Raw genomic sequence first — 72,089 nt, 5'->3', positions numbered from 1 at the left:
GCTGCATTTTGTTGGACCACCTCCAGAACTTCCACCTAAATCTCGGGTTTTGATAAAGCCTAGTGGAAAGTGAGTGACATATCTTTGCTTAATTGTTATCGAAAGTTATGTTTTTATTTCTACATGACTTTCTGCTTGCAGGACTTGGATCGACGACTCGTTCACAGGCACAGGACACTACAGGCAGGTGAACATGGTCCTTGGTAATCTTGTTCATCTCCACTGGCCTGGTCTTGTGACTTTGCCTAGTGGCGAGTCTGTCCCACCACCACTTGGGAGCATTATCGCTATGGTGTCTGTAGAACGTTTGGCAACACACATGCACTAGTTTGGGATGCATTTTGGTATGAATTGTTTTTACTAATTTAGTTATCCCATATATGGTTGCTTGTATGATAACACTATTATTTTGCAGAAACGGTACAAGTTGCCGGAAGATAAATCATATGATATGAACGCTCGTTAAGTGTTTGAGTATAACGCGAACGATGTCGTTGCAGATGCAATGTACTATGCACGAATTCAGGCTATAAAGGCATGGTACAAAGCAAGTGCTGATGATCGGCCGATGTTGAATATCAAGGCAGAGTGGTCATCAATTTACCTTACAGAGGAGCAATACCTTGAGGTAAGCAAGTTGTTGCATCTCATATCATTTTTGCTGATTCTTGTTTTTGGTATGAAAGTTGCCTAGAGGGGGGTGAATAGGCGAAACCTGAAATTTATAAATTTAAGTACACACTACAAGCCAGGGTTAGCATTAGAATTAAATTTAAGTCTGAGAGAGAGGGGGTAAACAAATCAACCAAGAAATAAAGCGGATGAACACGACGATTTGTTTTACCGAGGTTCGGTTCTAAAGAACCTAGTCCCCGTTGAGGTGGTTGAAAGTCGCCTAGAGGGGGGTGAATAGGCGGAATCTCAAATTTATAAACTTAAGGCACAACTACAAGCTGGGGTTAGCGTTAGAAATAAATCTGAGTCCATAAGAGAGGGCGAAAAACAAATCAAAGGCAAATGAAGCGAACGACACGGTGATTTGTTTTACCGAGGTTCGGTTCTTGAGAACCTAGTCCTCGTTGAGGTGGTCACACCGGGTCTCTTTCAACCCTTTCCCTCTCTCAAACGGTCACTTAGACCGAGTGAGCTTTCTCCTTAATCAAACGGGTCACTTAGACCCCTACAAGGACCAGCACAACTTGGTGTCTCTTGCTTTGATTACAAATGTCTTGAGACCAAGAATGGGGAAGAAGAAAGCGATCCAAGCGACAAGAACTCAAATGAACACGAAAATCTCTCTCTCACAAGTCACTAAGTGTTTGGAGTGGTTTTGGACTTTGGAGAGGATTTGATCTCTTGTTTGTGTCTTGGAGTGAAGTCTAGAGCTCTTGTATTGAATGCAATATGCTGGAAACTTGGATGCCTTGAATAGTGGTGGTTGGGGGGTATTTATAGCCCCAACCACCAAAACAGCCGATGAGGAGGGCTCCTGTCGATGGGCGCACCGGACAGTCCGGTGCGCCAGCCACGTCACCCAACTGTTAGGGTTCTGACGGTTTCGACCATTGGAGCTCTGACTTCTTGGGGCACCGGACAGTCCGGTGCCTCACCGGACAGGCACTGTTCACTGTCCGGTGCGCCTTCTGGCGCTGCTCTGACGCGTGAACTGTCTGCCCACTGTTCACGCGCACTGTTCACTTTTGCAGACGACCGTTGGCACAGTAGCCATTGCTCCGCTTGGCGCACTGGACAGTCCGGTGCTACACCAGATAGTCCGATGAATTATAGCGGAGCGGCCTCCAAGAAACCCGAAGCTGAGGAGTTCGGAGTGTATGGTCCCTGGTGCACCGGACACTGTCCAGTGGCACACCAGACGGTCTGGTGCGCTAGACCAGGGCAGCCTTCAGTTTCTTTTGCTCCTTTATTTTGAACCCAAACATTAACTTTTTATTGGTTTGTGTTGAACCTTTGGCACCTGTAGAACATTTAATCTAGAGCAAACTAGTTAGTCCAATTGTTTGTGTTGGGCAATTCAACCACCAAAATCATTTATGAAAAGGTTTGACCCTATTTCCCTTTCAGAGGTCACAAAGACCGGGTCTCTTTCAACCCTTTCCCTCTCTCAAATTGTCACTTAGATCGAGTGAGCCTTCTTCCTTAATCTCACGGGTCACTTAGACCCCGCAAGGACCACCACACAATTGGTGTCTCTTGCCTTTCTTACAAAGCACTTGAGAGTAAGAAGTGAGAAAGAAATGAAAGCCAAGCCAAGCAAACAAGAGCAACAAAGGAACACAAATGATCCTCTCACAAGTCCTAATGCGCTAGAGTTGAATTGGGGACTTTGAGCGGATCGATCACTTGAATTGTGTCTTTGGAGTGGAGTCTATTGCTCTTGTATTGAATGCAATGTGTTGAATGCTTGGATAGTTTGAGTGGTGGTGGTTGGGGGTATTTATAGCCCTCAACCACCAAACAACTATTGGGGCAGACTACTGTCGATGGGCACACCGGACAGTCCGGTGTGCCAGCCACGTCACCCAACTGTTAGGGTTCTGGAGCATTTGACCATTGGAGGCTTTGTCCTTTAGTGGCACCGGACAGTCCGGTGCCGCACCGGACAGGTACTGTTCACTGTCCGGTGCGCCTCTAACGGGCCGTTCTGACTCCGCGCGCACTGTTCTTCACTGTTCATCTAATCACCGTGCTTTTGCAGTCGACCATTGCACTGGATAGTCGTTGCTCTGCTGGTGCACCGGACAGTCCGGTGCCACACCGGACAGTCCGGTGATTTTTAGCGGAGAACGCCTGAAGAAACCCAAGAGTGGCCAGTTCGTTTTTGTATGGCCCTGGTGCACCGGATACTGTCCGGTGCACTAGACCAGGGAACACTCGGTTTCTTTGCTCCTTTGTATTTCAACCCTATGTTGTATATTTATTGGTTTATGTTGAACCCGTATGCACCTGTAGAACATATATTCTAGAGAAAACTAGTTAGTCCATTATTTGTGTTGGGCATTCAACCACCAAAATCAATTGCAGGAAAAGGTTAACCTTATTTCCCTTTCAATCTCCCCCTTTTTGGTGATTAATGCCAACACAAACCAAAGCAAATATATAAAGTGCAGAAATGAACTAGTTTGCATATGGTGAGTGCATAGGTTACATAGAATTAAACCAATATGAAAGTCTTGTTTCATATGAACAAGCGTGAATGGATTGCTTTCTTTTATTTGATATTTTGGACCACATTTGCACCACATGTTTTGTTTTTGCAAATCTTTTTCAAATTCTTTTCAAAATTCTTTTGCAAATAGTCAAAGGTATATGAATAAGATTGTTAGAAGCATTTTCAAGATTTGAAATTTCTCCCCCTGTTTCAAATGCTTTTTCCTTTGACTAAACAAAAAAATCCCTCTGAATGAAATTCTCCTCTTAGCTTTCAAGAGGGTTTTGAAATGGGTACCAATTTTGAAATCTTAATTTTATAAGCATAGTACCAATTTGAAATTTACCAATGTGAAATTTATCTTGAGTACTACTTGAAAAACAAACATTTGTGATTACCAAATAAATCTTTCATTTTGAAAATTTTTGAAATGGTGGTGGTGCGGTCCTTTTTCTTTGGGCTTAATATTTTCTCCTCCTTTGGCATAATCGCCAAAAACAGAGAACGTTGGAGCCCTTTGTCAATTTTCTCCCCCATTGACAAAATAAATATGAGTGAAGGATTATACCAATCGGAGAGATGGCGTAGTACCGGCAAAGAGTAAATATTACCGATGGAGTTGAGTGGAAGCGTTGTCTTTGCCGAATACTCCATTTCCCTTTCAATCTAAGACTAACACAAGAAATACTCATGGAAACACATTAGTCTTAGCTTTGGCACAAGAAGAATAAGAAATATGTAAATGTACCAAATGAAAGAGATATGATCAAAGGTATATAAAAGAGCTATGTGTGCAATGTTTCAATCAAAATTCCGAGAATCAAGTATATTTAGCTCATTCCTAAGTTTGCTAAAGGTTTTCTCATCTAATGGCTTGGTGAAGATATCGGCTAATTGATCTTTGGTGTTAACATAAGCTATTTCGATATCCCCCTTTGTTGGCGATCCCTCATAAAGTGATACTGAATGTCTATGTGCTTAGTGCGGCTGTGTTCAACGGGATTCTCCGCCATGCGAATAGCACTCTCATTGTCACATAGGAGAGGGACTTTGCTCAATTTGTAGCCATAGTCCCTGAGGGTTTGCCTCATCCAAAGTAATTGCGCACAACAATGACCTGCGGCAAGTAATATGTGAACACTACAACAGAACAACCTTGTAGCTACGCATGTCTAGCAACGCATGGTTTTATATGTTGCAAGGAAGCATATAAGAACACTTATTATGTGTTGCAAGTGTTATGTATTGCTTACGAGCACAAAGCAACACATATAATGTGTTGCAAGTGTTATGTGTTGCTAATGAGCATAGAGCAACACTTATTATGTGTTGCAAATATCATCGGTGTAGTTATTGTATGTTGCAATTAAACCGTTAAGTGATTAGATATGTAGCCATAGCCATAATTTATATATGTTGCAAGGTAATCCATATAGTATTGTAAGTATAAGTACTGTGGAAAATTACTATTGTAATTATGCATACTGTACAAATTTACGCAACAGTTTTATGTACACTGTAAAAATTACAGAAAACTAATATTGCAAAAACAATTGTGGCGCTAACCCTAGTATTTGATCCTAGGACCTAACCTATGGGCATACCTCAATCTGTGCTTTACTAACCAAAAGAGCTATTGACGAGTTGTGATAGGAAAGTGTTTATATTTTACTTAATCAATCTTCTGAACACGGTGGAGCCTGAGCTGGGGAATGGTACCCTCATTGTTCCTTATTATTAAACCAGAATCGTACCCTCTCATTTCTCTTGCGAATCGGTTTTCCCAAGTTGGACGGCGGCCACCGCGTCGGCGAAGACGAGAAAGAGGTAATTCCTCCTTCGTATTCCCCATTCAACCTAGATTTCTAGGTTTTCTCTTGACTGTTCTTGCACTGCGACTTGGCCATGCCCTCTATGCGTCACTTCACTCGTCGTCATCCTTGTCTTCGGTCTCGACCGTCCTGCGCGTACACGCTGTGCTGCGCCGCGAGCTACGCGCTTGCCTTTCCCCCTCCCTTCTATCCAAGCCGGCACCTGGAAGAGGATGTCGTTGTGGCTGTCATGGATCTATTCCATGCGCGTATTGTTCTATCTCATGGGTGATGTCTGACTATATGTTTGTATTCCTGAGTGGAGGATGGGAGCCTGATAGATTCAGCTAGTGCCTAGTTTTTGCTACAAAGGCATGAACAGTAGAGTAGCTTCTCGCAGACTTTGTAGCCCGCAATAGTTTAAGTTATTTGATTTGTACATAGTCAATTATATTACTTCATTGTTTGGATTCAATTCTGTTTACTGAATACGATGTTTGAGAAATTTTTAAATGACTTGAAGATTCATTCCTGAATACAAAAAACCAATTATTGCACAAAGTGCTGACAACTGAATTTTTAATTTTGTATTTGTTACGGAAAACTTTATAGTGCACTAAATTTTTGTTACTCAAAGAGGAAAATCCATTAATTTATCTTTGTGCGCTGTCGCAGATCTTAGGGAGGTCAGTCCTATTCCCTTTGTCTCTGTGCGCCGTCGCCCATCTTCTCTTCGTCTCTATGTGCCATAGCTCCTCTTCCCTTCATCGAAATTCCTGGTGGCGTGGATATTCTGGATCGAAGGGCTCATGGCACAACTCTTCATTCCCTACATAGTTCCTAGCAGCACAACGACATAAATCAGAGGTGGAGAAGCCAATCATCAGCCGGTAAGTTTCTTGGTTTCCTCTTCTTGTTGCCTCCGATCGGCGAACACTAGGGGTGCGCTTCCAACCTGTATCCGGGTCTCAGTTTCTTAGGGAGTGCATGAAAGGTTGAACTAGTACCATTATTTATCGACTTTCTAACAATCAGGAGAAGAGTAAGGTATGGAAAATTTTCTGAACTTATCTAAAACATGATATTTGTTTATGTATAGACTAGCTGGGTAAATATAACTTTGAGCTATTATTGTGTTACTTGTAGACATCTAGAAATCAATATACTAATACAATTGAGAAATAAGTTTTAGATTTTTTATAGTAGAATTAACATCAGTATTTTTTATAGTTTCATAATGGATTTAGAGGTGGTTAAGCTTCTTTTGCAATGTTCTAAAGGCTCGACTCAATATGTAGTCGGTGTAAAAGGCTTCTTAGAATTTGCATTCAAAGATAAGCCTGAAGGAAGCAAGAATTATTGCCCTTGTCAGTCATGCGTGCACACTACTTTGCAGCCAAGTGATGTTATGTTTGAGCATTTGGTGTGCAATTGGATACTTGAGAATTATGACCAATGGGATTTTCATGGAGATACTTCTGGGCATGGAAATAATAATATGGGTCAAAATAGTTGTAGTAACGAAAGACAAGTTAATATGATGCAAATGATTCATGATACAATACAACACATGTATGATGACACACCTGTGGTTGATGGAAATGCTCCTACGAAAGGGTCCTGTTTGGATGCAGCAAAGTTATATAAGATGATTGAGGAATCAAATCAGCTGCTATGGACAGGATGTGAGTTGACAATTCTGACTTTATTGGTGCTTCTATTTAATATAAAATCAATGAACAAATGGACGGATAAATCTTTTGGTGATCTTCTTGACATTCTTCGTATGGCTATTCCAAATGGACAGCAACTCCCCAAGAATTTTTATGAAGCCAAAAAAATTATTTCAAAATTTGGATTAGGGTATGAGGATATTCATGCTTGTCCAAATAATTGCCAACTATATTGGAAGGGGAAAAAAGATGATGATTTCTGCTCTACCTGTAAGGCCTCACGGTGGAAGGGTATGCAACCTGAGTCGATTTTAATAAAGAAACAAAGAAGGAAAGCTAGTCCTTGCAAAGTTTTGCGATACTTTCCTATTAAAGATAGGCTAAAAAGATTGTTTATGTGCAAGGATATAGCACCTCTCCTAAGGTGGCATGATGAAGAGCGCATAAAGGATGGTGCATTACGTCATCCATCAGATGCACCCGTATGGACCAGGTTCGATGAAAAGTTCACAATTTTTGCATCAGACTCTCGTAATATTCGTTTTGGGTTAGCTACAGATGGGTTTAATCCATTTGGGATGTTGAGCAGTACTCATAGTTGTTGGCCAGTAGTTTTAACAGTATATAATTGTCGGGGACCATAATTAGGGGTACCCTCAAGGCTCCTAATTCTCAGCTGGTAACCCCCATCAGCACAAAGCTGCAAAGGCCTGATGGGTGCGACTAAGTCAAGGATCAGTCCATTCGAGGGACTCGATCACGCCTCGCCCAAGCCCAGCCTCGGGCAAGGGCAGCCGACCCCGGGGGATCTACGTCTCGCCCGAGGCCCCCCTCCTGCGACGAACATACTTCCGTCTCGCCCGAGGCCCAGTCTTCGCCAAGAAGCAACCCTGGCCAAATCGCTACACCAACCGACCAAATCGCAGGGGCGTTTAATGCAAAGGTGGCCTGACACCTTTATCCTAACGCACGTCCTCCGGTCGACAGAGCCGAAGTGACCGCAGTCATTTCGCCGCTCCACTGACCGGCCTGACAGAAGGACAACGCCGCCTGCGCCGCTCCGACTGCTGTGCCACTCGACAGAGTGAGGCTGACAGGCGGCTAGGCCCAGCCTCAGGCACCATAGGGAACTCTGTGGCAGAACCACCCGAATTATTCCAGCTTAAGTGCCTAAGTCACGCCTCAGGGGCCGTAACACACTTAAATCGGAATAACCCGTCAGTCCCTCAGATCTAGTCTGATAGAGCCACTTAACCAGGATCAAATTCCACAATCTCACTCGAAGGTGAGTCACAGAAGAAATACAATAAAACAGGAAACCTCAAATTAAGTATTGAGTTATTACATAAATCTGAGTTTTTGCGTAGTAAATAAAGTTCTCAATAAAGTGCAGCGGATAATCGATGTCGTCGGTAACGAGGAAATGGGCAAGGCCTAGCCCACTACTCCTCATGCTCCTCTCCTGCCGGAGCAACATCCCACTCGACCGTCCAACCCGGTGGCAGGGTGGTAGGCCAAGTCACACCATCAACTACATCCTGCATGGTACCTGCAAAAATGGTGCCACAAGCAAGGCTGAGTATACTAATACTCAGCTAGACTTAACCGGTGTGAGGAGTCTACTCCTCTACCTCTAGACTATGCAGCTGTTTGGCTGAGGGGTTTGGTTTGCCAAAAGCACTAGCTGTTTCTAAAATCAATTTTTTTAGCTTTTCAATTCTACCATCATTAACTTAACTAGATTTGCTCCTTCTAAGCATACATGGTAACAAGCAATTAGTTCAATCAACAAGTTATCTCATATAATCCACATTTCACTTCTTACTCGATGCAGTACAAGGAATCAAGCAGTCTCATTAGCTGCGAGAAGCAGACGATTCGAATCGAGTTTTAAACCTTGCAAGGTAAACCTAAACACACGGCATGTCAGGGTACTCCGACCCCACACATGACAACCGTCCCCATCGATTCCCCGTTCGCGTCCAGGCCTCACCGCCTTGGCATACAATGCTCCACTGACCCCGGCTGCCGCCGTGCAGTGACCGCACTTGTACCCACCATAGCTAGCATGGGAGACCCTGTCTCAGGTCGCATGAGGGATGAAGTCCGCGCCCGGCTTCAATCAGGTACTAGGTTTACCGGTTACCATTTTTCCCGGCATGTGCTTAGTACGTTCAAAAGCTTGACTCAGGTATCCACACATTAATCCTTAATTCATTTTTCCCGTCTCATGGACAAGGCATCCTCCCTGGATCCAAGTCCATAGACCAACATATATCCCATTATCATGATGAATACAATCAATTCCTGACCTCGCGCGAGTGCTAGAAAAATCACTCGACTTCTACCGAGATCCTGATTAGCAAGCAGCTACTCGACCTAGCATACTAGTATTCATCTCAAAAAGGAGTCCTAAGTTCATGCAACTAGAGGTTTCAAGCAACTCCTACACTTAAGTGCACATTACAGTCCTACAAGCATTAAGTGTAGTAAAATAGCATATATAAACGGTTATGCATAAAACTGGGGCTTGCCTTCAATTGTTGGGGCTGCGGGGAGATCCTCAATAGCAGCCTCTGAAGCCTGCTCCTGGTCCTCCTCTTGGACAGGTCCTTGCTCGGGGATGAGCACGTACTCTCCGTCGGCAAGATTACAATCTAATGAATGCAATGCGTAAGATATATGCATGATATGATATGTGCTTTAGAATTTACAACTTTAAAGATGTATGGTCTTTTGAATTTAAACAAGTTAACCTTACTTATGTAAAACCTTTTAGTGGTATACTTGGTAAATTGGGTTAGTTTTAATGGGATGAGGTTTATTCCTTCTTCTCTTTTCTTTTATTCTTTTTAATGTTTTGGAGTAGGTTTGAACTACAAGTTGCTTTTATAAAATTCCAAAAATTCTGCAAAAATTACAGTGGCTTGTTACTGGTGTATGATTCTCTGTCTCAAAATTTGGGGTTCAGAAAGTAAATGGTTTTCTCTGGACAAAATTACCAAATTTTAGGGCAGAAGGGGTACTTTGAACTACAACTATTATTTAACAGTGGGTAATTCTTTAAAACTTATTTTTGCTGGCTTTTAGGTGTCATAACATGACTTGATACAAATTTCTAGTCATTAATACCTTTTAATTCTTTTCCTATGGTTTTCTTAAGGTTTCTAGCCAAAGGGGTGCTTTCTACTACCACTATACTTGAAAAACATCAAACAACAGAGTTCTTATTTTTCTTAGCTAGTATTTTGTGCAAGAGCAATCATTCTGGAGTTTGGTTTCTTTTTGCTTAAGGGAAGGGGTGGTATGCATTATTTGAGCTAAATGGCCTTTCTCACAAATTACTAGCAAAAGGTATGGGTTCACTTCTTTTTCATGAATTTGCATTTTTCTCTGGTGGTTTATCTCATCATGGACTTAGCTGATTTTTGGTTGCCCATTATCACATAAAAAAGGGTTGCTTATGATTTATTGGAAAAATGCCTTATTATCATTCTGTATTTATTTTCCCTACTTAAAAAGTTAGGCTGGGGTGTTCTGTATTTTTGTAGTGGGGCTCTGGTGGTTATAAGTTCACTGGATTTTTGTTAACCACTTTGGTTATGGTTTTGCAATTTTAATAATTGATTTTCAGTCTTCATAAGGCTAATTAAAGCATCTTAATTAGAAACTGGTCCTAATTAATGGTCTCTGCATTTTTCCTAGGTTCTTGGTTGCATAAGTAAACTAGGAAAAATATTACTAATCACTGTTCAACATTTTCTAATGCTTTTCTGATTTTCTCTAAGTTGTGGACAAAATGGCTTTAAATGAATAACTATATCATAATCTCTAATGCTGGGGCTCCTACTATTTTTAAACAGTGTCTAATTAAGGTATAAGCATCTACAAATTTTCTTAAGCTCAGCACAAAAGAAAAACTAATTTTCCTTAATTAAACAAGGTTTAGGGGGTTTCTGTTTTTAATTTTAAACTCTAAAATTTAGAACAGAAAGCATCTGGTTCAATAATTTTAAATGATAGATCATAATATTCCAGAGCTAGCAAAATTGGTTTGACAGCTTTTCATTAAGATTTCATCAAGTTATGAATTTTCTAAGTTCTCTGGTTATTTAAAAGAATAACAGAATTGATTAAAAGGAAAACCACTTTGCACTGGGGTCCCTGGCGGTTTTTTCTAAGTTTTCCTTCGCGAATCAGTCCTCAGGTTACTATTTACTTGAGTCGCTGACATTACATAAAACCCCTCGGGTTCTACAGAACCTAACCTGAGGTCCTTCTTCTACCTCAAACAGTAGCCGCGGCGAAGAAAAGGGCGGAGGGGCTTACCGGCGGCGAGACTGTTCCGGTGAAGTGGTCGAGGGTGAAGGGGAGGTCGCGGGGATCACAACGGTGTGCGGAACGTCGACGGAGATGGCCGGAGTTGGTCGGTCCACGCGCGCAGGCGGGGATGCTCGTCGGCGGCGAGGAGACCGGCCTGGTCACGGCGAGATAGTTCAATCAAATGGGTCAGAGAGGTCCACGGGATGCCAGAGAAGCTATGAGCGCAAGGAATTGGTCGGAGACTCACTGGATAGCTCGGTCCACGCGCGGCGACGGAAGACCGAAGTCCGGTGAGGTCGATCTCGGGCCTCCGGTGAAGTCCGGTCGGGTCCGAGGGCTTGGCAAGCTTCACGGGCTACTGGCGGAGCTAGCCGAAGCACTGGTTGGGCTGGAGGGTGGCTGGAGTGAGCTGGCCACGGCGGCCGAAGCTCTGGCGGCAATGGCGGGCGGAAATACGCTCGCCGGAGCTAAGGAACGGTGGCTGGCCGGTGAGGGTGAGTGCGGGGCGAAGTGGGGCGCGCCTGGGGAGGCTTTATAGGCACGGCGCGGTGCACGGGCGGTCGTGGACCGGCGTGTGCGCGCGGGCGTGCACTGGGAAGGCGCGGTGCGCGAACGGGCGTGAACCAGGGGTGTCAGCCGCGGTCGAACACGTGTTCCCGTTGCCTCTGCCCCTGTTCAAGCGCCGATTGGGAGCAAATCTTCGCGAATTTGGGCAAGATCACTGCAAGGGATTTGTTCACCAGACCAAGCTTTGTCTTTTGTGTATGGACGACGTGCGGTTTTAGGCTAGGGACAGGGAGTTGTAGCGTCACCAAGGTGCCAGTGTCAGAATGCCTGGTCCCGAGGTTGAGCTGCGCCAAAACCGTGTCAAATGGATTTGGTTTGAGTTCAAATTTTCCCAGAATGTGTTCAAGGTAATTTGGCACGACTTTGATATTTGGATCTTCTGGCTTTGAGTTTGGAAAAGCAGAGAACACAGATGATCTTTGAGAAGAGGTCTGAAATTCAGAAATTCAGAAATCTGAATTTCCCTAAGGGTTCATTGATCAAGGGCTGTTTTGGGGATTTAATTGAGTTATTTTGGCTAAGCCTTCTTAATCTTTCTTGTTACTTAGTAAATATACTTTAACTTATATAATTGGCTCAACTCAAAATTTTAAACTTTTCATTCTCTTTTTCACATTTCCTTGAATCTTGTTCATGGGGTTCACTTAGGGTTTGAATTAGGGTTGCACATTCTTATCTTTCAAAAGTCTCAATTGTTTTGATCATGACACTTTAAGTATATATGCTTGGTGAATTCTTTCTCACTTAAATTGTTTTGATGCTCATGCTTACTTTGGTTCACATAAAAAGATGGTTCTTGGTTTGGCTTTTTAAGAGAAACCCTAGGTGACACTGCGGTGTCACAAACTCCGCTCCGAAAGACTGCGAACTCCGCTCCGCCCGACCCAGGGCTCGGACTCGGGCTCAGCCCCGGAAGACGGCGAACTCCGCTCTGCCCGACCCAGGGCTCGGACTCGGGCTCAGCCCCGGAAGACGGCGAACTCCGCTCCGCCCGACCCAGGGCTCGGACTTGGGCTCAGCCCCGAAAGATGGCGAACTCCGATCCGCCCGACCCCAGGGCTCGAACTTGGGCTCAGCCCCGGAAGACGGCGAACTCCGATCCGCCCGACCCTAGGGCTCGGATTCGGGCTCAGCCCCGGAAGACGGCGAACTCCGATCCGCCCGACCCCAGGGCTCGGACTCGGGCTCAGCCCCGAAAGACAACGAACTCCGCTTCGCCCGACCCCAGGGCTCGGACTCAGCCCTGGCCTCAGCCGACGGTCTCCGCCTCGCCCGACCCAGGGGCTCGGACTCGACCTCGGCCACGGAAGACAGACTCGACCTCGACCTCGGAGGAGCCTCCACATCGCCCAACCTAGGGCACCACGGACCGGCCACGTCAACAGGAGGCGCCATCATTACCCTACCCCAAGCTGACTCAGGCTACGGGGAACAAGACCGGCGTCCCATCTGGCTCGCTCCGCCAGACAAGTAATGATGGCGCCCCGCACGCTCTATGACGACGGCGGCTCTCAGCCCCCTTACGGAAGCAAGAGGACGTCAGCAAGGACTCGACAGCCCCCACAGCTGTCCTTCCGCCAGGCTCCAGCGCTCCTCTGACGGCCACGACACCACACGAACCGGGTGCCAAAACCTCTCCGGCTGCCACGATGGCATGTACTTAGGGCGCTAGCTCTCCTCCGCTAGACACGTTAGCACTCTGCTACACGCGGCGACATTTCACTCGTCGGTCCAGGGACCCCCCGGTCTCGAAACGCTGACAGTTGGCGCGCCAGGTAGGGGCCTGCTGCGTGTTGACGAACAGCTTCCCGTCAAGCTCCAGATGGGCAGTCTTCAGCAACCTTTCCAGCCCGGGACGGTGCTCCATTTCGGGAGTCTTGAGTTCATGTCCCTCGACGGCAGCTACGACATGATACTCCTTCCCCCGCCGTGCGACAACGACAATGGCGGCCGACAGCCCGCTCGCCGGTGGCGGAATCAACGACGTCTTCCCCGCGCGGTGGAAGAACAACATTCGAGCTCACCCCGTCCCCTCCCCCACCGACGGAGGAGGAGGCGGGGCAACCAAGGCCAAGCAGGAGGCGGCACCTCGTCGGCTGTCGAGCGAGTCGACGGCGCCGGCGCCCCAACCGAGGGCACGTCGAGCATCGACCTCGCATCTGAGACGAAGACGAGCGCCGTCTCCCCGCAACGCGCCAATTCCAAGCGAACGGACGACGCCAGCACGCTCGCGAAAGGCTTGCTGGGCATCACCCTCGTACTTGAGACGACGGTGCAGTCAGTCCCTAACGTGACTTCGTCACCGCCCGTCGACCAAGAGGTACCCACCGATTCCCATCTCACGCCTCTTGGATTCGGCCTCGACCCGCCAAGCGACTTCGCTTTGGCGGACGCTCTCGTAGAGGCGAGTCCAAACCCTCTAGGGTACCGTATGCGGTCACCCTGGGACCGGCTGACGGACGTCTCGACCTACGGGCCCTCGGGGTCCGAGGAAGATGACGTGCCCGACTTCTGTTGGGATTTCTCCTGACTTGATAACCCCAGTGCCATGCGGGACTTCATGACCGCATGCGACTACTGCCTTTCCGATTGTTCTGACGGTAGCCGCCGCCTCGGCGACGAGGACTGCGGCCCAAGTCGTGAATGTTTCCACGTCGATCTAGGGGGTCCCTCCGAAGGCAACCATCTTGGTATGCCGGAGAACGGTGATCTCCCTAGGCCTGTGCCTCGCGTTGACATCCTACGGGAGCTAGCTGTGGTCCCCATTCCGGCGGGGGGTCATGACCCACAGCTCGAGCAAATCCGCGGGGTGCAGGCCAGGCTCGACGAGGGAGCAGGAACACTTGAGCCGATCCGTCGGGACATCGGACAGGAATGGGCGGGCCAACCTCCGGCCGGAGAAATGCGTCATCTACCCCAGGGCTTCCAGCACCGCATCGCCGACGATGTCAGGGTGAGGCCGCCACCCGCTTCCAGTGGAGTCGGCCAGAACCTGGCTGCAGCAGCAATGCTTCTCCGCGCGATGCCGGAGCCATCAACCACCGAGGGGCGGCGAATCCAGGGAGAGCTCAAGAATCTCCTGGAGGACGCCGTGGTCCGACGGGCCAAAAGCTCTGCCTCCCGAAGGCAGGGGTACCCCTCGGAACATCGCGCCGCGACTTCCCGATTCATGCGGGAAGCCTCGGTCCACACCGGGCGCACGCGCAACACAGCGCCTGCGGCCCCGGGACGCCTCGGCAACGAGCACCATCACCGCGACCGTCGGGCCCACCTCGACGAGAGGGTGCGCCGAGGCTACCACCCCAGGCGTGGGGGACGCTACGACAGCGGGGAGGATCGGAGTCCCTCGCCCGAACCACCCGGTCCGCAGGCTTTCAGCCGCGCCATACGACGGGCGTCGTTCCCGACCCGGTTCCGAACCCCGACTACTATCACAAAGTACTCGGGGGAGACGAGACCGGAACTGTGGCTCGCGGACTACCGACTGGCCTGCCAACTGGGTGGAACGGACGATGACAACCTCATCATCTGCAACCTCCCCCTGTTCCTCTCCGACATTGCTCGCGCCTGGTTGGAGCACATGCCTCCGGGGCAGATCTCCAACTAGGACGACCAGGTCCAAGCCTTCGCCGGCAATTTCCAGGGCACGTACGTGCGCCCTAGAAACTCCTAGGACCTCCGAAGCTGTCGACAGCAGCCGGGAGAGTCTCTCCGGGACTACATCCGGCGATTCTCGCAGCAGCGCACCGAGCTGCCCAACATCACCGATTCAGATGTCATCGGCGCGTTCCTCGCCGGCACCACTTGCCGTGACCTGGTGAGCAAGCTGGGTTGCAAGACCCCCACCAGGGCGAGCGAGCTGATGGACATCGCCACCAAGTTCGCCTTTGGCCAGGAGGCGGTTGAGGCTATCTTCTGAAAGGACAAGCAGCCCCAGGGCCGCCCACCGGAAGATGCCCCCGAGGCGTCAACTCAGCGCGGCGCCAAGAAGAAAGGCAAGAAGAAGTCGCAAGCGAAACGCGACGCCGCCGACGCGGACCTTGTCGCTGCCGCCGAGTACAAGAACCCTCGGAAACCCCCCGGAGGTGCCAACCTCTTCGACAAGATGCTCAAGGAGCCGTGCCCCTATCATCAGGGGCCCGTCAAGCACACCCTTGAGGAGTGCGCTATGCTTCGGCGCCACTTCCACAGGGTCGGGCCACCCGCAGAGGGTGGCAGGGCTCACAACGACGACAAGAAGGAAGATCACCAGGCAGGAGAGTTCCCTGAGGTCCGCAACTGCTTCATGATCTACGGTGGGCAAGCAGCGAACGCCTCGGCTCGGCACCGCAAGCAAGAGCGTCGGGAGGTCTGTTCGGTGAAGGTGGCGGCGCCAGTCTACCTAGACTGGTCCGACAAGCCCATCACCTTCGACCAAGCCGACCACCCCGACCACGTGCCGAGCCCGGGGAAATACCCGCTCGTTGTCGACCCCATCATAGGCGACGTCAGGCTCACCAAGGTCCTCATGGACGGAGGCAGCAGCCTCAACATCATCTACGCCGAGACCCTCGGGCTCCTGCGTGTTGATCTATCCTCGGTCCGGGCAGGCGCTGCGCCTTTCCACGGGATCATCCCCGGGAAGCGCGTCCAGCCCCTCGGACAACTCGACCTTCCCGTCTGCTTCGGAACACCCTCCAACTTCCGAGGAGACCCTCACATTCGAGGTGGTCGGGTTCCGAGGAACCTACCACGTAGTACTAGGGAGGCCATGCTACGCGAAGTTCATGGCCGTCCCCAACTACACCTACCTCAAGCTCAAGATGTCGGGCCCCAACGGGGTCATCACCGTCGGCCCCACGTACCGACATGCGTTCGAATGCGACGTGGAGTGCGTGGAGTACGCCGAGGCCCTCGCCGAATCTGAGGCCCTCATCGTCGACCTGGAGAGCCTCTCTATAGAGGTGCCAGACGTGAAGCGCCACGCCGACAGCTTCGAGCCAGCGGAGACGGTTAAGTCCGTCCCCTCGACCCCAGCGGCGACGCCTCCAAGCAGATCCGGATCGACTTCGAGCTCGATCCCAAATAGAAAGTAGTGCTCGTGGACTTTCTCCGCGCGAACGCCGATGTTTTCGCGTGGAGTACCTCGGACATGCCCAGCATACCGAGGGATATCGCCGAGCACTCGCTGGATATCTGAGCTGGAGCCCGACCCGTGAAGCAGCCTCTGTGCCGATTCAACGAAGAAAAGCGCAGAGCCATAGGCGAGGAGATCCACAAGCTAATGGCGGCAGGATTCATCAAAGAGGTATTCCATCCTGAATGGCTTGCCAACCCTGTGCTTGTGAGAAAGAAAGGAGGGAAATGGCAGATGTGTGTAGACTACACTGGTCTAAACAAAGCATGTCCGAAGGTTCCCTACCCTCTGCCTTGCATCGACCAAATCGTGGATTCCACTGCTGGGTGCGAAACCCTGTCTTTCCTCGATGCCTACTCAGGGTATCACCAAATCAGGATGAAAGAGTCCGACCAGCTCGCGACTTCTTTCATCACACCCTTCGGCATGTACTGCTATGTCACCATGCCGTTCGGCTTGAGGAATGCGGGTGCGACGTACCAGCGGTGCATGAACCATGTGTTCGGCGAACACATTGGCCGGACGGTCGAGGCCTACGTCGATGACATCGTAGTCAAGACGAGGAAAGCCTCCGACCTCCTTTCCGACCTTGAAGTGACATTCCGATGTCTCAAGGCGAAAGGCGTGAAGCTTAATCCCGAGAAGTGTGTCTTTGGGGTACCCCGACGCATGCTCTTGGGGTTCATCGTCTCCGAGCGGGCCATCGAGGCCAACCTGGAGAAGATCGCGGCCATTACCAGCATGGGGCCCATCAAGGACTTGAAAGGCATACAGAGAGTCATGGGATGCCTTGCGGCTCTGAGCCGCTTCATCTCGCGCCTCGGCGAAAGAGGCCTGCCTCTGTACCGCCTCTTAAGGAAGACCGAGTGCTTCACTTGGACCCCTGAGGCCGAGGAAGCCCTCGGGAACCTGAAGGCGCTCCTCACGAACGCGCCCATCTTGGTGCCCCCCGCTGCCGGAGAAGCCCTCTTGATCTACGTCGCCGCGACCACTCAGGTGGTTAGCGCCGCGATTGTGGTTGAGAGATGAGAAGAGGGGCATGCATTGCCCGTCCAGAGGCCAGTCTACTTCATCAGCGAGGTACTGTCCGAGACCAAGATCCGCTACCCACAAGTTCAGAAGCTGCTCTACGCGGTGATCCTGACGTGGCGGAAGTTGCGACACTACTTCGAGTCTCATCCGGTAACTGTGGTGTCATCCTTCCCCCTGGGGGAGATCGTCCAGTGCCGTGAGGCCTCGGGTAGAATTGCAAAGTGGGCGGTGGAAATCATGGGCGAAGCGATCTCGTTCGCCCCTCGAAAGGCCATCAAGTCCCAGGTCTTGGCGGACTTCGTGGCTGAATGGGTCGACACCCAGCTCCCAACAGTTCCGATCCAGGCGGAACTCTGGACCATGTTTTTCGATGGGTCGCTGATGAAGACTGGAGCAGGCGCGGGCCTGCTCTTCATCTCTCCCCTCGGAAAGCACCTACGCTACGTGCTACGCCTCCACTTCCCGGCGTCCAACAATGTGGCTGAGTACGAGGCTCTGGTCAACGGGTTGCGCATCGCCATCGAGCTAGGGGTCCGACGCCTCGACGCTCGCGGCGACTCGCAGCTCGTCATCGACCAAGTCATGAAGAACTCCCACTGCCGCGACCCGAAGATGGAAGCCTACTGTGATGAGGTTCGGCGCCTAGAAGACAAGTTCTACGGGCTCGAGCTCTACCACATCGCCCAACGCTACAACGAGACTGCGGACGAGCTGGCTAAGATAGCCTCGAGGCGAACAACGGTTCCCTCGGACGTCTTCTCCCGAGACCTGCATCAACCCTCCGTCAAGAACGACGACACGCCCGAGCCCGAGGCACCCTCGGCTCAGTCCGAGGCACCCTCGGCCCAGCCCGAGGCACCCTCAGCACAGCCCGAGGTACCCTCGGCCCCCGAGGGAGAGGCTCTGCGCGTCGAGGAGGAGCGAAGCGGGGTCGCGCCTAATCGAAACTGGCAGACCCCGTACCTGCAATATCTCCACCGAGGAGAGCTACCCCTCGACCGAGCCAAAGCTCGGCGGTTGGCGCGGCGCGCCAAGTCGTTCGTCTTGCTGGGAGATGGGAAGGAGCTCTACCACCGCAGCCCCTCAGGCATCCTCCAGCGATGCATTTCCATCGCCGAAGGTCAGGAGCTCCTACAAGAGATACACTCGGGGGCTTGCGGCCATCACGCAGCACCTCGAGCCCTTGTTGGAAATGCCTTCCGATAAGGTTTCTACTGGCCGACGGCGGTGGCCGACGCCACTAGAATTGTCCGCACATGCGAAGGGTGTCAGTTCTACGCGAGGCAGACCCATCTGCCCTCTCAGGCTCTGCAGACGATACCCATCACCTAGCCTTTTGCTGTGTGGGGTCTGGACCTCGTCGGCCCCTTGCAGAAGGCACCCGGGGGCTACACGCACCTGTTGGTCGCCATCGACAAATTCTCCAAGTGGATCGAGGTCCGACCCTTAAACAGCATCAGGTCCGAACAGGCGGTGGCGTTCTTCACCAACATCATCCATCGTTTTGGGGTCCCGAACTCCATCATCACCGACAACGGCACCCAGTTCACTGGCAGAAAGTTCCTGGACTTCTGCGAGGATCACCACATCCGGGTGGACTGGGCCGCCGTGGCTCACCCCATGACGAATGGGCAAGTAGAGCGTGCCAACGGCATGATTCTACAAGGACTCAAGCCTCGGATCTACAACGACCTCAACAAGTTCGGCAAGCGATGGATGAAGGAACTCCCCTCGGTGGTCTGGAGTCTGAGGACAACGCCGAGCCGAGCCACGGGCTTCACGCCGTTCTTTCTAGTCTATGGGGCCGAGGCCATCTTGCCCACAGACTTAGAATATGGTTCTCCGAGGACGAGGGCCTACGCCGACCAAAGCAACCAAGCTAGTCGAGAAGACTCGCTGGACCAGCTGGAAGAGGCTCGGGACATGGCCTTACTACACTCCGCGCGGTACCAGCAGTCCCTGCGACGCTACCACGCCCGAGGGGTCCGGTCCCGAGACCTCCAGGTGGGCGACCTGGTGCTTCGGCTACGACAAGACGCCCGAGGGTGGCACAAGCTCACGCCTCCCTGGGAAGGGCCGTTCGTCATCGCCAAAGTTCTGAAGCCCGAAACGTACAAGCTGGCCAACAGTCAAGGCGAGGTCTACAACAACGCTTGGAACATCCAACAGCTACGTCGCTTCTACCCTTAAGATGCTTTCAAGTTGTTCGCATACCTCGTTCCCACGCAAAGTTTAGTCATCAAGGAAGGGTCGGCCTTGCCTCGGCAAAGCCCGACCCTCCCTCGGGGGCTAAAAGGGGGGAACCCCCTCTGCGTGAAATTTTCCTCGAAAAAAGATCCTTTCTGCCAGAATGTCTTTCGTGCTTTTCGACTACTTTGAAAGTGGATCCTGAAAACGACGGAGTACACGTAAGCAGCCAAGGCTGACCGAGCCGAGGGACTCCTACGCCTCCGGGATACGGATACCTCACTCATCACCTTCTGCGATAAGTAACTCGCGTTCGGATAAGTGATTCCGCGGACCGAACAAGTCTTCACGCTCGAAAGCTCCTCTGCCGAAGCGATTCTTCGGGCCTTCTCGACTACATCGGTGACAGAACCCTATGGACGGGCAAGAGTACGCGTAAGCGGCAAGGCCGACCGAGTCGAGGGATTCCTACGCCTCCAGGATACGGATACCTCACTCATCACCTTCCGTGAAAAGCAACTCTCGCTCGCACAAACAATTCTGTTACCGACGAAAAAGTCCAGATACTCGAAACAAGAGGAAAAGAAGCGCAGCTTTACAACACGGCGATGGTGTGTTTGGGCCTCGGCGGCCGCAGAAAACACACACTACAAGATAATCCGATCCTGCAGGCTCGGATCTTGACAGTTGAAGGGAGCAGCAGCACCCTCGGCGTCGACTACACCTTCGGCGGGGTCCGACCTAGCCTCGGACGGCGACGCGGTCCGAGGATCTCCACTCTGAAGGACGACGTCATCATCACGCCCGGGCCGTCGCCGCCAGGGTCTTCCCTAAGAATCCGGCTCGAGCAGGCAGCTCAGCTGGTCACCCCGAGGCCTCGGCCAGCTGTCCCCCGAAGATATCAGCCCGGCCCGAGGCCTCGGCAGATCAACTCCGGCGTCGGTCCCGCTAACGGACGACCTGGCCAGGCTCCGGCCGACCAAGTCTTCTTTTCGAGCCAACTCTACCTCTGTCCGTGCTGACACCGCTACCCCTGGCCTCAGCTCATCGAAGAGCGGCCGAGGGGTTCCTTTAACTAAGCAAGAGAAGCCTCGGACAGCAAGGCCGACCGAGCCGAGGGACTCCTACGCCTCCGGGATACGGATACCTCACTCGTCACCTTTGCACGGGGCGACTCACGCTTGGTGAAGCGGTTCAGACAACCAACAGGCGAGTCTTAGTGCTCGAAAATGAGGAAAAAACACGGCTCCGCGCCAAAAATACATACACGTTCAGGCCCCGACAGCCACAATGAACAAAAGACCGGCATTCAAGGTGCCATTACAAACGGAACTACGGTTCCACCTCCACAGGTACGAACAACCCCACTCGATGGGGGGCCTGCTGAGAGCACCTAGAGGGGGGGTGAATAGGTGATCCTGCAAAACTTGAAAAACTTAAGCCACAAAAACTTGGTTAATCGTTAGCACAATAATTGCCAAGTGGCTAGAGAGGAGCCAAAACACAATAACCACAAGAAATCAAACACAGAGATGGCACGGTGGTTATCCCGTGGTTCGGCCAAGTACAAAACTTGCCTACTCCACGTTGTGGCGTCCCAACGGACGAGAGTTGCACTCAACTCCTCTCAAGTGATCCAATGATCAACTTGAATACCACGGTGTTCTTCTTTACTTTGATCTTTTCCCGTTTGCGAGGAATCTCCACAACTTGGAGTCTCTCGCCCTTACAATTGAATTTCACAAAGAAGTACGGAGTAAGGGAGGAAAGCAACACACACAAATCCACAGCAAAATGTGCACACACACGGCCAAGAATCGAGCTCAAAAGACTATCTCAAAGTTCTCACTAGAACGGAGCTCGAATCACTGAGAATGACAAACGAATGCGCAAAGACTGAGTGTGGATGATCAAGAATGCTCTAAGGTTGCTTGGTATACTCCTCCATGCGCCTAGGGGTCCCTTTTATAGCCCCAAGGCAGCTAGGAGCCGTTGAGAGCAAATCTGGAAGGCCAATCTTGCCTTCTGTCGTCGGGTGCACCGGACAGTCCGGTGCACACCGGACACTGTCCGGTGCCCGATTTCCTTCCTAAAGTGGCGCGGCCAACAGTTGCAGATCTGGGAGCCGTTGGCGCACCGGACATGTCCGGTGCACACCGGACAGTCCGGTGCCCCCTTCCGACCGTTGGCTCGGCCACGTGTCCCGCGCAGATCGCGTGGCCGACCGTTGGCCCGGCCGACCGTTGGCTCACCGGACAGTCCGGTGCACACCGGACGGTCCGGTGAATTATAGCCGTACGCCGTCGGCGAATTCCCGAGAGCGGCCACTTTACGCCGAGTCAGCCTGGCGCACCGGACACTGTCCGGTGTGCCAGACTGAGCTGAGTCTTGGCTGTACACAGCCAGGTCTTTTTCACCTCTTTTCTTTTCTTCTTCTTTCTGTTTCTAACACTTAGACAAGTATATTAGTACACAAAACCAATGTACTAAGGCTTAGAAACATACCTTTACTTGTGATTTGCACTTTGTTCATCCATGGGCATAGATTCACATTTAAGCACTTGTGTTTGCACTCAATCACCAAAATACTTAGAAATGGCCCAAGGGCACATTTCCCTTTCAATCTCCCCCTTTTTGGTGATTTATGCCAACACAACATAAAGCAACTAGAACAAGTGCAATATCACTTCAAATAAAACTTAAATTTATTTTGATTCATTTTTGGCATATATGGATCATCCTTTGCCACCACTTGGTTTGTTTTTGCAAATCAAACTCAAATCTCTATCTCTAAGTCAAACACACATGTTGAAGCATAAAGAGAGTCATTCCACAAGAGATAAAGATTTCAAAAACTCCCCCTTTTTCCCATAATCACTACTTCTCCCCACAAGAAGCCAACTTTTGACAAAAGAGACAATAAAAGAGTTTTGACAAACCAAAAGCTCTACTCTACTATTTTCAAATCTCTCAAGTGGTAGCTGATCCATTTATTGCTTTGGCCTTTATTTTCTCCCCCTTTGGCATCAAACACCAAAACGGGATCAATCTTGGCCCTTTAACCCCATTGCCTCACCAAAATCTTCAATTAAGAGCAAATGGCAATAAGAGTTCATGAGATGGACTTGGAATAAGTTACCCTCTCATCGGAGTGCAGTGGAAGTCTTTCATGGTCCAAGTCCACCTTTTCCCTTTCAATTCTCCTTCGAGACTAAATCAAGCAAACTCAAGCATATGGTTAGTCTCAAAGGGTCAAGTTGTAACACATCTCCCCCTAAACATGTGCATCACTTTGCAACGGACTTGTGAGGTCCAGGGAGTGTTTGTACAACTTGAGCACCACAATAAGCAACAAAATGCAGAATGAACATGATCAAAGGCATAAACACATGTATGCTATAATTCAATCCAAGTTCCGCGAATCTAAGACATTTAGCTCACTACGCAGCCTGCAAAAGGTCTTCTCATCTAGAGGCTTGGTAAAGATATTGGCTAGCTGGTTCTCGGTGCTAACATGAAACACTTCGATATCTCCCTTTTGCTGGTGGTCTCTCAAAAAGTGATGCCGGATGTCTATGTGCTTTGTGCGGCTGTGCTCAACAGGATTTTCCGCCATGCGGATAGCACTCTCATTATCACATAGGAGTGGGACTTTGCTCAGATTGTAGCCAAAGTCCCTGAGAGTTTGCCTCATCCAAAGTAGTTGCGCGCAACACTGTCCTGCGGCAACATACTCGGCCTCAGCGGTGGATAGGGCAACGGAGGTTTGTTTCTTAGAGTTCCATGACACTAGGGACCTTCCTAAGAATTGGCACGTCCCCGATGTACTCTTCCTATCGACCTTACATCCAGCATAATCGGAATCTGAATATCCAATTAGGTCAAAGGTAGACCCCTTTGGATACCAGAGCCCGAAGCAAGGCGTAGCAACTAAATATCTAAGGATTCGCTTCACTGCCACTAAGTGACATTCCTTAGGATCGGATTGAAATCTAGCACACATGCATACGCTAAGCATAATATCCGGTCTACTAGCACATAAGTAAAGTAATGACCCTATCATTGACCGGTATGCTTTTTGATCAACGGACTTACCTCCTTTGTTGAGGTCGGTGTGTCCGTCGGTCCCCATCGGAGTCTTGCGTGTACTTCGTTTGGGAGATGAAGGTGCCGTCCTTGAGTTGCTTTACTTGGAACCCAAGGAAGTAGTTCAACTCGCCCATCATTGACATCTCGAATTTCTGCGTCATCACCCTGCTAAACTCTTCACAAGACTTTTTATTAGTAGAACCAAATATTATGTCATCTACATAAATTTGGCACACAAAAAGATCACCGTCACAAGTCTTAGTGAAAAGAGTTGGATCGGCTTTCCCAACCTTGAAAGCATTAGCAATTAAGAAATCTCTAAGGCGTTCATACCATGCTCTTAGGGCTTGCTTAAGTCCATAGAGCGCCTTAGAGAGCTTACACACGTGGTCGGGGTACCGTTCATCCTCGAAGCCAGGGGGTTGCTCTACGTACACCTCCTCCTTGATTGGCCCGTTGAGGAAAGCGCTCTTCACATCCATTTGGAACAACCTGAAAGAATGGTGAGCGGCATATGCTAGCAGAATACGAATGGACTCTAGCCTAGCCACAGGAGCAAAAGTCTCCTCAAAGTCCAAACCTGCGACTTGGGCATAACCTTTTGCCACAAGTCGAGCCTTGTTCCTTGTCACCACTCCGTGCTCGTCTTGTTTGTTGCGGAACACCCACTTGGTTCCCACAATATTTTGCTTAGGACGAGGCACCAGCATCTAAACTTCATTCCTCTTGAAGTTGTTGAGCTCCTCTTGCATGGCCAACACCCAGTCCGGATCTAGCAGGGCCTCTTCTACCCTGAAAGGCTCAATAGAAGAGACAAAGGAGTAATGTTCACAAAAATTAACTAATCGTGACCGAGTAGTTACTCCCTTGCTAATGTCACCCAGAATTTGGTCGACGGGATGATCCCTTTGAATCATCGCTCGAACTTGGGTTGGAGGTGCTGGTTGCGCTTCTTCCTCCATCACGTGATCATCTTGTGCTCCCCCTTGATCATACGCCTCCTTTTGATGAACTTGTTCATCGTCTTGAGTTGGGGATGCACCGTTGTTGAGGAAGAAGGTTGATCTCGTTCATCTTGTTCCTGTGGCCGCACTTCTCCAATCTCCATGGTTCGTATAGCGGCCGTCGGAACATCTTCTTCATCTACATCATCACAATCAACAACTTGCTCTCTTGGAGAGCCATTAGTCTCATCAAATACAACGTCGCTAGAGACTTCAACCAAACCCGATGATTTGTTGAAGACTCTATACGCCTTTGTATTTGAGTCATAACCTAACAAAAACCCTTCTACAGCTTTGGGAGCAAACTTAGAATTTCTACCCTTCTTCACTAGAATGTAGCACTTGCTCCCAAATACACGAAAGTAAGATACATTGGGTTTGTTACCGGTTAGAAGCTCATACGACGTCTTCATGAGGAGGCGGTGAAGGTAGACCCTGTTGATGGCGTGGCAAGCCGTGTTCACAGCTTCCGACCAAAAACGCTCGGGGGTCTTGAATTCTCCAAGCATCGTCCTCGCCATATCGATTAGCGTCCTGTTCTTTCTCTCTACCACACCATTTTGCTGAGGTGTGTAGGGAGCGGAGAACTCGTGCTTGATCCCTTCCTCCTCAAGGAACTCCTCCACTTGAAGGTTCTTGAACTCGGACCCGTTGTCGCTCCTTATCTTCTTCACCTTGAGCTCAAACTCATTTTGAGCTCTCCTGAGGAAGCGCTTGAGGGTCCCTTGGGTTTCAGACTTATCCTGCAAAAAGAACACCCAAGTGAAGCGGGAAAAGTCATCAACAATAACTAAACCATACTTACTTCCCCCTATGCTTAGATAGGCGACGGGTCCGAAAAGGTCCATATGTAGCAGCTCCAGGGGCCTTGATGTGGTCATCACATTCTTGCTGTGATGTGCTCCTCCCACCTGTTTACCTGCTTGACATGCTGCACAAGGTCTATCTTTTTCGAATTGCACGTTAGTTAAACCTATCACGTGTTCTCCCTTTAGAAGCTTGTGAAGGTTCTTCATTCCTACATGAGCTAAGCGGCGATGCCACAGCCAACCCATGCTAGTCTTAGCGATTAAGCATGCATCTAGACCGGCCTCCTCTTTTGCAAAATCAACTAAATAAAGTTTGCTGTCTAATACACCCTTAAAAGCTAGTGAACCATCACTTCTTCTATAGACAGACACATCTACATTTGTAAAAAGACAATTATATCCCATATTGCATAGTTGACTAACAGATAGCAAATTGTAACCAAGAGACTCAACTAAAAACACATTGGAGATAGAGTGCTCATTAGAAATTGCAATTTTACCTAACCCTTTTACCTTGCCTTGATTCCCATCACCGAATATAATTGAATCTTGGGAATCTTTATTCTTGACGTAGGAGGTGAACATCTTCTTCTCCCCCGTCATATTGTTTGTGCATCCGCTGTCGATAATCCAGCTTGAACCCCCGGATGCATAAACCTGCAAGGCAAATTTAGGCTTGGGTCTTAGGTACCCAACTCATGTTGGGTCCTACAAGGTTAGTCACAATTGTCTTAGGGACCCAAATGCAAGTTTTATCTCCCTTTCTATCCTTTCTACAAATTGCAAAGGAGGCACTCAAAGCATGATATATTGTAGAAGGTTCATTAACTCTCCTAGGAACATTAACAACATTTCTCCTAGGCATATTGTGAACAGCATTTCTCCTACCAACATTTCTATCATGCACATAGAAAGAACTAGAAGCAAACATGTCATGAGAATCAAAATCATCATAAGCATTGTAACTCCTATAAGCATTTCTAGTTTGTCTCTTATCATGGTACATAAAAGCATGGTTCTTTTTAGCACTACTTGCCATAGGGGCCTTCCCTTCTTCCTTGGCGGAGATGGGAGCCTTATGGCTTGTTAAGTTCTTGGCTTCCCTCTTGAAGCCAAGTCCATCCTTAATTGAGGGGTGTCTACCAATCGTGTAGGCATCCCTTGCAAATTTTAGCTTATCGAAATCATTCTTGCTAGTCTTAAGTTGAGCATTAAGACTAGCCAATTCATCATTAAGCTTGGAAATTGAAACTAGATGTTCACTACAAGCATCAATGTCAAAATCTTTACATCTAGTACAAATTATAACATGTTCTACACAAGAATTAGATTTATTTGCTACTTCTAATTTAGCATTTAAATCATTGTTGACACCTTGTAAAGTAGAAATGGTTTCATGACAAGTAGATAATTCACCAGAGAGCATTTCATTCTTTCTAATTTCTAGAGCAAGAGAATTTTGTGCACTAACAAATTTATCATGCTCCTCATATAAAAGATCTTCTTGTTTTTCTAGTAATCTATTCTTGTCATTCAAAGCATCAATCAACTCATTAATCTTATTAATTTTAGATCTATCTAATCCCTTGAATAAGCATGAGTAATCTATCTCATCATCATCACTAGACTCATCCTCACTTGAAGAAGCATAAGTACTAGTATCATGAGTGCTTACTTTCTTCTCCCTTGCCATGAGGCAAGTGTGACGCTCGTTGGGGAAGAGGGATGACTTGTTGAAGGCAGTGGCGGCGAGTCCTTCATTGTCGGAGTCGGAGGAGGAGCAATCCGAATCCCACTCCTTTCCGATATGTGCCTCGCCCTTGGCCTTCTTGTAATGCTTCTTCTTCTCCCTTTTGTTCCCCTTTTCCTGGTCACTTTCATTATCGGGACAGTTAGCAATGAAATGACCAATCTTACCACATTTGAAGCACGAGCGCTTCTCCTTTGTCTTGGTCTTGCTTGGCTGTCCCTTGCGACCCTTAAGCGCCGTCTTGAATCTCTTGATGATGAGGGCCATTTCTTCATCATTAAGTCCGGCGGCCTCAATTTGTGCTACCCTGCTGGGTAACGCCTCCTTGCTCCTTGTTGCCTTGAGAGCAACGGGTTGAGGCTCATTAATTGGACCGTTTAGAGCATCGTCCACGTACCTCGCTTCCTTGATCATCATTCGCCCGCTTACGAATTTTCCAAGGATTTCTTCGGGCGACATTTTGGTGTACCTGGGATTCTCACGAATGTTATTCACCAAATGGGGATCAAGAACGGTAAAGGACCTTAGCATCAATCGGACGACGTCGTGGTCCGTCCATCATGTGCTTCCGTAGCTCCTTATTTTGTTGATAAGGGTCTTGAGCCGGTTGTATGTTTGTGTCGGCTCCTCGCCCCTTATCATCGCGAATCGTCCAAGCTCTCCCTCCACCAACTCCATCTTGGTGAGTAAGGTGACGTCGTTTCCCTCATGTGAAATCTTGAGAGTGTCCCAGATCTGCTTGGCGTTATCCAAGCCACTCACTTTGTGATATTCATCCCTGCACAATGAAGCTAGAAGAACAGTAGTAGCTTGTGCATTCTTATGAATTTGCTCATTAATGAACATGGGACTATCCGAACTATCAAAGTGCATTCCATTTTCCACAATCTCCCATATACTAGGATGGAGAGAGAACAAGTGACTACACATTTTGTGACTCCAAAATCCGTAGTCCTCTCCATCAAAATGAGGAGGTTTACCAAGTGGAATAGATAATAAATGAGCATTTGCACTTTGAGGAATACGAGAGTAATCAAAGGAAAAGTTTGAATTGACCGTTTTCTTTTTCTCGTAGTCGTCGTCGTCATCCTTTTGAGAAGAAGAAGATTCGTCGCTGTCGTAGTAGACAATCTCCTTGATGCGCCTTGTCTTCTTCTTCTTCCCGTCTTTGCGCTTGTGGCTTGAGCCCAGGTCAGTAGACTTGTCATTCTTCGGCTCGTTGAAGATAGACTCCTTCTCGTTGTTGTCGACCACCATCCCCTTTCCCTTAGGATCCATTTCTTCGGGCGATTAGTCCCTTCTTGAAGAGAACGACTCCGATACCAATTGAGAGCACCTAGAGGGGGGTGAATAGGTGATCTTGTAAAACTTGAAAAACTTAAGCCACAAAAACTTGGTTAATCGTTAGCACAATAATTGCCAAGTGGCTAGAGAGGAGCCAAAACACAATAACCACAAGAAATCAAACACAGAGATGGCATGGTGGTTATCCCATGGTTCGGCCAAGTACAAAACTTGCCTACTCCACGTTGTGGCGTCCCAACGGACGAGAGTTGCACTCAACTCCTCTCAAGTGATCCAATGATCAACTTGAATACCACGGTGTTCTTCTTTACTTTGATCTTTTCCCGTTTGCGAGGAATCTCCACAACTTGGAGTCTCTCGCCCTTACAATTGAATTTCACAAAGAAGTACGGAGTAAGGGAGGAAAGCAACACACACAATTTCACAGCAAAATGCGCACACACACGGCCAAGAATCGAGCTCAAAAGACTATCTCAAAGTTCTCACTAGAACGGAGCTCGAATCACTGAGAATGACAAACGAATGCGCAAAGACTGAGTGTGGATGATCAAGAATGCTCTAAGGTTGCTTGGTATACTCCTCCATGCGCCTAGGGGTCCCTTTTATAGCCCCAAGGCAGCTAGGAGCCGTTGAGAGCAAATCTGGAAGGCCAATCTTGCCTTCTGTCGTCGGGTGCACCGGACAGTCCGGTGCACACCGGACACTGTCCGGTGCCCGATTTCCTTCCTAAAGTGGCGCGGCCAACAGTTGCTGATCTGGGAGCCGTTGGCGCACCGGACATGTCCGGTGCACACCGGACAGTCCGGTGCCCCCTTCCGACCGTTGGCTCGGCCACGTGTCCCGCGCAGATCGCGCGGCCGACCGTTGGCCCGGCCGACCGTTGGCTCACCGGACAGTCCGGTGCACACCGGACGGTCCGGTGAATTATAGCCGTACGCCGTCGGCGAATTCCCGAGAGCGGCCACTTTACGCCGAGTCAGCCTGGCGCACCGGACACTGTCCGGTGCACCACCGGACAGTCCGGTGTGCCAGACTGAGCTGAGTCTTGGCTGTACACAGCCAGGTCTTTTTCACCTCTTTTCTTTTCTTCTTCTTTCTGTTTCTAACACTTAGACAAGTATATTAGTACACAAAACCAATGTACTAAGGCTTAGAAACATACCTTTACTTGTGATTTGCACTTTGTTCATCCATGGGCATAGATTCACATTTAAGCACTTGTGTTTGCACTCAATCACCAAAATACTTAGAAATGGCCCAAGGGCACATTTCCCTTTCACCTGCAGAGCAACAGAAGGCCGACGGACGGCTCACCGTCGCCCGCTCCAGTAGCAGCGACAATGACCCCCGCTACGGGTGGTCGAACTGCAGCAGCGATGGCCTCAGGGCGGACGCCGCTGCAACCTTGCCCTCGCCCAGGCCGACGCTCGAGGAGCGAGGACAAGTACAAAGAGCCGGAGGCCCGAAGCGCGGATGGTGGCGGTGATCCTGTCGGCAACGGGGACTTCTCGAGCCGCCCCCACCTCGGCACCGACGGCAGGAGCCGTCAGCCCTCCGGCAGATCCCCACTCAAATCCTCCCGGACGAGTGGGGCACCGACCTCCGCGCGGAGGTGCCGTACCGGTGCAAAGGCAGGACCGCCCCAGAACACGAACGCCGCCCTGGCAGCGCGCGACGTCTTGGGCGGTCCTCCCATGCGCACGGCGCGACAACCGCCCTTGCGGCAGGAGGGGGCACCGGGAGCCAAGTCGGCGAGCCCAATGCGCCGAAGCTGACGACGCCCGCCGTCGACCAGCCCTGCGTTGTTGAAGTCCGCCCCTCTCGCAGGGCCAGCGAGCGCCCTCTCCCTCGAACGCTGAGGGAGAGGCTGACCCACGAACCCGCGAGGGAGGTAGAGCTCCGGCTCAGCCCGGCCTCAGCCCCAGCGAGGATGATGAACATCCTTGAAGCTGAGGGCGGGACCAAGATCGCAGCCCGGCTTGCTTCTCCCCACCCAGGGGCTGGTGGTCACCGTCTTGGGTGACCACCGGCGAGGGGATGCGGCCGGCTGACTGATGAAAATCCTTGGAGCCGAACGATGGCTGAAAGGAACCAACTCCCACAGAGTTGTGTTCCCCCAACGACAAGGCGGAAGGATTGCGGGTGTCCCCCATCCGGGGGCTCGGAAGGTGGAAAGACACGATGCATAAGGGAGCGCGAAGACATGGTCGCCTTTCAAGGGGGTCACCCTCCTTTTAAAGGCGACTCTCCCTACTTGCGTCCCCAGCCGTCGTGGGCTGAGTCTTCTCCAACACGCTCCAAGGTCCTCCCCCTACGGCGCGGGGGCTGGGTCCCACGCGTCATGCAAGCTGGCCCAGAGCAGAAGAAGCCAAACCGCCATGCGCGGTGCATGCAACCGCCCAACGATTACAAGCATTCCTCCACTTTCGCCCAGGCCAGCGGGCGAAAGGGCGGGCAGCCATGCAGGCGGCATGCAACCGCGCCAAGTGGGCGCGCCCCTCCGACTTCCAACGCACCCAGCATGGGGCCCACGCCCACGCATCATGCAACCGGCGCGCCGGTCGCTACGTGCAAGCAACTGCACCGCCACTCGCACCACTACCACGCCTCCTCGACTGCGGAACCAGTACCACGACTCGAGGCGAACCTGCGAACGACCCAGCAGTGCCAACCTGGCGCGACGGTCAATACGGCCAAAAATGGGCCGTCAGTAATGGCGGTAGCAGGCGGGCAGGAGCAGCGGTCACGTCGTCAGCCAAGCTTACGTCCCATCCAGGGACAGCGAGAGAAACCTCTCTCACGGCGTGAAGAAGGCGCACCCGTGTTCCGTTCCTCGAACGGCTCGCACACGAGCAACGGCCGCCCCGCGAACCACTCGCCCCGTCGCATTAACTCCGCGGTGGGACAGGCGGCGCCTCTGGCAGGGGAAGCGAGCGACGCTTCGCCTTCGCCATAATGACCGCGTCCAAAAAGGTACGCCACGTCATTCGATTTTGTATCCTTTTCCTTTTCCTCTTTCTCTCTCTTACAACAGGGACCAGGAAAGGGGGATACCCCGAAAAGGATCCTTCTCCGTGAAGGAAACAGGCTCCGAGCCTCCCTACTGATCAGAGGTTCGAAGGCTGGCCCCTCGGAGGGGTTTAACAGCCGCCTCAGAGCGCGTGGGCTCCACACCCACTACTGGTCAGAGGTTCAAAGGCCGGCCCCTTGGAAGGGTTCAACGGCCGCCTCAGGCTACTCGGGCTCCGCGCCCACTACTGATCAGGGGTTCATAGGCTGGCCCTCGAAAGGTTCACAGCCGCCTCAGACACAGAGCGAGGGATGACCATGGGTACGTTTGATACATAACCAAGGCTCGGGCTACGCTCCCGAGGTACCCTAGGACATTTCCGAGACCAGCGGGAACGATCTTGTAACGGAATCCCATCAGAGGGAGGCATCGAGCCCTCGGACCCCGTCGACAGGGGACCGGGTCCGGCAGATCACCCACAGGTACTTTTGGGCGCGCCTCCGGGCCTCTAGCCGACCCCTAACAAATGGGGCACGGGCGTCCACTCGGATTACCCGCCAGCAGCTCACCGGAGACACCATGTTCGGCGCCCTCCGAGGGCAACATGGCGCTTTCCCCCCTCCTCCTTGCGGAAAGGCGACGCAGGGGCGTATGTAAAAAAGTCGAGTCTGTCCTTGACCGTCCTCTCGCCCTGTGCAGAGGCTCGGGGGCTGCTCTCGCAAACCCGGCTCTGGCCAAACCGTTGACAGCGTCAACATACCAGCCCGAGAACTTGGGACCCGACCGTGCACCCGGGCTACAGCCAGCTCGCATGAGGGAACAACCAGACCAGCCGAAGCATTGCGCAAGGCATTAAGACCTCGGAGGAGTCAAACCACACCTTCGAGGCCTCGGGGGCTACACCCGGCGGGTGCGCTCGCGCGCACCCACCGGAACAAAACGCAACCGAGAAAGGCTGGTCCCCTTGCAAAAAAGTGCGACGAAAGCCTCCAAGCGAGTATTAACACTCCCTTCGAGGCTCGGGGGCTACTGTCGGGGACCATAATTAGGGGTACCCTCAAGGCTCCTAATTCTCAGCTGGTAACCCCCATCAGCACAAAGCTGCAAAGGCCTGATGGGTGCGACTAAGTCAAGGATCAGTCCATTCGAGGGACTTGATCACGCCTCGCCCGAGCCCAGCCTCGCGCAAGGGCAGCCGACCCCGGGGGATCTACGTCTCGCCCGAGGCCCCCCTCCAGCGATGAACATACTTCCGGCTCACCCGAGGCCCAGTCTTCGCCAAGAAGCAACCCTGGCCAAATCGCTACACCAACCGACCAAATCACAGGGACATTTAATCCAAAGGTGGCCTGACACCTTTATCCTGACGCACGTCCTCCGGTCGACAGAGCCGAAGTGACCGCAGTCATTTCACCGCTCCACTGACCGGCCTGACAGAAGGACAGCGCCGCCTGCGCCGCTCCGACTGTTGTGCCACTCGACAGAGTGAGGCTGATAGGCGGCCAGGCCCGGCCTCAGGCACCATAGGGAACTCCGCTCAGGAAGACGGTGAACTCCGCTTCGCCCGACCCAGGGCTCGGACTCGGGCTCAGCCCCGGAAGACGGTGAACTCCGCTCCGCCCGACCCAGGGCTCGGACTCGGGCTCAGCCCCGGAAGACGGCGAACTCCGCTCCGCCCAACCCAGGTCTCGGACTTGGGCTCAGCCCTGGAAGACGGCGAACTCCGATCCACCCGACCCTAGGGCTCGGACTTGGGCTTAGCCCCGGAAGACGGCGAACTCCGATCCGCCTGACCCCAGGGCTCGGACTCGGGCTCAGCCCCGGAAGACGGCAAACTCCGATCCGCCCGACCCCAGGGCTCGGACTCGGGCTCAGCCCCGGAAGACGACGAACTCCGCTTCGCCCGACCCCAGGGCTCGGACTCAGCCCTGGCCTCAGCCAACGGTCTCCGCCTCGCCCGACCCAGGGGCTCGGACTCGACCTCGGCCACGGAAGACAGACTCGACCTCGACCTTGGAGGAGCCTCCACATCGCCCAACCTAGGGCACCACGGACTAGCCACGTCAACAGGAGGCGCCATCATTACCCTACCCCAAGCTGACTCAGGCTACGGGGAACAAGACTGGCGTCCCATCTGGCTCGCTCCGCCAGACAAGTAATGATGGCGCCCCGCACGCTCTATGACGACAGCGGCTCTCAGCCCCCTTACGGAAGCAAGAGGACGTCAGCAAGGACTCGACAGCCCCGACAGCTGTCCTTCCGCCAGGCTCCAACGCTCCTCCGACGGCCACGACACCACACGAACCGGGTGCCAAAACCTCTCCGACTGCCACGATGGCATGTACTTAGGGCGCTAGCTTTCCTCCGCTAGACACGTTAGCAATCTGCTACACCCCATTGTACACCTGGATCCTCTCCTTGCGCCTATAAAAGGAAGGACCAGGGCCCTCTTAGAGGAGGTGGGCCGCGCGGGGAAGAGGACGGGACAGGCGCTCGCGTGAGGCCGCTCGCTCCCCCTCCCGCGTGGACGCTTGTAACCCCCTACTGCAAGCGCACCCAACCTGGGCACGGGACAAACACGAAGGCCGCGGGATTTCCACCTCTCACGCCCGTCTCCTTTCCCCCCTTCGCGCTCCATCTCGCGCCGACCCATCTGGGCTGGGGCACGCGGCGACATTTCACTCGTCGGTCCAGGGACCCCCCGGTCTCGAAACGCCGACAATAATCTACCTCCGTGGTTATGCATGAAAGATCATAATCTTATGTTGTCCTTAATGATTCCTGGTCCTAAAAGTCCTGGAGACAAAATTCATGTGTTCTTGGAACCACTATTGGAGGACCTGAAAGATATATGTCAGAATGGCATGTCCACATATGACGCATCGAGAGATGAACTATTTAATTTGCGAGGGGCTATTTTAATGACAACAAGTGACTTGCCAGGTTTAGGAATGCTCTCATCACATATGGTTCATGGCGAATTTGCCTGCCCGCCATGTGGTGACAATGCATGGACCAAACGTATAAAGCACGGTTGTAAGTCATCTTCTATGGGACACCGTCAATGGCTTTATGAAGAGCATCCTTATCGTTTTGATGCAGATTCATTTGATGGAACATTAGAGCTAAGATCAGCTCCTGTGACCTATTATGATCGTTCGATTTTGCCGAACATAATTTCACTGGGGATTTTAAGAATTCTAAAACTTACAAGTCAGTAAGTAGCATCTTCACATTGCCATATTGGGATGATAATATTCTTAGATACAATCTTGATGTGATGCATATTGAGAAGAATGTTTTTGATAATCTACATGGTACACTGTTCAATTTAGATGGAAAGACAAAAGATAATCTCAAATCTCGTCTAGATTTACAAGACATGAACATTAGACAGGACCTACACCCCTAAGAGAAACCTTCCGACAAGTGGTATTTGTCACCAGCAAGATATGCTATGAATAAAAGTGAGAGGCAAGCATTCTGTAAAGTACTTCGAGGAATAACAGTTCCTGATGGGTATTGTAGGAATATAGCAACATGTGTTAATGTTGCAGAAGGAAAAATTGTTGGTCTAAAAACTCATGATTGTCATGTCATGATGCAACAACTTATGCCAATTGCTCCTAGGGGGATTCTTCCAGATGATATTACAGCATTACTGTTTGAGTTGTATGCATTTTTTCGAGGGATATGTTCAAAAGTTCTCCATGTCGATGAGTTGGACCATTTGGAAAAATCTATTATTATTACTCTATGCAAAATGGAGATGGTTTTTCCTCCTGGTTTTTTCACGGTGATGGTTCATTTAATAGTTCATCTTGCGGCTGAATGTAAGATTGCTGGACCAGTCAATTATCGATGGATGTATTATATTAAGAGGTACTAATGAGCTATGGTAACAATATTCGTTATACAAATCTTTTGGTTGTTCAATCTAATATTTTGGTTATTTTGTTTGTGTTGTAGGTACTTAGGGAAGCTAAAATCATATGTTCACAATAAAACTTATCTAGAAGCTTGTATTGCAAATTCATTTTTGGCAGATGAATGCATGGTGTTTTGTTCTAGGTACATCGATGGTTTCTCGACTAAACATAACAAACCATCAAGGAATGATGATACAATAGATGAGTTTGCTTCCAGCTTGTTTGGACATGCTTCTTCTTTGTTTCCTCCTACTGGGAAAGCTTTAGGAAAATCATCAAATTTCATTTTATCTGAGGTTGAGAAATTGCAAGTGCATAGTGTCGGGGACCATAATTAGGGGTACCCCCAAGACTCCTAATCTCAGCTGGTAACCCCCATCAGCACAAAGCTGCAAAGGCCTAATGGGTGCGATTAAGTCAAGGCTCAGTCCGCTCAAGGGACACGATCTCGCCTCGCCCGAGCCCAGCCTCGGGCAAGGGCAGCCGACCCCGGAGGATTCACGTCTCGCCCGAGGGCCCCCTCAAGCAACGGACACACCTTTGGCTCGCCCGAGGCCCAATCTTCGCCAAGAAGCAACCTTGGCCAAATCGCCACGACGACCGACCGTATCGCAGGACCATTTAATGCAAAGGTGGCCTGACACCTTATCCTGACGCGCGCCTTTCAGTCGACTGAGCCGAAGTGACCGCAGTCACTTCGCCGCTCCACTGACCAGCCTGACAAGAGGACAGCGCCGCCCGCGCCGCTCCGACTGCTGTGCCACTCGACAGAGTGAGGCTGACAGCGGCCAAGTCCGGCCTCAAGCGCCATAGGAAGCTCCGCCTCGCCCGACCCAGGGCTCGGACTCGGGCTCAGCCCCGGACGACGACGAACTCCACCTCGCCCGACCCAGGGCTCAAACTCGGGCTCAGCCCCGGAAGACGACGAACTCCGCCTCGCCCGACCCAGGGCTCGGACTCGGGCTCAGCCCCGGAAGACGACGAACTCCGCCTCGCCCGACCCAGGGCTCGGACTCGGCCACAGCCCCGGAAGACGACGAACTCCGCCTCGCCCGGCCCAGGGCTCGGACTCGGCCTCAGCCCCGGAAGACGACGAACTCTGCCTCGCCCGACCCAGGGCTCGGACTCGACCTCAGCCTCAGCCAACGGTCTCCGTCTCGCCCGACCCAAGGGCTCAGACTCGACCTCGACCTCGGAAGACAGACTCGACCTCGACCTCGGAGGAGCCTCCGCCTCGCCCAACCCAGGGCTCGGACCGACCACGTCACAGGAGGGGCCATCATTACCCTACCCCTAGCTAGCTCAGGCTGTGGGGAACAAGACCGGCGTCCCATCTGGCTCGCCCCGGTAAACAAGTAATGATGGCGCCCTGCATGCTCCATGACGACGACGGCTCTCATCTCTCTTACGGAAGCAAGGAGACGTCAGCAAGGACTCGACAGCCCCGACAGCTGTCCTTCCGCCAGGCTCCAGTGCTCCTCCGACGGCCACGACATCACACGAACAGGGTGCCAAAACCTCTCCGGCTGCCATGACGGCATGTACTTAGGGCACTAGCTCCTCTCTGCTAGACACGTTAGCACACTGCTACATCTCCCAATTGTACACCTGGACCCCCTCCTTACGCCTATAAAAGGAAGGTCCAGGGCCCTCTTACAGAGGGTTGGCCGCGCAGGGAAGGACGGGACGGCGCTCGCGTAAGCCTCTCGCTCCCTCCCGCATGGACGCTTGTAACCCCCTACTGCAAGCGCACCCGACCTGGGCGCGGGACAAACACGAAGGTCGTGGGTTTCCCCTTTTCACGCCTGTCTCCCCCCTTCGCACTCCGTCTCGCGCCGACCCATCTGGGCTGGGGCACGCGGCGACAATTTACTCGTCGGTCCAGGGACCCCCCGGGGTCAAAACACCGACAGTTGGCGCGCCAGGTAGGGGCCTGCTGCGTGTTGACGAACAGCTTCCCGTCAAGCTCCAGATGGGCAGTCTCCAGCAACCTTTCCAGCCCGGCACGGTGCTCCGTTTCGGGAGTCTTGAGTTCATGTCCCTCGACGGCAGCTACGACATGATACTCCTTCCTCCGTCGCGCGACAACGACAATGGCGGCCGACAACCCGCTCGCCGGCGGCGGAATCGACGACGTCTACCCCACGTGGCGGAAGAACGACTTTCGGGTCTGTCCCGTCGCCTCCCCCACCGACGGAGGAGGAGGCGGGGCAACCAAGGCCATGCAGGAGGCGGCACCTCGTCGGCTGTCGAGCGAGTCGACGGCGCCGGCGCCCCAACGGGGGACACGTCGGGCATCGACCTCGCGTCTGAGACGAAGACGAGCGTCGTTTCCCCGCAACACGCCAACTCCAAGCGGACGGACGACACCAGCATGCTCGCATGGGACTTGCTGGGCGTCACCCTGTACCTGAGACGACGGTGCAGTCTACCCCTGACGTGACTTCGTCACCGCCCGTCGACCAAGAGGTACCGACCGACTCCCATCTCGTGCCTTTCGGATTCAGCCTCGACCCACCAAGCGACTTCGCTTCAGTGGACGCTCTCATAGAGGCGAGTCCAAACCCTCTGGGGTATCGTATGCGGTCACCCTGGGACCGGCTGACGGCCGTCTCGACCTACGGGCCTTCGGGTTCCGAGGAAGATGACGAGCCCGACTTTTGTTGGGATTTCTCCGGACTTGGCAACCCCAGTGCCATGCGGGACTTCATGACTGCATGCGACTACTGCCTTTCCGACTGTTCCGACGGTAGCCGCAGCCTCGGCGACGAGGACTGCGGCCCAAGTCGTGAATGTTTCCACGTCGATCTAGGGGGTCCCGGCGAAGGCAACCATCTTGGTATACCGGAGAACGGTGATCCCCCTAGGCCGGCGCCTCGCGTTGACATCCTTCGGGAGCTAGCTGTGGTCCCCGTCCCGGCGGGGGGTCATGACCCACAGCTCGAGCAAATCCGCGAGATGCAGGCCAGGCTCGATGAGGGAGCAGGAACACTTGAGCCGTTCCGCCGGGACATCGGGCAGGAATGGGCGGGCCAACCTCCGGCCGGAGAAGCGCGTCATCTACCCCAGGGCATCCAGCACCGCATCGCTGACGATGTCAGGGCAAGACCGCCACCGGCTTCCAGTGGGGTCGGCCAGAACCTCGCTGCAGCGGCAATACTTCTCCGCGCGATGCCGGAGCCATCAACCACCGAGGGGTGGCGTATCCAGAGAGAGCTCAAGAATCTCCTGGAGGATGCCGCGGTCCGACGGGCCGAAAGCTCTGCCTCCCGAAGGCAGGGGCACACCTTGGAACATCGCGTCGCGACTTCCCGATTCATGCGGGAAGCCTCGATCCATACCGGGCGCACGCGCAACACAGCGCCTGCGGCTCCAGGTCGCCTCGGCAACGAGCACCATCACCGCAACCGTCGAACCCACCTCAATGAGAAGGTGTGCCGAGGCTACCACCCTAGGCGTGGGGGACGCTACAACAGTGGGGAGGATCGGAGTCCCTCGCCCGAACCACCCGGTTCGCAGGCTTTCAGCCGGGCCATACGACGGGCGTCGTTCCCGACCCGGTTCCGAACCCCGACTACTATCACAAAGTACTCGGGGGAGACGAGACTGGAACTGTGGCTCGCGGACTACCGGCTGGCCGGCCACCTGGGTGGAACGGACGATGACAACCTCATCATCCACAACCTCCCCCTGTTCCTCTCCGACACCGCTCGAGCCTGGCTGGAGCACCTGCCTCTGGGGCAGATCTCCAACTGGGACGACCTGGTCCAAGCCTTCGCCGGCAACTTCCAGGGCACGTACGTGCGCCCTGGGAACTCCTGGGATCTCCGAAGCTGCAGCCAGCAGCCGGGAGAGTCTCTCCGGGACTACATCCGGCGATTCTCGAAGCAGCGCACCGAGCTGCCCAACGTCACCGACTCGGATGTCTTCGGCGCGTTCCTCGCCGGCACCACCTGCCGCGACCTGGTGAGCAAGCTGGGTCGCAAGACCCCCACCAGGGCGAGCGAGCTGATGGACATCGCCTCCAAGTTCGCCTCTGGCCAGGAGGCGGTTGAGGCCATCTTCCGGAAGGACAAGCAGCCCCAGGGCTGCCAGCCGGAAGATGTCCCCGAGGCATCCACTCAGCGTGGCACCAAGAAGACAGGCAAGAAGAAGTCGCAAGCGAAACGTGACGCCGCCGGCGCGGACCTTGTCGCCGCCGCCAAGTACAAGAACCCTCGGAAACCTCCCGGAGGCGCCAACCTCTTCGACAAGATGCTCAAGGAGTCGTGCCCCTACCATCAGGGGCCCGTCAAGCACACCCTTGAGGAGTGCGCCATGCTTCGGCGCCACTTTCACAAGGCCGGGCCACCTGCGGAGGGTGGCAGGGCCCGCGACGACGATAAGAAGGAGGATCACAAGGCAGGAGAGTTCCCCGAGGTCCACGACTGCTTCATGATCTACGGTGGGCAAGTGGCGAACGCCTCGGCTCGGCACCGCAAGCAAGAGCGTCGGGAGGTCTGCTCGGTAAAGGTGGCGGCGCCAGTCTACCTAGACTGGTCCGACAAGCCCATCACCTTCGACCAGGGCGACCATCCCGACCGCGTGCCGAGCCCAGGGAAATACCCGCTCGTTGTCGACCCCGTCATCGGCAACGTCAGGCTCACCAAAGTCCTCATGGACGGAGGCAGCAGCCTCAACATCATTCACGCCGAGACCCTCGGGCTCCTGCGGATTGATCTATCCTCGGTCCGGGCAGGCGCTGCGCCTTTTCACGGGATCATCCCCGGGAAACGCGTCCAGCCCCTCGGACAACTCGATCTACCCGTCTGCTTTGGGACGCCCTCCAATTTCCGAAGGGAGACCCTCACGTTCGAGGTGGTCGGGTTTCGAGGAACTTACCACGCAGTGCTGGGGAGGCCATGCTACGCCAAGTTCATGGCCGTCCCCAACTACACCTACCTCAAGCTCAAGATGTCGGGCCCCAACGGGGTCATCACCGTCGGCCCCACATACCGACACGCGTACGAATGCGACATTGAGTGCGTGGAGTACGCCGAGGCCCTCGCCGAATCCGAGGCCCTCATCGTCGACCTGGAGAGCCTCTCCAAGGAGGCGCCAGACGTGGAGATGCCAGCGGAGACGGTTAAGTTCGTCCCCCTCGACCCCAGCAACGACACCTCCAAGCAGATCCGGATCGGCTCCGAGCTCGACCCCAAATAGGAAGCGGTGCTCGTCGACTTTCTCCGCGCAAACGCCGACGTCTTCGCGTGGAGTCCCTCAGACATGCCTGGCATACCGAGGGATGTCGCCGAGCACTCGCTGGATATCTGAGCAGGAGCCCGACCCGTGAAGCACTCTCTGCACCGATTCGACGAAGAAAAGCGTAGAGCCATAGGCGAGGAGATCCACAAGCTAATGACGGCGGGGTTCATCAAAGAGGTATTCCATCCTGAATGGCTTGCCAACCCTATGCTTGTGAGAAAGAAAGGAGGGAAATGGCGGATGTGTGTAGACTACACTGGTCTAAACAAAGCATGTCTGAAAGTTCCCTACCCTCTGCCTCGCATCGATCAAATCGTGGATTCCACTGCTGGGTGCGAAACCTTGTCTTTCCTCGATGCCTACTCAGGGTATCACCAGATCAGGATGAAAGAGTCCGACCAGCTCGCGACTTCTTTCATCACACCTTTCGGCATGTACTGCTATGTTACCATGTCGTCTGGTTTGAGGAATGCGGGCGCAACGTACCAACGGTGCATGAACCACGTGTTCGGCGAACACATTGGTCGAACGGTCGAGGCCTACATCGATGACATCGTAGTCAATACGAGGAAAGCCTCTGACCTCCTTTCCGACCTTGAAACGACATTCCGGTGTCTCAAGGCGAAAGGCGTAAAACTCAATCCTGAGAAGTGTCTCTTCGGGGTCCCCCGAGGCATGCTCTTGGGGTTCATCGTCTCCGAGCGGGGCATCGAGGCCAACCCGGAGAAAATCACGGCCATCACCAACATGGGGCCCATCAAGGACTTGAAAGGCGTACAGAGGGTCACGGGATGCCTTGCGGCTCTGAGCCGTTTCATCTCGCGCCTCGGCGAAAGAGGCCTGCCTCTGTACCGCCTCTTAAGGAAGGCCGAGTGCTTCACTTGGACCCCTGAGGCCGAGGAAGCCCTCGGGAACCTGAAGGCGCTCCTCACGAACGCGCTCATCTTGGTGCCTCCCGCCGCCGGAGAAGCCCTCTTGATCTACGTCGCCGCTACCACTCAGGTGGTTAGCGCCGCGATCGTGGTTGAGAGACGAGAAGAGGGGCATGCATTGCCCGTCCAGAGGCCAGTCTACTTCATCAGTGAGGTACTGTCTGAGACCAAGATCCGCTACCCACAAATTCAGAAGCTGCTGTACGCGGTGATCCTGACACGGCGGAAGTTGTGACACTACTTCGAGTCTCATCCGGTAACTGTGGTGTCATCCTTCCCCCTGGGGGAGATCATCCAGTGCCGAGAGGCCTCGGGTAGAATTGCAAAGTGGGCGGTGGAAATCATGGGCGAGACGATCTCGTTCGCCCCTCGGAAGGCCATCAAGTCCCAAGTCTTGGCGGATTTTGTGGCTGAATGGGTCGATACCGAGCTCCCGACAGCTCTGATCCAACCGGAACTCTGGACCATGTTTTTCGACGGGTCGCTGATGAAGACAGGGGCAGGCGCGAGCCTGCTCTTCATCTCGCCCCTCGGGAAGCACCTACGCTACGTGCTACGCCTCCACTTCCTGGCGTCCAACAATGTGGCTGAGTATGAGGCTCTGGTCAACGGGTTGCGCATCGCCATCGAGCTAGGGGTCCGACACCTCGACGCTCGCGGTGACTCGCAGCTCATCATCGACCAAGTCATGAAGAACTCCCACTGCCACGACCCGAAGATGGAAGCCTACTGCGGTGAGGTTCGGCGCCTGGAAGACAAGTTCTATGGGCTCGAGCTCAACCACATCGCCCGACGATACAACGAGATTGCGGACGAGCTGGCTAAGATAGCCTCGGGGCAGACAACGGTTCCCCCGAATGTCTTCTCCCGAGACCTGCATCAACCCTCCGTCAAGATCGACGACGCGCCCGAGCCCGAGAAGGCCTCGGCTCAGCCCGAGGCACCCTCGGCCCCCGAGGGTGAGGCACTGCGCGTCGAGGAGGAGCGGAGCGGGGTCACGCCTAATCGAAACTGGCAGACCCCGTACCTGCAATATCTCCACCGAGGAGAGCTACCCCTCGACCGAGCCGAAGCTCGGTGGTTGGCGCGGCGCGCCAAGTCGTTCGTCTTGCTGGGGGACGGGAAGGAGCTCTACCACCGCAGCCCCTCAGGCATCCTCCAGCGATGCATATCCATCGCCGAAGGCCAGCAGCTCTTACAAGAGATACACTCGGGGGCTTGCGGTCATCACGCAGCGCCTCGAGCCCTTGTTGGAAACGCCTTCCGACAAGGTTTCTACTGGCCGACCGCGGTGGCCGATGCCACTAGAATTGTCCGCACCTGCGAAGGGTGTCAGTTCTATGCGAAGCAGACACACCTGCCCGCTCAGGCTCTGCAGACGATACCCATCACCTGGTTGTTTGCTGTGTGGGGTCTGGACCTCGTCGGTCCCTTGCAGAAGGCACCCGGGGGCTACACGCACCTGCTGGTCGCCATCGACAAATTCTCCAAGTGGATCGAGGTCCGACCCCTAAGCAGCATTAGGTCCGAATAGGCGGTGGCGTTCTTCACCAATATCATCCACCGCTTTGGGGTCCCGAACTCTATCATCACCGACAACGGCACCCAGTTCACCGGCAGAAAGTTCCTGGACTTCTGCGAGGATCACCACATCCGGGTGGACTGGGCCGCCGTGGCTCACCCCATGACGAATGGGCAAGTAGAGCGTGCCAACGGCATGATTCTGCAAGGACACAAGCCACGGATCTACAACGACCTCGACAAGTTCGGCAAGCGATGGGTGAAGGAACTCCCCTCAGTGGTCTGGAGTCTGAGGACAATGCCAAGCCGAGCCACGGGCTTCACACCGTTCTTTCTAGTCTATGGGGCCGAGGCTATCTTGCCCACAGACTTAGAATACGGATCCCCGAGGACGAGGGCCTACGACGACCAAAGCAATCGAGCTAACCGAGAAGACTCACTGGACCAGCTGGAAGAGGCTCGGGACATGGCCTTACTACACTCGGCGCGGTATCAGCAGTCCCTGCGACGCTACCACTCCCGAGAGGTTCGGTCCCGAGACCTCCAGGTGGGCGACTTGGTGCTTCGGCTGTGACAAGACGCCCGAGGGCGGCACAAGCTCACGCCTCCCTGGGAAGGGCCATTCGTCATCGCCAAGGTTCTGAAGCCCGGGACATACAAGCTGGCCAACAGTCAAGGCGAGGTCTACAGCAACGCTTGGAACATCCGATAGCTACGTCGCTTCTACCCTTAAGATGCTTTCAAGTCGTTCATACACCTCGTTCACACACGAAGTGTAACCATCAAGTAAGGGTCAGCCTTGCCTCGGCAAAGCCCGACCCTCCCTCGGGGGCTAGAAGGGGGGAACTCCCTCTGCGACAAAATTTTCCTCGGAAAAAGATCTTTTCTGCCAGAATGTCTTTCGTGCTTTTCGACTACTTCGAAAGTGGGGTCCTGAAAACGACGGAGTACACGTAAGCAGACAAGGCTGACTGAGCCGAGGGACTCCTACGCCTCCGGGATACGGATACCTCACTCGTCACCTTCTGCGATAAGTAACTCACGCTCGGATAGGTGACTCCGCGGACCGAACAAGTCTTCACGCTCGAAAACTCTTCTGCCGAAACGATTTTTCGGGCCTTCTCGACTATATCGATAGCAGAATCCTATGGACGAGTAAGAGTACGCGTAAGCTGCAAGGCCGACCGAGCCGAGGGACTCCTACGCCTCTGGGATACGGATACCTCACTCATCACCTTCCGTGAAAAGTAACTCTCGCTCGGACAAACAATTCTGTTACCGACAAATAAGTCCAGATACTCGAAACAAGAGGAAAAGAAACGCAGCTTTACAACGCGACGACAGTATGTTTGGGCCTCGGCGGCCGCAGAAAACATACGCACACTACAAGATAAACCGATCCTGCAGGCTCGGACCTTGACAGTTGAAGGGAGCAGCAGCACCCTCGGCGTCAACTACACCTTCGGCGAAGTCCGACTGAGCCTCGAACGGCGACGCGGTTGGAGGATCTCCACTCCGAAGGACGACATCAGCACCGCGCCCGGGCCGTCGCCGCCAGGGTCTTCTCCAGGAATCCGGCCCGAGCAGACGGTTCGGCCGGCCACCCCGAAGCCTCAGCCAGCTGTCCCCCGAGGACATCAGCCCGGCTCGTGGCCTCAGCAACTTGACTCCGGCGTCGGTCCCGCCAGTGGATAGCCCGGCCAGGCTCCGGCCGACGAAGTCTTCTTTTCGAGCAACCTCCGCCTCTGTCCGTGCCGACGCCGCTGCCTCCGGCTTCGGCTCATCGAAGAGCGGCCAAGGGTTTCCTTTAACTAAGCAAGAGAAGCCTCGGGCGGCAAGGCCGACCGAGCCGAAGGATTCCTACACCTCCAGGATACGGATACCTCACTCGTCACCTTCGCACGAGGCAACTCACACTTGGTTAAGCGGTTCAGTTAGCCGACAGGCGAGTCCTAGTGCTCGAAATGAGGAAAAAACACGGCTCCGTGCCAAAAATACATACATGTTCAGGCCCCGGTAGCCACAATGAACAAGACACCGGCACTCAAAGTGCCATTACAAACAAAACTCTGGTTCCACCTCCGCGGGTATGAACAACCTCCCACATTGGGGGCCCGCGGGGCGACAAGGCTCCAGGTCGCCCACCGCCGCCCGCTCCGGCAGCAGCGACAACGACCTCCGCTCTGGGTGGCCGAACTGCAGCAGTGATGGCCTCAGGGCAGACGCCGCTGCAACAATGCCCTCGCCCACGTCTCCGCTCGAGGGGCGAGGACAAGCTATCAAAGCCAAAGAGCCGGAGGCCCGGAGCGCGGATGGTGGCGGTGATCCCGTCGGCGACGAGGACTTCTTCAGCCGCCGCCACCTCAGCACCGACGACAGGAGCCGTCTGCCCACCGGCAGATCCCCACTCGGATCCTCCCGGACGAGAGGGGCACCGACCTCCGCGCAAAGGCGTCGTACCGGGGCAAAGGCAGGACAACCCCAGAACACGAACGCCGCCCTAGCAGCGTGCGATGTCTTGGGCGGTCCTCCGGTGCGCGCAGCGCGACAGCCGCTTTTGCGGCGGGAAGGGGCACCGGGAGCCGAGCTAGAGCCAGCTGAGCCAGCGAGCCCAACACGCTGAAGCTGACGACTCTCGCCGCTGATCAGCCCCGCGTTGTCGAAGTCCGACCCTCCCGCTAGGCCGTTGAGCACCCTCTCCCTTGAATGCTGAGGGAGAAGGTGACCCACGAACCCGCGCGGGAGGTAGAGCTCCGGCTCAGCCCGGCCTCCGCCCCAGCCAGGATGATGAAGATCCTTGAAGCTGAGGGCGGGACCAAGATCGCAGCCCGGCTTGCTTCTCCCCACCCAGGAGCTGGTGGTCACCGTCTTGGGTGACCACCGGCGAGGGGATGCGGCCGAGCTGCCTGATGAAAATCCTTGAAGCCGAACGATGGCTGAAAGGTACCAACTTCCGCGAAGTTGCGTTCCTCCGACGACAAGGTGGAAAGACTGCGAGTGTCCCCCACCCGAGGGCTTGGAAGGTGGAAAGATGCGATGCATAAGGGGAGCGCGAAGACATGGTTGCCTTTCAAGGGGGTCACCCTCCTTTTAAAGGCAACTCTCCCCACTTGCGTCCTCAGCCATCGCGGGCTGAGTCTTCTCCAACACGCTCCAAGATCCTCCCCCTACGACACGGGGGCTGGGTCCCACGCGTCATGCAAGCTGGCCAGGGGCAGAAGAAGCCAAACCGCCACGCGCGGTGCGCGCAACTGCCCGACGGTTACAAGCTTTCCTCCGCTTTCGCCCAGACCAGCGGGTGAAAGGGCGGACCGCCATGCAGGCGGCATGCAACCGCACTAAGGGGGCGCACCCTTTCGACTTCGACGCGTCCAGCATGAAGGCCCAGGCTCGCACATCATGTAACCGGTGCGCCGGTTACTACGTGCAAGCAACTGCACCGCCACTCGCGCCACTACCGTGCCTCCTCGACTGCGGAACCAGTACCGCGACTCGAGTCAACCCTGCGTATGACCCAACAGTGCCAGCCAGGCACATCGGTCACGGGTCAGTCAGCTGCGGGAGAAGGCGCGACGGTCGATACGGCCAAAAATGGGCCAGCAGTAATGGCGGTGGCAGGCGGGCGGAAGCAGCGGTCACGTCGTCAGCCAAGCTCACATCCCCTCCTGGGACAGCGAGAGAACCCTCTCCCACGGCGTGAAGACGGTGCGCCCGTATTCCGTTCCTCGAACGGCTCGCGCACGCGCAACGGCTGCCCCGCGAACCACTCGTCCCGTTGCATTAACTCCGCGGTGGGACAGGCGGCACCTTTGGCAGGAGAAGCGGGCGACGCTTCACCTCCGCCATAATGACCGCGTCAAAAAGGTGTGCCACGTTATTCGATTTCGTATCATTTTCCTCTTCCTCTTTCTCTCTCTTACAACAGGGACCGGGAAAGGGGATACCCCGAAAGGGATCCTTCTCCGCGAAGGAAACGGGCCCCGAGCCCCCATACTCATCAGAGGTTCGAAGGCTGGCCCCTCGGAGGGGTTCAATAGCCACCTCAGAGCGCTTGGGCTACGCGCCCACTACTGGTCAGAGGTTCGAAGGCCGGCCCCTCGGAAGGGTTCAACGGCCGCCTCAAGCCACTCGGGCTCCGCGCCCACTACTGATCAGAGGTTCCTAGGCTGGCCCTCAAAGGGTTCACAGCCGCCTCAGACGCAGAGCGAGGGATGACCCTGGGTACGTTCGATACATAATCATGGCTCGGGCTACGCTCCCGAGGTACCCTAGGACATTTCCGAGACCAGCGGGAACGATATTGTAACGGAATCCCATTAGAGGGAGGCATCGAGCCCTCAGACCCCGTCAAAAGGGGACCGGGTCCGGCAGATCACCAGCAGGTACTTTTGGAGCGTGCCTCCGGGCCTCTAGCCGACCCCTAACAAATGGGGCACGGGCGCCCACTCAGATTACCCGTCAGCAACTCACTGGAGACACCATGTTCGGCGCCCTCCAAGGGCAACATGGCGCTTTCCCCCTCCTCCTTGCAGAAAGGCGACGCAGGGGCGTATGTAAAAAAGTCGAGTCTGTCCTTGACCGTCCTCTCGCTCTGTGCAGGGGCTCGGGGGCTGCTCTCGCAAACCCGGCTCCGGCCAAACCGTTGACAGCGTCAACATACCAGCCCGAGAACTTGGGACCCGACCGTGCACCCGGGCTACGGCCAGCTCGCATGAGGGAACAACCAGACCGGCCGAAGCATCACGAAACGCTTTAAGACCTCGAAGGAGTCAAACCACTCCTCCGAGGCCTCGGGGGCTACACCCGGCGGGTGCGCTCGCGCGCACCCACCGGAACAAAACGCAACCGAGAAAGGTTGGTCCCCTTGCAAAAAAGTGCGACAAAAGCCTCCAAGCGAGTATTAACACTCCCTTCGAGGCTCAGGGGCTACTGTCGGGGACCATAATTAGGGGTACCCCCAAGACTCCTAATCTTTGCTGGTAACCCCCATCAGCACAAAGTTGCAAAGGCCTTATGGGTGCGATTAAGTCAAGGCTCGGTCCGCTCAAGGGACACGATCTCGCCTCGCCCGAGCCTAGCCTCGGGCAAGGGCAGCCGACCCCGGAGGATTCACGTCTCGCTTGAGGGCCCCCTCAAGCAACGGACACACCTTCGGCTCGCCCGAGGCCCAGTCTTTGCCAAGAAGCAACCTTGGCCAAATCGCCACGACGACCGACCGTATCGCAGGAGCATTTAATGCAAAGGTGGCCTGACACCTTATCCTGACGCGCGCCTTTCAGTAGACTAAGCCGAAGTGACCACAGTCACTTCGCCGTTCCACTGACCAGCCTGACAAGAGGACAGCGCCGCCCACGCCGCTCCGACTGCTGTGCCACTCGACAGAGTGAGGCTGACAGCGGCCAAGTCCGGCCTCAAGCGCCATAGGAAGCTCCGCCTCGCCCAACCCAGGGCTCGGACTCGGGCACAGCCCCGGAAGACGACGAACTCCACCTCGCCCGACCCAGGGCTCGGACTCGGGCTCAGCCCCGGAAGACGACGAACTCCGCCTTGCCCGACCCAGGGCTCGGACTCGGGCTCGGCCCCGGAAGACGATGAACTCCGCCTCGCCCGACCCAGGGCTCGGACTCGGCCTCGACCCCGGAAGACGACGAACTCCGTCTCGCCCGACCTAGGGCTCAGACTCGACCTCGGCCTCAGCCGACGGTCTCCGTCTCGCTAGACCCAAGGGCTCGGACTCGACCTCGACCTCGGAAGACAGACTCGATCTCGACCTCGGAGGAGCCTCCGCCTCGCCCAACCCAGGGCTCGGACCGACCACGTCACAGGAGGGGCCATCATTACCCTACCCCTAGCTAGCTCAGGCTACGGGGAACAAGACCGGCGTCCCATCTAGCTCGCCCCGGTAAACAAGTAATGATGGTGCCCCGCATGCTCCATGACGACGGTGGCTCTCATCCCTCTTACGGAAGCAAGGAGACGTCAGCAAGGACTCGACAGCCCCGACAGCTGTCCTTCCGCCAGGCTCCAGCGCTCCTCCGACGGCCACGACATCACACGAACAGGGTGCCAAAACCTCTCCGGCTGCCACGATGGCATGTACTTAGGGCACTAGCTCCTCTCTGCTAGACACGTTAGCACACTGCTACATCTCCCAATTGTACACCTGGACCCCCTCCTTACGCCTATAAAAGGAAGGTCTAGGGCCCTCTTACAGAGGGTTGGCCGCGCGGGGAAGGACGGGACGGCGCTCGCGTAAGCCTCTCGCTCCCTCCCGCGTGGACGCTTGTAACCCCCTACTGCAAGCGCACCCGACCTGGGCGCGGGACAAACACGAAGGCCGCAGGTTTCCCCTTTTCACGCATGTCTCCCCCCTTCGCGCTCCGTCTCGCGCTGACCCATCTGGGCTGGGGCACGCGGCGACAATTTACTCGTCGGTCCAGGGACCCCCCGGGGTCAAAACGCCGACACATAGATATGTACTTTTTAATTGTGAAGCTATGATTCCTTACCTCAAGTAAGAGACTATACTTACTGTTTGATTTATTCCATATTTTTATTGTAATTTTGTGTTAAATACCATGTAGGGAGCATGCAAGCCATCTAAAAAGGAAACGACGTCAACGTCGCCTAACTCCGAAAGCAATTGAACAACTACAGAATAAAGAATTCCCTAATTGGTTTACAGAACATGTAAGTATGGGTTAAAACTAGTTATTTTTCAGTGGTTTTGTTCAAATGTGAATGGGTCGATGTGACTAGAGGTAAAGGAGTGCAAACAGATAAATATGGGTTAAAACTAGTTAATTTTTCTCATCAAATTCATAAAGGTGACAAGGTTGAGGATGACCCATTTGTATTTGCTAATCAAGTTGATCAAGTTTTCTACATAAGTGACCACATTAATGAAGGATGGTCAGTTGTTATGAAGATAAAGCCTAGAGATGTATTTGACATGGGAGATGAATGGAATGATGTAGAATGTGAACACTATCATGTCAGAACTATGGTAGAACTATTTAATAATGCATATAACAAAAATTCATGGACTAGGCGAGATCTGGAAGGAATTACTATAGATGCAGCAACAGTATATACTAGTCCCAATTCGAATGAAGAAAATGAGTAATAATATCAAAGGTGAGCGTTTTTTGTTAGCAGTGGTTAAATAGCTTTCTACTTTTTTGCTAATATCTTTATTTTTGTGCACTCAAATATTGGGCCACCTGTCTATGTGGATAGCTGATGTCAACAAATGCGTGGAGGTGTGATTCGACTAGAAGCCATGAAGCTAAAGATGGCGGATAATAAGTATGTTGAGGCTGGGAATGCACTGAAGGACTAGAGAATTGCAGGGTGCTCTTTTGGAGCTGATACAATATGACTATGGATATAATGCTTATGTTCTGGGATGATATATTCATTTACTTGTTATAGAAGGAATTCATCGCATATTGGAAGTACTTGTTATAGGATTGGAATGGACTGTTCAGCTCTAGTGCAAGATTTGTTTCAGATTATAGATATTGCTGTAATACATGGCTCCTGAATATTCAAATGTAGACATGAAGCTAGAGATGGTGGATAACAAGTATGTTGAGGCTGGGATTGCACTGAAGGAATATACAAGTGCAGGGTGCTCTTTTGGAGCTGATACAATATGACTATGGATATAGTGCTCATGTTCTGGGATCATATATTCATTTACTTGTTATAGAAGTAATTCATCGCAGATTGGAAGTACTTGTTATAGGATTGGAATGGACTGTTCAGCTCTAGGGCAAGATTTGTTTCAGATTATAGATATTGCTGTAATACATGGCTCCTGAATATTCAAATGTAGACATGAGTTTATTTGTATTCTGCAGAAACAAAGTGGAATTACATAATAAACCATCTACTAACTCCATATGCATGTTTTAGCACTATGATCTGCTAATGATATGTATGCTAATGTGTTTCTGAAATTTCGTCAAAAGTAGAAACTGAAAACGTCTTCCTCAAAAGTGGAAAATGAAAACATCTTCCTATTATTCACATGATAGATATTATTGTACACATAATGCTGGGGCTATCGACAGACTCCATATGCAATATATTCATCGCAGATTTGCAGAGACATTGGCTGTCAGATTGTCACTAACCCAATTTACAATCATGACCATTAATATGAACATTGGAGATATCATTCAACTTTTACTAAAATATTTGCATCTTACCTCATATGCCCAATACCACCGAATAAACCTTGAAATTTCTGTAAATCAGTTTCCATGTTATTAAGTTCCAAACACAGTGCTTGCAAAAAATAGGCATTCAATTTATTTCTTCAAGGCAACTCGAAATTAGAAACATTGGCAACAGATAGATCTGGGCATAAAACCCGATCCCAAAGCCCGTTACCCTAAATACCCGAACCTGTACCCGTTTAGCCCGAAGCCCGTTACTCGAACAGATCCAGCGGGTAACGAAATTGAATACCCGAATTAAGTTCGGGCCTAATCGGGTATTAACCCGTGGTACCCGAAGTACCCAATCTACCCGAATTACCCATAGAACCGTCCAAGCCTGGCTACGAAACCTTATCCACACCCAACGCCATCTTGGGCTAACGGAATACCTGGAGCGGCCGAGCGGTGGCTGCGGCAGTGCGGCCTGCGGCTCTCTCCCAGACGGCCAGACCCTAGTCCGGCAGTCCTAGTCTCCATGTCCAGCTCCAGCGGTCGAGCTGCGGTGCGCCGGTGCGGGCGTGCGGCTCTCTCCCTCGCTCTAGCCACTCCTGGGTCTCCGACTCTTTTATGTGTTATGTGATTGTGTGAGAGCAAATATTGTTTCACTGTTGAATATTAAACATTGTTTCACTATTTCACTGTTAAATATTAAATCTTGCTCTCTTGAATGTTAAATATTCTACTCTACTACTGTTGAATATTGTTTCACTGTTTTGGGTAGTTTGATACTACCCGAACCCGTACCCAAAATTATGGGTACCCGAAATTACGGGTACCCGAAATTAAGGGTACGAGTTCGGGTATAGATGTTAGATACCCAAAATATAAAAAACCCAAAAAGCCCAACCCGAAATATCGGGTAAACCCAAACGCCCAGCTCTAGCAACAGAATCATCATAAACATTGGAAATAAGAAACATTCAATTTATTTCCATGTTATTAGGTTTGTACTGAGATTCTTCAAACTAGATTAACATATCCATTGGAATTACTAATAATTTTAATACATACAGTACAATATTTTTAATACATATTGTCGGAGAGGAAATCCCCGGTCGAGTGGCAGAATGCACCCGCCCTAAATCCTAAGATGAGGAGGGGGCCTAAGCGGTTTGCCTGTCTGCTAGATGGTGGATGAACACACGAAAACTCCAAGATTTAGAGTGGTTCGGGCCGCCGGAGCGTAATACCCTACTCCACTGTGAGATGTATTGAGTGTCTGAGCACTTGAGCTTGTGCAAGACTGAGGATGTTATGAACCTCAGAGCTTGAGTTGCCTCTAAGTGAGTGTGCCTTGTAACGTTGTGTCCCTTCCCTTTTATAGCCCAAGGGAGGCACATACAAGGTTGCTGAGCCCCGACATGTGGGCCTAGGGACATAATGGAAGAAATACATGGAGCAACTAATGCAGGTGACGCCTGAGAGATCTTCTGGCGCCCAGATTTCCGCAGCCCGCGCAGTGTTGATACACAACGGTAGCTTCCTTGGTACGTACAAGTGATGATGAGTATAGTGCATGCGGCAACATGGGCGTGCCGCCTGCCAGCGGAATAGACAGGCATGCCGCCAGTTAGCGGAATGGACAGGTCGCATTAAATGTTGAGGCGGCACACTGCTTACCAGTGGAATGGACAGGCTGCCGCCTGACAGCAGAGTGGGCATGCCTCATTAAATGCCGAGGCGGCACATCGCTTGTCAGGCGGCGCGCCTTATCCACAATAAATGCAGGGGCCGCCCAATTCGGAGGCCTTACGTCAGGCTCCACCCGTTGGCTTACGTCACGCGTAGTAGGCCACGTGGCGGCATCGGGACTCCTCCTGGGCGGGGAGCAGAAGCGTATGCGGACAGGTCCGCACCAGGCTAGGCCTGGACACGTGTCGGCACCGGACCCCTTGCCTGGGTCTTGTCCAAGGCCCGTGTATGTACCGTCCTAGGACCTTGGGACCTCACTGTGGGTGACCCGGACTCCATACGGAGGGGTCCGGACCATATTCCAGGGGTCCGGCCTGGACACCTGGGGGTCCGGGACCAACCCTAGGGGTCCGGACTGTATATCTGGGGGTCCGGCGCTCTCCTGTGGGGGTCCGGACCACTGTTGATGCCTTGGAGTATAACACCTTCTCTGGACACGTGGCGGCTCCGGACCCGCCCACGTGGTGGACTCGGGCGCTGCTGTGGACCTAGAATAGCCGCCTGAGATTGGGGCGAGCCGTGGCCTGGTCCCACAAGCAACACTTCTTCCTCGTGACTAAGGGATAGCCACGTGGGTTCTTCGTCTTTGTATAGTAGCAGCGGGTACCCTAGTTTCAGGGTACCGACAGTGGCCCCCGGGCCCACCTTAGGGGAGGATGCGAGCCTGCAGGTGGGGCCAAAACTTGTACTTTGCATCAACATGGCATGACCGGTGATTGGGGCGCCACCTCAGCGCGCGCCGCATTAACTCGGCGCATCTGGTGATGCACGCGTTGTCAGTCCGCCCTCGGTCACGTCAACTGCCACATCTGTCCCCGCGGCTAACTGACCCACGGCCCCACGTCTGGTGGTTCCATTGGGCCACGCGTGGGGCGCCTCGTTGCCACCGTCGTGGTTAATAAATATCTCTCTGCAGCAGCCCCGAGGCGGTGCGCGATCGTGTGCGGCGGTTTGCTCCTCGCGTGGTGGTTCGCCTTTTTTGCACTCGGAAACCGGCACACCAGCTGCATGACTTGTGGGCCCGGGCCCCCATGTCAGAGACTGGGTCGCTTGGGCGCTAGGTGCGCGTCGGACGGGATTCCCCGGGGCGCGAGCGGGGGAGTCTTCCTTGAAAAGGGATTCTCCCCGCGTGCAGCAGTTACGCTTTCGCATTCTCTCCCACTGCTGCGCCCTTTCGCCTCCGAGCCCACTGCACCCCTTTGCATTCGCGCTCCTCTGCCTTCCGCTGCTGCGGTCGCCATGGCCTCGCTGGTTCATCCTGAGCGTTTCCAGAATGAGGGGGCTCTCAACTTGGTGCGCAACCTGCTCGGATGGAGCACGCCGGTGTTTGCCAGACGGATCCACGCCGGCGCCACTCCCCTTAGCGATCTCGCCGCTAGGGAGTTCGTGCTCTTCGTCTCCTACCTCTCCAGCGGGTTGGCACTGCTGATCTCACCGTTCTTCCTGCTGCTACTAGAGGAGCTTGGCCCTCAGCTTAAGCACCTCACCCCCCACTCCATCCTTCAGGCGGCCATCTTCGCCCACCTGTGTGAGATGTTCGTGGGGGTGGCGCCCTGTACCTCCCTCTTCCGCCATTTCTTCGTGCTGGTGAAGTCCGGGAAGGCCAAGGACCACCTCGGCGCCTACTACTTCGAGACGAGGCAGGACTTGGCTAGCGCCTACATCTCCTCCCTCGGTGGCGCGAGGTGGGAAAACTAGCGCGTCGACTGGGTGATCGTCAGCGCCGAGGCCAATGACCACCTCGCGCTGCCGAGCGATGGGCCAAGGCTCGACTGGAAGCAATGGAGGGCCAAGCCGTCGCTGGCGCCGGAGTTCGAGCCCATACTGGACAGGATCAAGAGCTTGGCGGCGAGCAGCCTGACGTCGATGCACGTGGTCGGGGACTTCCTGAAGCGCCGGATCACGCCGCTGCAGCAGAGGGCGCGCCTGAGCTACTGGTTTACCGGCTCAAACAACATCGGCCGGATCCAGCGCGGGCCGGGGACCGACCTGTCTTGGGAGGAGCTAGAAGTCTTGGTGAAGGGGATTATGGGTGAGTCTTTCATTCCTGAGTCCCTAATCCCTCCCCAGGGCATCCCTCCGCTCTACGACGACGCAGGGCTGAGGGCGGTGATCTTGGACTGGCTGCTAACCCTCGACGAGAGCGACGTGGCAGTTTGCCAGACCGGTGGCTGGGACCCCCACCACGGGATCCAGATCCCTGGTGTACCGGCAGGAGGTTCCTAGCCTGCCGGTGCAGGTTCCAGAGCTCCCCCCGCGGCCCCCAGCCCTTTGGACAAGGGCAAAGGGGCTGCAAGTAGCTCCTCTGCCCTGTGTGGCACTGGGGGGTTGGAAGAAGAGAGACGACGACGGTTGCGTCGTGCCGACAGGTCATTTGTCAAGGACCCGCCCTCGAAGCGTCAGAGGACAGCTGGCGGGACCGAGGAGACCGACTCCTAGGCCTAGGGCGCGCAGAGGAGCGTCAGTCCTCCACCACCGCCACCATCAGATCCACCGCCACCGCCGCTACCACCACCGTTGGTCCCGCCGCCACCACCGCCGCCTAGGGGTGATGTTCCCCAGGGGCACCAGCAGCAACAACAACAGCAGCAATAGCAGTAGCAGCAACAGTAGCGGGCATCCTGCTTTGAGGACCGCTAGAAGGTCCAGGACCCAAAGTAAGTGTAGCTCCATCCTTGTTTTTGCGAGTGTAATTATCATGCCGTCGGGCATCAACCCATCCTTTGCCTGCCAGGGCTTCCTCCCCCTCTGCTCCCAAGGGCGCGCCTCCCCCGCCGGACACCATGCCCGCCGGCAAGCCCGGCTCTCAGCACCAGGCGTTTGCTAGGAGTGGTGCCAGCGATCCGCCCCTGGCCGCTGCAACTGCGCCGACGGCTACCGCAGCCTCAACGACGGCGACATCGTCGAGTACACCATCGGCAGCGGCCGAGGAGGTCCCGGCTGCGCCTACCCCAGCTGTCGCGGGGGTTGCGTCTAGCTCCATCCCGCCGCCCTCTCCGGAGGAGACGGAGGTGATCTTTGGGCGGCAGCTCTAGTCTGGCGCCAAACCAGAGGCAGTGCCGGTTCCCCTCCCCCGGGTGCTATCTCACGCACATCAGGCCCTCCAGGAGACCGAGGCGGCGATCCAGCGGGAACGGGAGGCGCTGGAGTCCGAGCACCAGCGCCTCAGCGACTGGCGTACACAGCTGGAGGCCAGAGCGCACCAAGGCGGCGTCCCAGCGGTTCGCCTTTGGGCGGTCTGAGCTAGCGCAAAACCGCAAGGACTACAAGAAGGACCTCCAGAGGGTGTACGCCAGGGAGCTGGAGGTGGCCCGGAAGGAGAAAAGGCTGGCCAAGAAGAAGGAGCACCTGGACCAGAGGGAGGAGGTCATCACAGAGCTCCAGGTCAAGCTGGACGCCTTCAACAAAATCCTGGAGAAGCACTGGGCCCAACAGACCGCGGCTGTGGAGAGCCTGTAAAGGCTGCGGCAGGAGCTGGATGATAGGGCCAGCAGCATTGCCCTGACCGAGGATACCCTCAAGGAAAGAGATGCCTCCCTGGATAAGCGGGCGACGAATCTCGCCTGGCAGGAGAAGGACCTCGCCTTCAGGGAGGAGATGTTTGAAACACGGGAGAAGTCGCTGGCTGATCATGAGCTCGCAGTGGAGCAGAAGGAGAAGGAGCTAGAGGAGCGGGTCCGCCGGTTCCAGGCGGCGCAGGTGGCTTCGGGCCCCCATGCGGTGGCAGCGCTGAAGAAGACACTCGAAGATCTCCAGGCGGAGCAGCGCGCCAGGGTCCAGCGCATCGCCGCTTGGGCTGGCGAGGCGAGCACGGCACTGGTGCCGCTAGGGGTGAGCCCCATCCTGGTGTCAGGGCCTCCGACATCCATCTCTGACGCGTTCCTAGTGCTGGATTCCGCCGCCGACCGCCTCCGACGCCTGGACCAGATACTTGGCGCCCACGTGGAGGTCGAGGGCGGTAGGCTCTGCCGGGCGGTGATAGAGTATGTCCTGACGTGCTTCCGGAGCCACGACCCGACCATCTCCTTGGAGCCAGTGATCGCTGGTCCGATGGCCGACATCGAAGATGCCGCCCGGTAGGGCATACAAGATACCGTTGAGGTGGTAGCCGAGCGCTTCCAGCGGGACCCCACCGATGATGAGTAGTTAGATCTGCAGAGAGAGAGCAAGGGTCCCACTGGGATGCGGCTTTGTAATATTTTTTGGTTCTGTAAGATACTTTTGAGAAGTATTTATCTAATAGTGGCAGGACTTATCTGTATGCTATTTGTCTTTGCTGTGTGCGTCGTTACCAACTTCTTCCTGGTACTTGGCCCCCCTGGGATGCAAGCTCGGCGTGTCGAGGTTGGATGCCAGCGTACTTAAGAGAAAATTGGTGACCTGGCCCCCCTAGGATGCAGGCTCGACGTGTCAAGGCTGGATGCCAGCGTACTTAAGAGAACATTGGTGACCTGGCCCCCTGGAGGTAGTCTCAACTGGGACCTGGACCTGCACACAACCTTAGCTAGGGAGTTTTAGTAGTGCACCCATAGGACCCGCCAGCTGGTATCTTCTATCCTTTGATTCATGCAACAGGACCTACAGGATTTAGACTGGGGAGCCAATCCGTGTGTCCGGACCCCCTGGACTACAGCTCCAAATACTAGGGCACCCATCGCAGAGTGGTGGAGCGTGTAGGCTTAGGGTGCGGGACCAGGCTAAGTGGCTACACAGCTCCGAACCACCCCAGGAGACGTGTGTCCATTCTCTAGAACCGGACCCCAGGTTGTCGGACCCACAGGACTATAGTTCTAAATACTAGGATACTCGTCATAGAGTGGCGGAGCGTGCAGGCTTAGGGTACGGAACCAAGCTAAGCGGCTACACGGCTCCGGACCACCCTAGGAGACAAGTACCCATTCTCTAGAACCGGCCCCCAGGCTGCCGGACCCCCCTGCTGAGGGGTCCCAAACTGCAAGCCTGGCTACTCAATTCGGATGTCACTATACCAGCAAGGGTGGGAACTGTATGGGTGGGTTAGATAAAAAATGATGCTCGTAAATCGAAGCAAAATAAGACCAACAAAACAAAGCTGGGGGTGAATCTTTTCTTTATAACTTGATATACATGGGAGTAGGCCAACAGACCGGGTTTATGAGGGCGGACCTCACCGGGCTGGCGTACATATATGCGCAACCTAGTTACAAAGGAAGAAAATTGGGTCCCCAGGTTTGATTTTATGGGAAAACTTACGGAGATGCTCTATGTTCTAGGGATTGGGAAGAGGCTCTCCTTAGTTGTAGCAAGGCGGACACACCCGGGTCGGCATATTTCCGTCACCTTGAAGGGTCCTTCCCAGCTGGGGGAGAGTTTGTGGAGCCCTTCTCGGTTCAGTACTCGCCTTAGGGCCAGGTCCCCAACCCGGAGCTCCCTACTATGCACGAACCGTTGGTGGTAGCGCCTGAGCGCCTGGTTGTACCATGCGTTTTGGATCGCCGCTTGCCATCTGCGCTCTTCGATGAAGTCCGCGTCGTCACGCCGTACCTGCTCCTGCACAGACTCATCAAAAGCTTGGACCCGTGGGGAGCTCGTAATGATTTCTGGGGGAAGGCAGGCTTCGGCCCCGTAGACCAGGAAGAATGGGGTCTCCCCGGTGGCTCGGCTAGGTGTAGTCCGGTTCCCCCATAGCACGGACGGAAGCTCACTAGCCTAATTTGCACTATACTTTTTCAAGCTGTCATAGGTGCGTGTCTTGAGTCCCCTAAGGATTTCTGCGTTTGCCCTCTCCACCTGGCCGTTGCTCCTGGGATGAGCCACGGATGCGAAGCAGAGCTGGGTGCCGATGCCCTCGCAATACTCCTAGAAAAGCCGACTTGTAAACTGGGTCCCGTTGTCCGTAATGATACGGCTTGGGACCCCAAATCTACAGACAATCGACTTGAGGAAAGCAACAGCAGCACCCTAGGTGATGTTGACCACATGGGTGGCCTCTTGCCACTTGGTGAACTTGTCGATGGCGACGAAGAGGTACCAGTACCCGCCGACGGCCCTGGGGAATGGTCCAGGATATCCACCCCCCATACGGCAAACGGCCAGGAGGGTGGAATCATCTACAGAGCTTGAGTTGGTGTGTGTATTTGCTTTGCGTGGAATTGATACGCCTTGCAGGACTTTACCATCTCAGCTGCATCCTGGAGGGCGGTTGGCTATTAAAAGCCATGCTGGAAGGCCTTACCGACCAGCGTGCGGGATGAGGAATGACTTCCGCATTCACCTCCATGGATCTCCGTGAGCAACTCACGGCCCTCCTCCTGGGTAATGCACCGCATTATAATGCCGTTGGTGCCACAGTGGTAGAGATCCCCTTCCACCACCGCGTAGCGTTTAGCCAACCGCACTATGCGCTTTGCGGACACATGATCTTCAGGAAGGATGTTTTCCTTCAGGTAGTCCCAGATCTCGGAGATCCATGCATCGGGGCCACTCTTAGATACTGGCTGTGGCGCTAAGGGGTAGGCAGGGCCCCCTATAGCACACATAGTCTTCGGTGGGTTTTGTAGATGATACGCCACCGGGACCGCTAGCTTCGAGGTGCTAGTCTCGCCCCCTTCGCCCAGCTCGGCAGGCTTGGCGGTGGGTCTCAGCAGCCATCTTTGGAAGGCGCCCTCGGGCATGGGTGCCCGAGTTGATGCCCTCTGGGAGAGTTCATCTGCCGCCGAGTTGTCAGCCCGAGGAACATGTTGTAGTTCCAGGGCCGTGAAGTCCTTCTCCAGCTTCCTTACGTGGAGAAGGTAAGCCGCGAGCCTGGGCTCGTTGCAGCTACATTCCCCGCGGACTTGCTTGATGATCAGCTAGGAGTCCCCTTCACGAGGAGCTGGCGGATCCCCAAGGATAGGGCCACCGACAAGCCAAAGATCAGTGCTTCGTACTCCGCCATGTTGTTGGTGGCCTTGAACTCCAAGCACACCATGTACTTCACTTGGTCTCCGCTTGGGTCGATAAGGACCACTCCGGCACCGCCACCTTGCTGACGAGTGGATCCGTCAAAGAAGAGCGTCCAGTGGGGCTCGGTGAAGACCGGACCCCTGGGCTCCGCAGGTGTGGGGTCCGAATCGGGGTCCAGACCCCCAGGGGCGCTCAGGGGAGGCGTCCACTCCACGATGAAGTCAGCCAGGACCTGGCTCTTGATGGCGTGGCGAGGCTAGAAGTCCAGCTGGAACTCACCGAGCTCCGCGACCCACTTGGTGATGTTGCATGTGGCGTTAGAGTTGTGGAGGATGGCCCCTAACGGAAAGGAGGTCACCACCACAACCCTATGTGCCTGGAAATAGTGGCACAGCTTCCTGGACGCAACAAGTACAGCATAGAGGAGCTTGTGCGTCTCAAGGTACCTGGTCTTTGCCTCATGGAGGACCTCGCTGACGTAGTAGATCGGCCTCTGAATGGTCCAAACCCCTGTAGCTGGTCCCGGGCCCTCAGGTTCTTGGTCTTCTTGTGCCACCATTTCCACTACCAGCACCATGCTCACCACTTCTACGGCCGCCATGATATATAGATACAACGGCTCCCCAGGGTCTGGAGCTACCAGTACTGGTAGGGACACCAGGTGCTACTTCAACTCTTGAAAGGCACGTTCTGCCTCTTCGGTCCAAGAGAATGGACCGGATTTCCGCAGGAGTTTGAAGAAGGGTAGTGCCCTCTCAGCCAGCCATGAGATGAAGCGACTGAGGGCGGCTAACAACCCCTCAAGCTTCTGGATGTCCTTGATACGGGCTGGAGGCCTCATCGCCTCAATTGCCCTATTCTTCTCCGGGTTTGCTTCAATCCTCCGGTGTGAAACCAGAAATCCCAGCAGCTTCCCAGCGGAGACACCAAAGACGCATTTGTTCGGGTTCAGCTTTGTGCGCGTCGCCCACAGCTTGTCAAAGACTAGGGTCAGGTCTTCTATTAGAGTCGACCCCCTCCTAGTCTTGACCATGATGTCATCGACATATATCTCAACCTTGTCCCTGATCAGGTCCTCGAAGGTCTTACTCATCGCCCGTACAAATGTTGGCAAGGCGTTCTTCAGACCATAGGGCATTACAACATAGCAGTAGAGCCCATCCACTGTTACAAAAGTGGTATGCTTCCTATCCTACCTAGCCATTCGGATCTGATGGAAACCTGAGTAGGCATCTAGAAAAGACAATAGGTCGCACCCGGAGGTAGAGTCCACGATTTGATCTATGCGTGGAAGTGGATATGGGTCCTTGGGACATGCCTTGTTCAGGCTGGTGTAGTCGATGCACATCTGAAGCTTCCTGTTTGCCTTCGGGATGATGACTGGGTTGGCCAGCCACATAGGGTGATGGACCTCTTCGATAAAGCTGGCGTCAAGCAGCTTCCGGACCTCCGCACGGATGAAGTCCTGCCGCTCAATGGACTATCTTCGAGGCTTCTAGCTCACCGGCCGGGCATCAAGGTGGATCTTCAGATGGTGCTCAATCACCTCCCTAGGGATCCCAGGCATCTGTGACGGTTCCCAAGAGAAAACGTCGACATTTGCCCGGAGGAAGGCGATGAGCGCGAGTTCCTATTTCTCTCCCAGATTGCCCGCAATGCGGGTGGTCTGGGAGGGGTCCGCGCCGACCTGGATGGTCTTCACGGGTCCGCCGTCTGCCCCAGATGGCTGCACCTTCGGCACCTTGGCGGGCGCCTTGGTACCGGAGGTCGAGGGGTCCTTCCCCCGTCATCCGGGCGAGCAGCTTCTGCCGCCAGGGCGTGCAGCTTCTCGACCGCCGTCACCGCCGCGGCGCGGTCGCCCCGTACGGTGAGGACCCCGGTAGGGGACAGCATCTTGAGGACCAAATACCCGTAGTGGGCAATGGCCATGAACTGGTACAGGGCCGACCTGCCAATGATGGCATTGAATGGGAGGTTAACCTCCGCGACGTCGAACTGTATGTTCTCTGTGCGGAAGTTTTCCTCGGTCCCGAATGTGACTGGGAGGGCGATGCTCCCAAGGGGATACACCGGCTGTGGGCCCACTCCGGAGAATGGGCAAGAGGGTCCCAGACGGGACCCCGAGATCTGCAGCTGCTTGAATGCAGCATGGCTGATGACATTGAGGCCTGCTCCGCCATCAATCAGCACATGGTGCAGCCGCATGTTGGCGATGATAGGGGCGGTAATGAGCGGTAGTATACCGGCCCCTGCCATGTTGTCGGGGCAGTCGGATGCCCCGAAAGAGATGGTGGTGCTCTTCCACCGTTGGTGTGGATCAGCCTTCGGGACCCCTGGGGTCGCTGACAGGACCTCGTGGCGTAGGGACTTGATGTTCCTGCAGGAGGTGAGCTCCCAGCCCCTGCCGTACATGACGTACAGCTTCTTGCGGCGGTTGCTCTCGCCACCGGAGTCAGAGTCCCCGGTGAAGACGTCCTTCAGGACCCCCTCGGGTGACTGGTACCTGAGGTCCCGTTCTCCGGTGGCCACGTCCCTGTCGTCAGCCCTCTCCTTGTCGGGCCGGCGACAGGGTGGGGAGCCATCCTTGGAGGACTGCTCGTGCCGCTTGTTGACGCGCTTCGCGAGCTTGATAATCTCACAGTACTCTATGGCACTATGGCGGCTGTTGGGGTGCATAGGGCATGAGCCGTTGTTGCCCCCCTGTGGCCGCGGGCGCTTGTTGCGCTCGGTCCGGCCCCCAGCCGCAACCGCGACAACTGGAGCAGCAGTGTGCGGCCTCTCACGGCCACGGTTCTTCTTCTTCTTCTTGCCGTCCTGGGCAACGGCACCAGAGCCACCCGTCTAGGCAACCCCGATCTGTGGCGTCGAGTGCCATGCACGGCCCTCGGCAGCTCTGGCGCACTTGTCGGCCAGAGCCAAGAGTGTGGTGACAGTTTCCACGTCATGCGTGGCCAACTTCTCCAACATTTTTTCATCACGCACCCCCTGGCGGAAAGCGGTGATGATGGAAGCATCAGAGATACAGGGTATAGTCCCTCGTACCTTGGTGAAGCGGGAGATGAAGGCCCGAAGAGTTTCCCCGGGTTCCTGCCTCACTGCATGGAGGTGTGCCTGCACGCCATGCTGCTGGTTAGCGCTGGCGAAGTTCGCTGTAAACCGCGCGCAGAGCTCTTCCCAGGAGTAGATCGTCCCTGGGGCAAGGTTTATGAGCCAGGTCCGGGCTGGCCCAGACAAGGCTACATGGAAGTATGTCGCCATCATAGAAGTGTCTCCACCTACTGCCGTAATGGCGGTGACGTATACCTGCAGGAATTCCGACGGGTTCGACGTACCATCATACTTCTCTGGCAGGTGTGGCCGAAACTTGGACGGCCACGTCGCCGCGCGAAGATGATCCGCAAGTGCGGCGCAGCCTACACCGGCCAACGGGACACTCGCTTGGATCTGGGTGCCCCTTGGGGTGTGCGGTGCGACCGCAGCAAAGTCTTGGTCGAGGTTGCGACCCTCGATGTTCTGTCGGCGCTCACGCGCCCTCTCTAGGGAGACACGGGCATCCTCGCCCGCATGCCTGCGGTTGAGTTCTGCCCATAAGTCGTCAGACCTCTCCAGAGAGACTAGAGCGTCCTCTCCTGCCCGCCGGCAGTTGAGTTCCGCCAGCAGGTCTTCGGTCGGTGTAGCCTTCACTGAAGGCGAGCGCACCGACGCCAACGCCTCGTGTTAACGCCGGAACGACCGAGGCCTGGGCCTGGTCGAGCTAGACTGTGCCATGCCCAGGAGGCGATCTACGTTGTCACGCTATTGCTTCATGGCCCCTAGGGAGGCCGTCGAGCTCAGAGGGTGGCGCAACAACTCCCTGGCTGCAGACAGTGCACCGAGAGCAGCCCTTGACGGCGCCCAGGACGTCTAAGCGGGAGTGTGCTGCTGCGCAGTGTGCACAACAGCAGTACCAGGCGCTGGGCGGCTGGAGCCCAGTGCATGGACGACGCAGCCTCCTCCTCCATGAGGAAGTCTTCAGAAGCCGCGTCGTGGTGCTCGACGATGTGGACCATGGTGTCGAGCACGAAAACAAGCAAAAACCTAAAGCCAAGGCCCCTACCTGGCGCGCCAAATGTCGGAGAGGAAATCCCCGGCCGGGTGGCGGAATGCACCCGCCCTAAATCCTAGAATGAGGAGGGGGCCTAAGTGGTTTGCCTGTCTGCTAGATGGTGGATGAACACACGAAAACACCAAGATTTAGAGTGGTTCGGGCCGCCGAAGCGTAATACCCTACTCCACTGTGAGATGTATTGAGTGTCTGAGCACTTGAGCTTGTGTAAGACTGAGGATGTTGTGAACCTTAGAGCTTGAGTTGCCTCTAAGTGAGCGTGCCTTGTAACGTTGTGTGCCTTCCCTTTTATAGCCCAAGGGAGGCACATACAAGGTTGCTGAGCCCCGACATGTGGGCCCAGGGACATAATGGAAGAAATACACGGAGTAACTAATGCAGGTGACGCCTGAGAGATCTTCTAGCGCCCAGATGTCCGCAGCCCGCGCAGTGTTGATACACAACAGTAGCTTCCTTGGTACGTACAAGTGATGATGAGTATAGTGCATGTGGCAGCATGGGCGTGCTGCCTGCCAGTGGAATAGATAGGCATGCCGCCTGCCAGCGGAATGGACAAGTCGCATTAAATGCTAAGGAGGCACACTGCTTACCAGTGGAATGGACAGGTCGCCTCCTGACAGCAGAGTGGGCATGCCTCATTAAATGCCGAGGCGGCACATCGCTTGTCAGGCGGCGTGCCTTATCCGCAATAAATGCAGGGGCCACGCAATCCGAAGGCCTTACGTCAGGCTCCGCTCGTCGGCTTACGTCACGCGTAGTAGGCCACGTGGCGGCATCGGGACTCTGCCTGGGCGGGGAGCAGAAGCGTATGCGAACAGGTCCGCACCTGGCTGGGCCTGGACACGTGTCGGCACCGGACCCCTTGACCGGGTCTTGTCCAAGGCCCGTGTATGTTCCGTCCTGGGACCTTGGGACCCCACTGTGGGCGACCCGGACTCCATACGGAGGGGTCTGGACCCTATTCTAGGGGTCTGGCCTAGACACGTGGGGGTCCGGGACCAACCCTAGGGGTCCAGACTATATATCCAGGGGTCTGGTGCTCTCCCATGAGGGTCCGGACCACTGTTGATGCCTTTGAGTATAGCACCTTCTCTGGACATGTGGTGGCTCCGGACCCGCCCACGTGGTGGACTCGGGCGCTGCTGTGGACCCTGAATAGCCACCTGAGATTGGGGCGAGCCGTGGCCTGGTCCCACATGCAACACTTCTTCCTCGTGACTAAGGGATAGCCACGTGGGTTCTTCGTCTTTGTACAGTAGCAGCGGGTACCCTAGTTTCAGGGTACCGACACATATAGTTAAAAAAAATTTTATTTATGACCCATGATTTATCAATGAGTTTTGTATGGAAGTTAGATTCGGCAAAGCTTCCTAGCTTTTAATTTCATCTAATAAGTATTTCCCTCCATTTTATCTTTGTCTCCAAATTTTCTATCGATCTAATAAGTATTTCCCTCCATTTTTTTACCGCAAAAGCAAATATCTTGGTGCCTATGTGCTGCACGTCGTCATTTCCTAAATAAATGTTGTTCGCATATCTGTCCTCATTGCTCGATGCCCCTCCGTAATCATCGCGCAGCTTCTATCTTCAACCAGAAAACCTCACCTCAGCTCTTCTCCTCTTCTTCCTCCGTCGTCGCGCTAGAGGTCTGCATGTGTGGCAGAACCTCCAAGTTATTGGGCCCACATGCACCTATCCTTGTCCCAAAGACCTCAGACGGCTATGCATGTGCACCAGATAACTTAACAAGATCTATCCGATTGCCCCAAGGACATCGGATAAACCACTTACAACCAGGACCGCAAGATTAAGTAACACAAATCACACATATCAACATTTTTGCAGCGGAAATCTTATTACCAAATTTTACAGGTTACAAAAATTTTACATAATTTTTATCGGAGTGATTACAAAAGTATAAGTTTGAAATATATGCTAGCTCAAGTGACCATCCTCAATAAGAAGTATAGAAGAGTTACTTAGACTTATAAGAAGGCCGAGCCCACCGGCACTTAACACCATCAACAGCAGCACAAGGTTAGAGCCTAAAAAACAACAAGGAATAAAACCCTGAGTACGGAATTACTCAGCAAGACTTACCCGACTAAAGAAAAGACTCTCAAGGGTATGCTGGCTCTAAAAGGATTCAAGGAATGGCTTATCAAGAATCAAAGACTCTGTTTTGTAGAAAAGCTTACTATGAGTGGATCCTTAAAATCCATTTTTACTTATCAGGTTAAGTAAAGTTACCTGCATCTAGAGTTCTTTCTACCCTAGTTCAATCACTTGACCTGCACTAGCCAATTTCTTATCAACCCTTTAAGTTCACTGGAATGCTACGTGTAAGTCAGTGACCAAGTCTTCATAACCGCGAAGGTACGGCGATCCGAATCGATTATACTCAGCTGAGGATCTCCAATCACACGACATATGTAGCACTTAACCCTTGCATATGTCAACTCGCCACCGGGGTTCTTAACACCAGATCAGGTTCACGCCAATAGAGAGCACAGATACACCACCGTCCAGCCTCTTGCCACGGAGGGTACACACTACTCTCGCCATCTCTCCACTCCCATTGCGTGTTATCTTATTCTGGTATTAGTCTGCCCAAGGCAAAGCTTACCCATGACGAGGCATGTGACCAGTTAAAGGGTCCTCAGTCAGCAGGCCTACATCGAGACGGTCCTTAATCGACTCAGACGGAGACACTACACCAAGACTCCTTTCTCGTGCAAGTCAACCGCCCGTTCTCAGCTTTATTATTTTCAACCTAAAGTTTGGTACCTGGCAAAGGTACATCTTTTCCGATGTTGAACCCATCACAGCCATGATGGATCCACCATCAAGTTTTATTTTTGAAAACAATCCCACCCACTGAAGCATCACTTTTGTTTAAAAACAAAACATTTTTGTTTACTAAAGCAAGGCTAAGCATCAAAACTTCTTTTCAAAACGGGTATCAAGGAAGGGTAATCAATTTTCAAGGAAGGGAATGCATCAACGGTTTAGCACGCAACTCCTATCACCTAATGCATCAAACAGGGTGATAAAGATTTCAAAACACAAGGAGGTGGCAAATGCACCGGGGCCTGCCTGAATAACACTAGGTTAGTGTTTGTTAGGCGATTTCTGCTTGACGAGTATCCCTCGACCGCGCACTTGCTTGATTTAACCATCTTCAGGTTGGTCCATCAGCTTCATCCTGTGGATTAGCCCGCGCTTGGGGTCGACTTGGATTGTCTTTTGCATCACGTGATTATTTATCGTACCTCATGAGATGCATGATGCACATGTATGAGCACAAGTATAACGAGTATAATATAGATAATCTACACTAAAAAGGATGAAACACTTAAAACCAAGTATTAAGCATCATGGATATCACAGCAGGGCATCGACTACATTCATTAATCAAATTGACATAATAACACTAGAATATCTATTTTTATTCCTAGCTTTTTATTAACTCTTTAAACTATGTATCTTAATTACTTGATTTACATATTTATCTAAATCGATCATCACAATATACGCATGCTAAATTAATAACATTTATTGTGACCAACAATTCTATTTAAGTTATATATAGACCTAGTTAACGGGAATACGAATCAACTTACCCTGACTAATTCGACACGATAGTCGCAAGCACGACGATGGTTCCGGTTGACGCCGTTGATTATATACGTCTAGCGAGCGAGTCACATAGTTTCCATTCTTGACCGAATATCCATGGGATTCCTTTTTGTCGAGCTAGTGATGTGTGGCCAGCACCAGAGTGTCTTCACGGCTTGGGGGCTTGGTGTAGACGAGGATGACGATTGATGACTTGTTCGAGCTTTTTGTTGCGCACTTGGTGAACATCACGCTGTTAGCTTCGTCTTCACCCGACGCTTTGTATTTCTTGAGGATGCACGAAACGACGACGAGATCGATAACACATACACGTGATGAGACAGGGTCTAGGGAGATGTGCACAAGGGAAAATAAGCTTGTGGTGCCGAGAGTCGACGACGAGGAGCCAGCGGACGAGTAGCACGCTGACAAATCCAAAATAGAGCTTTGGGCACGGTCGAGGCGCTGGTGTTGCAGCTAAGACATCCCAACGACGACACCGCGGATAGTAAAGACACGGTGATGGTGTGAAGCGGTGTCCGTGAGGACAACCACGCATGGATGGTTGCATGGCATCGACGACCAAAACAACGGCGAGGACCGCGCGGCTAGGCGAAAATATTTACGGAGGACACGGTGAGCGCAGCCAAGGCGTGTGGAGCTCGCAGGGCCAGATCTTGGCGAGGACGAGCACACACGACGCGATGACGAACGACGCTAACCGGCGGAATTGACGACGCGATGAGAATTAAGGCCAAGCGAAGAAAATTCGCGTGCGCGACTAGAGCTTGTCGAGCATGGTGACGAACAGTTCCACGGCAAGGGTACCAGTGGCATGGCTCGAGCATAGGCAGAGATTGGCGCAGGGAGACAACAGGACTCGCGGTCACAACAACGACGGCGAGGCCGACCAGCACCAGAGAAGAGCCCACACCAGAGCCAAAATCAATGGCATGAGAGCCGAGCAGGACGCGACCCAACGATCTGACGCGCGCGGCGCCGAGGAAGTTCCACGACTATGCCACGGCGAGCAGACCGACAGAGACAACACAACGGCCTGCACAGCAAGGTTGAGACGGTGGCTTGGCGACGGAACCACATTTGTGCACGGTGGGGCTGAGCGTCAGCAAGGATTCCAAGCGCGCGACGAGCAGTAAACAAAGCAGGGCGCTATGGGAGGAAAGTTGGAGGCCGGGTGCGCAGGGGAGAGCTCAGGGGAGCAGCGCGCGCCACCATGGGCGAGCTGGAGAAGAGCACCAGATAGACAGGACGCGCGGCACGCAGAGAAGCGCGCAGGGCACGGCGAGTAGCACAGCAAGGGAAAGGGGCGAGCTCAGGAAGATGGACGCCATGGGAGTTGAGTGGGGCGCTCGGACATGGGGAGCGGCAGCAGGAAGCTGGGCAGCCAAGCGCCATTAGAGATGGGGCGCGGCACCAGAGGCCTCCGAGCAGGGGCTGGGGCGCTAGGAAGAAGATGCGCTGGAGGAAGAGAGCGGCGTTGGGAGATGGGGCTGGCGCGCTGGAGCAGAGAAGGCGAGCGCGCGTGTGGGAGGAGATCCATGGCTGGGGTCATGGCTTGCGACAGCGAACAGAGCGCAGAGCGCTCGAGGGCCATGGGAGAGAGAGCGAGCCGGAGAGAGCCGCGGCCATAGCCTAGGCGCTGAGCATGGGCGCGGCGCTGGAGCTCGGCCACCATGGGAGACGAGCAGGGAGACAGGGGCGAGCAGGGCGCTGCAGGGGAGCTCCGCGGCGAGCTTGGAGCAGGGAGCGCGGTACTTGGAGCCGGACTGGGGTAGAGAGGAAGACGCGGCGCCATGGGAACAGGGAAATCCGAGCTGAACAAGTGCACAGCCATGGAGACGAGGGAGGAGCTTGGCGAACTCAATGCTGCGTGCTGGCCAAGGAACAGACGCGCAGGAGCTGCGCGGTGAGCTGGGAGGCCATGGCAAGGGGAGAAGACGAGGGAGAGAGAGAGCAGAGGGAGCAGGGGAAGAAGATGCGCGCGCAGGAGATAGGAAGGGAGGCGGCAGGATTTTCTTTGTTAGCTGAGCGGCGGATGAAAAAAATCAAGGGGTAGGGGCGGCGGGTGGATAAGATAGAATCCGTAGATTTTTATTTTATTTTTCTTTTCCTTCTTTTTTTTACAGAAATCATAGATATTTTTAGATCGAGATTTTTAGCTATAACTAAATGATCGATAATACTTGCGACATGGTTTGTTTTAATCGAAACTAAATCGGATTCATCTGAATCTTATTTATTTTGGCGAAACAAATTTCAGACGTCCGGGTTTTGGTATTATGATTTGGACGTGGTCTAATTTAGTCGGACCAAAATTTTACTGGTGACGATAAATGAGACGAATAGGATTAAACTGATCCCGGCTCTAGTGATTTGTTCTGAAAACTTCTTTCGTCGAGTTCTAAATAAATTTGTTTGTGGATAAAATTATTCGAGTGGGTCGGGCTTCCGATTTCGTATTCGCGCGAGCGATCAGTTTTAAATAATCACCGGACGTACCGATTTTCGGAATAACTAGGTTCCGAACATCACGAAAATTTAGGAAGAGCCTGGACGAATAAAAACAAAAACGACGTCGCACCCGCGACAGACGAAACAGATGCGATATTAAAATCGCAATAGGCGAAAATGATTAAATTTTTGTATCTGTTTTATCCATTGATATTTCGTGCTTAAATCCATACTCGTTGTCGAGCGGAATATAAACACATGGGGTGTTACAGCCCTCCCCCTTAAAAGAATCTCGTCCCGAGATTCGGAACGAAAGACTTCTAAGAGTAAAGCAGCATGTAACTCATGTCCATATCAGCGATAATCATGAGATATTTCCAATTAAAGGCGAGTGTCTCAGGATGTTGTTTCTCTAGCGGACATAACATGTATCGCCTTAGGCTAATCTAGAAATGTCCACCAATAGAGATGATATCTGCCAGAGGAACACATAAGGTTCCATATGTGCAGTTTGCTTTTTCTGATGACACTGTACTATCTGAGTCTGTTAAGCGAGCGGCAAATACGCGATTTTACCCAAACAGAATCAGATGCACCATCTTGGGTAAAACACATAAAAGTAGGTTTACCAACAAGTGGTCATGATAAATTCATGGTAAACGAGACGGATGTGGATGTCGAGTACTGTCGCGGTTAACATGTGGTTAACCCGAGAATTCAAGTCCACGAAAGATGGTATAGATTCGATAGAATCACCAGCGGAGGGGTCTGCAGATGCGGCCTTCGCAACCAATCCATTTTATCCAGCACTAATCATGGCTCGACTTTGATCACACATGCTGGAAAAGCACACGTGAGGCGATCGAGGCATGACTAGAACGATGATTAGGTAGTTATTGGTCGAATTAACTTGGTTTTTGTAATACTTTCTCAGGATGGTTTGTGCCAAAGTGAGTTTAGATAACTCGACAAATCGATCTCTAAACTCAACCTTTGTTCATTGGGCAGTTACAAGTTAGTAAAACCAACTTGTTGAACTACTTTTGACATTGGGTAAGTCCTCTCAGTACCATCGGTAAGCCAAGGGTTGAGAATTCACATTTGCTAGCAACAGTCATGCATTTGGGTAGAAATCCATATGGTCAGATTGTTCATCCATTTCTTTTTTTATGAGAGACACATTATCCACTTGGTTAGGGAATACATGGATTGAATAAGAAAGCGAATGAACAAACTCCTGCATCTTAGCAGCAGGGGAAATCCAATTTGAGAGCTAATCAGTTGCTTTCCAACACTAAAAAGCTCCAAGGCTTCACCTTTACACAAAGGATGTAAAGGGAACGTGTATGAGTAGTCACTAATAAGACCACACATGAAAGTGGTATGCCCTTTTGATCCAATAGAGATGATAGATGTTGCTTGATCACTTCACAAACAACATAGAAATTGTTTCAAGGAAGAGGTCTACGGAAGATAACCTATTGATATAACCTCATAATGGATTATGACTACTAACTGTGATACTAGCATGTGCCGAGTAGCGCAACCATGTGCGCACACACGGAAGACCCTCGATTTC

Source organism: Zea mays, chromosome 2 (assembly GCF_902167145.1).
Source record: "Zea mays cultivar B73 chromosome 2, Zm-B73-REFERENCE-NAM-5.0, whole genome shotgun sequence".
NCBI lineage: Eukaryota > Viridiplantae > Streptophyta > Magnoliopsida > Poales > Poaceae > Zea > Zea mays.
This window is presented reverse-complemented; position numbering follows the sequence as displayed.